This window comes from Mustelus asterias, chromosome 4, assembly GCF_964213995.1.
Source record: "Mustelus asterias chromosome 4, sMusAst1.hap1.1, whole genome shotgun sequence".
NCBI classification, from domain to species: domain Eukaryota; kingdom Metazoa; phylum Chordata; class Chondrichthyes; order Carcharhiniformes; family Triakidae; genus Mustelus; species Mustelus asterias.
The window spans coordinates 17618162-17690250 of NC_135804.1; the positions used below are offsets into that span (position 1 = coordinate 17618162).

Consider the following 72089-nt stretch of genomic DNA (forward strand, 5'->3'; position numbering starts at 1 on the left):
TACCCTTCGTTGTCCAGTACTTCCCCGGAGCGGAGAAGCTACGGCATCTCCTCTGGAGCCTTCAACATGTCATTGATGAAGACGAACATCTCGCCAAGGCCATTCCCACACCCCCACTTCTTGCCTTCAAACAACCGCACAACCTCAAACAGACCATTGTCCGCAGCAAACTACCCAGCCTTCAGGAGAACAGTGACCATGACACCACACAACCCTGCCACAGCAACCTCTGCAAGACGTGCCGGATCATCGACACAGATGCCATCATCTCACGTGAGAACACCATCCACCAGGTACACGGTACATACTCTTGCAACTCGGCCAACGTTGTCTACCTGATACGCTGCAAGAAAGGATGTCCCGAGGCATGGTACATTGGGGAAACTATGCAGACGCTGCGACAACGGATGAATGAACACCGCTCGACAATCACCAGGCAAGACTGTTCTCTTCCTGTTGGGGAGCACTTCAGCAGTCACGGGCATTCGGCCTCTGATATTCGGGTAAGCATTCTCCAAGGCGGCCTTCGCGACACACGACGGCGCGGAGTCGCTGAGCAGAAACTGATAGCCAAGTTCCGCACACACGAGGACGGCCTCAACCGGGATATTGGGTTCATGTCACACTATCTGTAACCCCCACAGAGTTTCACTGGCTGTCTTGTCTGGAGACAATACACATCTTTTTAGGCTGTTTTGATGCTCTCTCCACTCACATTGTTTTGTTTCTTAAAGACTTGATTAGTTGTAAGTATTCGCATTCCAACCATTATTCATGTAAATTGAGTCTGTGTCTTTATATGCTCTGTTTGTGAACAGAATTCCCACTTACCTGAAGAAGGGGCTTGCAGCTCCGAAAGCTTGTGTGGCTTTTGCTACCAAATAAACCTGTTGGACTTTAACCTGGTGTTGTTAAACTTCTTACTGTGTTTACCCCAGTCCAACGCCGGCATCTCCAGATCATGACTACCATAGACACCGCAAACTGCCGGCTCCAAGTGGAGAGGATCTCCAAGAAGATCGCGCATATCGACACAGACATCAAGTTTCTACAAAGATGCAAGAAAGCAGACAAAATACCGAAAGGACTACGGATCACGAACCCACTCAGGTCAACCTATAACACAGACTACGCTGAGAGACTTTGCCGTCGCACCTCTCTCACCCTCCTCAACCACCTCATACACCAACTCTACAGCAAACGCCGCAGCCTGGAAACCAAGATAGAGTCCATATTCTCAACTTGCGCTCAGGATGCAGACCAGCTGCGAAACTCTGCCAAGCAGACGAGACAAAGGAACTACACCATCTACATGCACACCAAGAACAGGAAACTTGAGAAACTCGGCATCACCACCAGCAGCAACCAAGCCTCCCCCGGTACCACAGTAGAAAACAGTACCACTGCAGGGAAGTCCATTGTCAACTTATCGGACTACACACTTCAACCAGATGAAATCGAAGTTCTCAGCCGAGGGCTTAATTTTTGCCCCACCACCAAAATAGACCCCATCAGTCTCGCAGCAGACATAGAGGAATTCATCAGGCGAATGAGGCTGAGGGAGTTCTTCCACAAACCCCAAGAGGCCAACAATGAACACAATGGGACAGCCAATGAACCGGAACAGCCGACAGAGAGATCCGCAGTGCATCCGAAGAGGAAAGAGTCGAATTGGACTCCTCCGGAAGGCCGCTGCCCTCGACTTGACATGTATGCCCAAGCCGTCAGGAGGTGCGTCAACACCAAATTCATCAGCCGCACTCACAAGACAGCCCCGAACATCACCCAAGCACAACGTAACGCCATCCACGCTCTCAAGACCAACCGCAACATTGTCATCAAACCAGCAGACAAAGGAGGGGCCATCGTCATACTGAACAGAACGGATTACTGCAAAGAAGTGTACCGACAACTAAACAACGAGGAACACTACAGACAGTTACCTGCAGATCCGACCAAAGAACACACCCGTCAACTCAACACTCTGATCAAGACCTTTGATCCGGACCTTCAGAACACCCTCCGCGCTCCAAGGCGGCCTTCGCGACACACGACGGCGCAGAGTCGCTGAGCAGAAACTGATAGCCAAGTTCCGCACACACGAGGACGGCCTCAACCGGGATATTGGGTTCATGTCACACTATCTGTAACCCCCACAGAGTTTCACTGGCTGTCTTGTCTGGAGACAATACACATCTTTTTAGCCTGTTTTGATGCTCTCTCCACTCACATTGTTTTGTTTCTTAAAGACTTGATTAGTTGTAAGTATTCGCATTCCAACCATTATTCATGTAAATTGAGTCTGTGTCTTTATATGCTCTGTTTGTGAACAGAATTCCCACTTCCCTGAAGAAGGGGCTTGCAGCTCCGAAAGCTTGTGTGGCTTTTGCTACCAAATAAACCTGTTGGACTTTAACCTGGTGTTGTTAAACTTCTTACCATAGGTGTGCCAGGGGCAGTGTCAAGGGGGTGGGACCAAGGAGGTGAGGTCTAAATGGGGGGCCTCAGGAGGGGTGGGGCTATGACCAGTGGGGAGGGGCTTATGCAGGGAGGGGGGAGCTCTGCAAGGCAGGAACTCTGCAAGGGGCGGTGGTTGGCAAGGAGGGAGCTCTGCAAGGGGGGTGGTCGGTAAGGAGGGAGCTCTGCAAGATGGGTGGTCGTGCAGGGGGGCTGGTTGTGCAGGGGGGAGCCTGCAGGTGTGGGCCACAGAAGAGGTTTTGACAGGGGGAGGGGGCATGTTGGGGGTCTGCTAGGGGACTCATCCCTTGCAGATGAGTCTAGGGAGGATCCTGATGCCCCAATGCTGGCGACCTGTGTTGATGTCGGGGGGTGGCTGAGGGGGTGATAATGCCACCAATGATGGGGGGGAAGGTTCAATATCTGTAGGGGAATGGGGGGGCTGGAGGAGGTCTCATTAGCAGATCGGGCGTCCTGCGCAATGGTGCCCGAGTGCTCTGAAGCTGGCTTCACCGGCCTACTTAGACTCCGCCCCCCCATACCAGCACAACGCTCCCAGCTGTCAAAACAATTGACAGCATGCTGGGAGATTGCAGTGCCAAGCGTACCCAAAAAGATCAATGTGGAGGACTCCCATTTTCATGCTGTTATTTTTTTGCCTTAAAACTATTTCCATTGATGGGGGAGATCCGGAACAATGAGTTTAACTGTAAACCTAGAGCTAGGCCATTCAGTAAGTAATGTCCACAAGAATGTCTTCAAACCAAGTGAATTCTTTCCCAGAGAGCCATTGAGACAAGGTCACTTAAACCTGAGACTGATATATTTTGTGTTATGTAAGGATACCAAGGGCTGTGAAACCAAGGCCTGTAAAGGAGAATCCAATACAGATCAAGTCATGATCTCATGGTTGGAGGGGCTGAGTGGCATATTCCTGCCCCATCCAGGTGTTCATGCATGGCAATTGCTACCTGGATGAGGTACCATCTTTGTTGTTTGTCATCCATGCACGGTAGCACAGTGGTTAAGACTGTTGCCTCACAACACCAGGGACCTGGGATTGATTCCGGCCTTGGGTAAATGTGTGGAGTTTGCACGTTCTCCCGTGTCTGCGTGGGTTTCCTCTGGGTGCTCTAGTTTCCTCCAAAGATGTGCATTTAAGGCAGATTGACCATGCTAATTTGCCCCTTAATGGCCAAAGATGTTGGGTGGATTGGCCATGGGGGTTACAGGGATAGGGTGGTGTAGAGGGCCTGGGTAAGATAGTCTGGGCCATATTTTCCAACCGCGCTCGCCCTGAAACCGGAAAATCCCGCCTGAGGTCAACGGACCTTTGCATGGTCTGTGTCCCGCCTGCTACGATTCCCATGTGAGATGAGAAAATTCAGCCCTTGGGTGCAGACTCGATGGGCTGAATGGCCTCTTCTGCACTATACAGATTCGATGATACCCAAACATGAGTTGGTTTGCAGGTAGAACAAAGAAAAACGCCCGAGGAACCCGGGGTGCAAAAATAAAATCAGCTGGGCCATCAACCTGCAGCCTTTGTAAATGTGATTACAGGACCACAGCTCATTGAAAACCCGCATTCTCTCTGTCGAATTCCAACAGGGGGAGACAAGCGTGTAGAGCGGTCACTCCGAGCAGTCTTAAGGAGGGCAAAGTGAATAGATGGTGACAGACGGAAATACGACATCACCAACGCCCAGAGCCGGTAAAAAGGGGCTGAAATGCATCCGCTAAAGCTGCTGTCATTTATCTGCAGCCTCATAGCGGGTGCTTCCTAACCTATGTCTGATACCTCTTATTAGATATCGTGGAGCCTTGCAATCCAACCTGAAATCAAGCACCAACTGCAACCCTCCGGCCAGCTGCAGAAGCTTATTTTATTTTCTGGTCTTTTGTTTATCCTATTAGCCCAATTTGATACTCGGGAGCAGGGATTTATTGTACAGAAGTTCGCCAGCTGATTCACCTATCGCTCAAATGGCCACGAAGATTGATAAAGAGGCGTGCAGAGAATCGTATAACCTGGTCCGGGATGATAGCAGCGATATCAACTGGTTTGTTTAAGCTCAAATCGTCCACTTTCTTATAATTAAGACAACTTCGACCTTATTTTAGATCTTAACTGTATATACATTGTGTGCGTGTGTCTCTTTCTCTCCTTTTCCAGGGTTATCTTTAAATACAATGGAAACCTTATTGTTCCCGATTCACAAGGCACAGATTACGAGGAATTTAAACTTCAATGCACAAGTAAGATTTGGGGCTTCTGTGACTGTGTTTTTGTTTGATGTGTACAGCATCTATATAGTGGAAGGAAGGAATCTGCCTTGCCAAACCCCATATACAGCACCTCCCCCCCCCCCCCCCCCATTCCCTCCCCTGCATTGTGAGAGATCACTTCGTTATGTGATGATACCTCGCTGGAAGGGTGCAAGCTAGCCGTGTTTAGACTGCATCTGGAGTACTGCATTCCCTGTAGAAAGTCTCCTGGTTGTCGATATATTGCGATGGATCAAATCGATGGCTCACTTTTTTCCCCCGCAATATTAATCCAGCCAAAGGAAACTTGACTATTTAATTAGGTTATACTTCACCTTTTAACATACCTTTTTTTGGGGGGCGGGTGGGAGGTGAGTTGGCACGACCCTTTAGCTACAAGATTGATAGTCCTGTAACCCAGTATTTTAAAAGCGATTTGTCATGTAACCAACTGCGAGTTGCAAACGATTCATTTAATCGTAACCACAAATTTTCACAATTATTTTCTAATTTGAAAGATAACCCACTGCCACGCCAATGGGAAAAATATATATCAGCAGAAATGTATATTTATTGTAAAATCTCTCTCTTTCCCACCCCCAACATGTCGTGTTGCCAGCTTAATGCTTGCGATAAAATGTAACTTTTAAGGTGTGGCACTCAACTGGGAAACTGTTCACAGCTTACTTTTGGTTCCCCATTCCTGTAAATACTAAACGTCGCCCCTCGCTCTCGTATCTGGCTAAGATTTAAAGGGGAAAAATGTCCAACAGATTAAAACATCTGGCTTTCAAGCTACCCATTCCGAAGTGTGGATTTTAGCACTTGACTGGCTGTCAGTCTAAAATGCTTTAGCTGCAGTGTACTGCAAACGTTAGTCAGGGTTTGACTGTTGTCCTTGGCCAACTTCAATCACCTAAAGAAGGGAACCATTTTGTTTTTAAAAGAAAACTTTGGGGCTGTTTTTGATAAAAGCATTCATGCCAACCATATTTGTATTTGAGATTCAGGGTGGATGCATTCCCACTCTTTGGAAGAACTGACGTGTCGGTTTTAAATCTTCCTCTTGTACCAAAAGTCGGTTGTGATGTTTAAATTTTGGATTTTGATTATTTGCTTGTGCATGGTTTTCCTTGTGTTTTACCCGTCAGGAGAAAAGGCAAGGTGGTGCTGTTGCTTTTTGTGCCAGAGGTGAGTCAGAACAAAAGCCCAGTTTCTTCTCCCTCTCAGGCATTGGCCCATGTGCTCAATGCCCTACCAGTGTTGCACATTGACCCTCTGCGTTGCTCCTAGCTTGAACTTGTCATATACTAATTTTAATACTTCACCTCCTCAGTTTAAAAGACTCCTGCCTTTACTTTGGTCATTAATTGAAATAATTACCTTGTATTTGGGTCAGAAACAATGGTATATTAGTGACCAAATCTCACCTTTTTCTAAAAAATGTAGGCGCTGGAAATCTAAAGCTGAGCTAGAAATCTAGCCTTGTTGATGCTGAGTGACCCAAGTGGTTATGTTCAAAATTTAATTTACTGCCATTCTTTTTGGCAGATGACCGTATATTATTTGGGTTTCATCGAATCATCACTGGGGACGCCATGAGCAAACGTGCCAAGTTTGCTCTGATCACCTGGATTGGAGATGGAGTCACTGTCTTGCAGAGAGCCAAAGTCAGCACTGATAAAAGTTTGGTAAAGGAAGTAGTACAGGTAGGTCATTAATCAACCAAATGTTGTGGTCACAATTGGAGAGATTATTAATTAGCGTAGCTAATGCTTTTAGTTAGTTTCCAGTTTTAAAAAAAAAAATTGCTTTGTTCAAAGTCATGCTTATGCCAGAATCTGATAGGGCTTTGCAAGCTGCCTTCATAATGCAAATATATTGACAATGCTCTAACATTTGTAGTTGCCAGGAAAGAATTGATTGTGAAATATTCTGCAGTTGTGTTTACAATAAAAATATTAGGGATTTGCTAAGGAATAGCCCAATAAATTATTTGGACTATTCCAATACAGCTGCACTCTACTGTTTTGCCAAACTGTCTCTTCCTACTTTGGGGATGACGATGGAACTTAACACATATATAATGTACGATCATTATATTGCATCTAAAACCCACTGACCTCACCATGGGTATAATAAGCATGTTGATCAAGTCAAACATTTTGAATAGCTTGCAAATCTTGGTTCCAGCCAATCAATTTGCTTGATTCCTTCGATTTTAAAATTGAAGCTGTTCAGTAAGCTGTTGTTATAAATATGGGGTGAGGTGATTTGTGAGGGATATATTCTCACTTGTAATATATAGCCTGGATGCTCCGCATTGGAAGTAAATAAATCACTTGGCTAATAAATACTGTACAGCTTGCTTCAAAAATCATATCTTTAATTATGAATGGAGTTTAATATTTTGTGATTCATGACAGCCTGCGGGTTAAGGGCACCTATAGTGAATCTTTTATTTAAAAAAAAGAAGCCTTCTGTCGTGTTGCTCATCCTCCGCTGTAGAAGCGTTGTTATGATTTAGGCTTTCTCCCAACACTGCACTAGTATCATGGAAGAAAGGCAGTTTCCATTAGCAGACAGTCTCCAATGAATCAGAACCTGCTCCCTTGTGCATCTTGTGTGTGGGATAGCATGCCACAGGAATAATAATTAGCTTTCATTATAATGTAACCCACTGGAGGTAGAAATAGAATGTTTATCACTTCGTCTTATATACTTATTAACACAAATAGATTTTTTTTTAAAGTAACATGGTTGCATGGAAGCAGACACACCCAAGTTACTGATCATTTGCACTGAGAATTAATATATATCTTCAGAATACATTTATTGCACCATCTAATAATCTGAAAAATTGCTTTTGGAAATTGTCTTGTGTGGACTTCCAATTGCTATCCCATGCGTTAGCCCAAGAATTTATAGTGTGTATTACATAAACAGTACACCTAATGTGATTAAGAGTGTGTAGTACATGGTTGCCCAAGAAGGTTTTGAATAAAGAATTGTCAATTTATCAAAGAAAATAGCACTGACCACAAACATGTCTCATCATTTGAACAGTTTATCTATCACAAGAGCAGCTTAGTGATTTTAAACAAAAATTAGTATAGGTGGTGGAAAACTATTGCCCATTTAATTCCATACTTTTTATATTGGTTAGTCCACCCCCTCATTCTGCCCCCTCCCCTCCTGACTCAGTCATAGCATTAACTGAGATTCATGCATTGCATGTTCCCAGAGGTGGTCACCCCACAGCTTTTGTGTGCAGGGAGAGAGGGAATGGGTGACCTCTGGACAATTGAACTAGGTGCTCCAGGAGGCCCCCAAGTGCATCTCACACTCTAACCAGTATTGAGAGGGTTCTGATGGGGAGATATGGCTCCTCTGGGAAGTGCAATCCTCAAAGGAGTGGCTCAGCTACAAAGGGGCAGGAACAAGTGGGAAAACAGTAGTGTTATAGGAACGGACGGTCGTTTCTGTGGCTGTAGACATGTTTTCCAGAATGGTGTTGCTTGCCCATGCAACCCCCACCACCGCCCCTCCCAACCCCAGTGCTAGGGGCAACGATGTTGCCAAGCACTTGCAGAATATCTTGAGGGGAAGGCTGTGGCTCATGTTGACACCAATGACATAGGTGGAGGTCCTGCAAGCAGATCTTGGGAATCTAGGAAAAGCACTAACAGGATCTTCAAGGTAGCAATCCAGATTGCTCCTGGTGTCGTGTGCTAGCGAGTGTAGAAGTAGGAGGATGGAGCAGATAAATGAGGCTGGAGAGATGGTACAGAAGGAATGGTTTTTGATTCCTGGGACATGGTGATTGGTTCTGAGAAGGTGAGACTTCACTGTTGCTGGGAACAAATCCCGTAGAATGGATCGCTAGTGTTGTTAGCAAGTGTTTAAACTAATTTTTCAGCGAAGTAGGGACCAGGATATAATATTAGAAAGGAGAGATGAGGTGTACAAAAGATTGGAAGAGATAAGTGCAATGAGTGAGAAATGGAAGTCAAACCAGTGCATGTATGGAAATGCACAAAGTGATAAATAAGGTTGGTGAGCTGAAGGCAAAGATGGCCACATGGGAATATGACGTTACAGTCGTAACAGAAACCTGGCTCAAAATGACATGACTGGATACTAAATATTCCTGGGTACGAAGTACTCAGGGAAGATAGGGATATAGGGCGGCACGGTAGCACAGTGGTTAGCACTGCTGCTTCACAGCTCCAGGGTCCCGGGTTCGATTCCCGGCTCGGGTCACTGTCTGTGTGGAGTTTGCACATTCTCCTCGTGTCTGCGTGGGTTTCCTCCGGGTGCTCCGGTTTCCTCCCACAGTCCAAAGATGTGCGGGTTAGGTTGATTGGCCAGGTTAAAAAAAAAAATTGCCCCTTAGAGTCCTGGGATGTGTAGGCTAGAGGGATTAGCGGGTAAATATGTGGGGGTAGGGCCTGGGTGGGATTGTGGTCGGTGCAGACTCGATGGGCCGAATGGCCTCCTTCTGCACTGTAGGGTTTCTATGAATGAATGAAGGAGGAGGTGGGTGGCATGGTGGCACAGTGGTTAGCACCGCTGCCTCACAGCACCAGGGACCTGGGTTCGATTCCCAGCTTGGGTCACTGTTGGTGAGGAGTTTGCACATTCTCCCTGTGTCTGCATGGGTTTCCTCCAGGTGCTCCGGTTTCCTCCCACAGTCCAAAGATGTGCGGGTTAGGTGCATTGGCCATGCTAAATTGCCTCTTATTGTCAGGGGGACTGGCTAGGGTAAATGCATGGGGTTATGGGGATAGGGCCTGGGTGGGATTGTGGTCAGTGCAGACTTGATGGGCCAAATGGCCTCCTTCTGCACTGTAGGATTCTATGATTCTATGTTGGCGAAGTGGTAATGTCACTGGACTAGTCTAATAGCCTTGGGACATGGTTTCAAATCCCACCATGACAAGACTGGAATTTAAATTAAATTACAAGCTGGTCTCCTTAATGGTGAAAGCTATTGTATATTGTTGTAAAAACCCATATGGTTCACTAATGTCCTTTTGGGGAAAGAGATCTGCCATCCTTGCCCTCCCATGTGACTCCAGACCCACAGCAATGTGGTTGACTCTTAACTGCCTTCTGAAATTGCCTAGCAAGCCAATCAGTTCAAAGGCAACTCCAGGTTGTGTAACAGAGGGCAGTGGAGAGGAAGAGTTTATGAAGTGTGCGCAGGAGAATTTCCTTTGGTGTATTTCTGGCCCAATGAGGAAGTAGTCATTGCTGGATCTGGTTCCTGAGGTGAAGTGGATCAGTCGGGGAGCATCTGGGGACAGCAATCGAAGTACCGTGAGGTTTAAGTTAGTTGTGGAAAACACAAGGAGCAATCAAGAGTGAAAACTTTTAATTGGAGGGAGGCCAACTTTGGATGGTAGGTATTCAAAAATATATTGAGGGAAGTCAGGGTTGAAATTGTGGAGACACTAGCCATAATCCTCAGGTACACGGTGGTGCCAGAGGATTGGAGAATTACAAATATTATACCCTTGTCCAAAAAAAAACACAGCAAAAACAGACCAGTCAATTAACTGTAATGGCGGGAAAGCTTTTGGAAACAAGTCAGGGCGAAATTAATGGTTACAAGTATGGATTAAATAAGGAAAGCCAGCAGAGATTTGTTAAAAGGCAAATCATGTTTAACTAACTCGATCTGAGTTTTTGATGAGGTAACAGAGGGTTGATCAGGATAATGGGGTTGTTGGGGTATATACGAACTTTCCAAAAGTATTTGATAAAATGTCGCACAAAAGCTTTGCATTGGAATAAAAGGGATGATGGCAGCATGTATATCAAGAATAGTGGTGAATGGTTGTTAGGATATGCAGTGTGGTTTTAGAGGTCAATAATTGGGATGTACAGGGAGCCATTTTAAAACTAGCATATGACAACTTGGACTAATTGTGAACTGAGATAAATGTCGAGAGCACGAGACAGTCTAATGGAATGAATGGACATATGAAATTTAATGTAGAGAAATGTGATATGATACATTTTGGTAGGAAGGCAGGCATGATGTAACATAAAAGGTATAATTCTACTAAGGATGTAGAAATGGAGAGACTGGGGTACATGAACATGAGTCACTGAAGGAGGCAGGGCATGCTGAGAAAGTGATTAAAAAGCTATTTGGATTCTGGGCTTTGTCGATAGCAACATTGGTTACAAAGGAAGGAAGTTACGATCAACCTTTTTTTTAAACATCGGTTTGGCCTCAACTGCAACATTGTGACTAATTCTTGATGCCACACGTTAGGAAGGGAATGACAGCTTTAAGAGAGGGTACAGATGAGATTTGAGTGGTTTTGGGGATGTGGAGCCATTGTTAGTTGTATAGATTGGAGAAGCTGAGGTTGTTCTCCTTGGAGAAGAGCGATTTGTGGGGGGGGGGGGGTTTGATATTCAAAATTATGAAGGGGCTATACAGTATGAGAGAACCTGCTCCCATTGGCAGAAAGGACAAGAACGAGAGGACTTTGATTTGAGGTGCTAGGCAAAAGAACCAAAAATGTACCAGGAGAACCTATTAATGCAGTGGGTGTTTAGAGTTAGAATGCACTGCCTGAGGGGGTGTGGTGGAGGCAGATTCAATCATTGCTTTCAAAATGGAATTGATCACCTGAAGGGGAAGAAGGTGTAGGGTAAAGGCAGGGAATAGAACTTGTAGAGAGGTGACACAGGCCCAAATAACATCCTCCTACACTTTAAATATTCTGTGATTTGTAACGCATTGCGTGTTTTTGGACATGAACAAAGTCTACATGATGTGACTTGAATTTAGCTATAATCTCATACTTGATTAATGCCAACAATTCAAACCATTCCCTGTATTTGATTTGGGAACTTTTAAATAAATGGTGATTTTTTTTTTCCAAAGGCATTTGCAGTCCCACTAATATACAGAGCAACAATATGCCATTGCCTTGCAAGCAGTTTCTGTCTCACTGTAAATATGGGCAAAATCTGGTCACACTCTTGATATGAACAAAGGAAAGCTTATTCTGAGAGACAGCTAGTTGAAGTCAATTGGCTTGGGCTTTGTGCTCTTTATCTAATGGTTTTAAAATAAATTTTTAATTTGATGTGAGTCTTCTCCTTCAGGGCTGGGGCAGGTACAGATCAAAGAGAGTCACTCCAACAGCCCATCCCCTCCCCCCTACTTTCCCTTTTCTCCTCACGAATAAACTGCATGTATATAAGGGGAACATGCTATGCTTCCTGTAATTTTGTGCAAGGGCTGCCTAGTTGGTGTTCAGAAGGGAGAGGAAGAATCTTCCTTTTAAATTATGCTCAACAAGAGAAGGCTTTTATTTCTTAAAAGGAAAATTCCTGCATTCTGGGCAGCATTGAGTTGTTACCACTCAGAGCCTCTGGTAGGCCTCAGTCTGAGAGCTCCGCTCCCTTTAGTTATTTCTTATTCTCCTTCCCTGTTGTGCAAATGATTATGATGCTGCAAAGTTGGATGATTCCTGAGGACATCTCGGCTCCTGGGAGATGTCTCTGGCAAGTGCAAGTCTTAACTTGGCTTCCTCCTTGTCCCAGAGATGTCTCCTGTATAATTTGGGTAGCCGCTGATTTGTTCTCCATTATTCATAATGTATATTTTATTTGTTAGTGTCACAAGTAGGCTTGCATTAACACTGCAATGAAGTTACTGTGAAAATCCCCTAGTTGCCACACTCGCCTGTTCGGGTACATTGAGGGAAAATTTTGCATGTCCAATTCACATAACCAGCATGTCTTTCGGACTGTGGGAGGAAACTGGAGCACCCAGAGGAAACCCACGTAGACACAGGAAGAATGTGCAGAGTCTGCACAGCTAGTGACCCAAGCCGGGAATCGAACCCAGGTCCCTGGTGCTGTGAGGCAGCAGTGCTAACCACTGTGCCACCATGCTGCCCCATGAAGACATTGGTTGAATTGTACATTCCCCTGCTGCCTTCATGGTGAAAATTGAGGCTTGAATTTACGAATAAGTGTGGCAGCTGGAATTTTAACGAAGATTGGTACTCTACTGCAGTATCTTTGTGCTCAGCAGTCAACCTTATCTGATAAATCCTCTGCCGATTAGCAATTATTGTTTTCCTAATTCCAACTTTCTTTAAATTTAGAAATACAGATTAAGAATGACTTTGTATGTTTTCCAAGGTTTATTGCCAATTTTATTCATTTAACTCTCCCTGCATTTTCTCTGCCCTTATTTGTGTACACACGGTGTACATATTGTGAACATAAGAACTAGGAGCAGGAGTCGGCCATCTGGCTCCTCGAGCCTGCTCCGCCATTCAATAAGATCATGGCTGATCTTTTTGTGGACTCAGCTCCACTTACCTGCCTGCTCACCATAACCCTTAATTCCTTTACTGTTCAAAAATTTATCTATCCTTGCCTTAAAAACATTCAATGAGGTAGCCTCAACTGCTTCACTGGGCAGGGAATTCCACAGATTCACAACCCTTTGTGTGAAGAAGTTCCTCCTCAACTCAGTCCTAAATCTGCTTCCCCTTATTTTGAGGCTATGCCCCCTAGTTCTAGTTTCACCCGCCAGTGGAAACAACTTCCCTGCTTCTATCTTATCTATTCCCTTCATAATCTTATGTTTCTATAAGATTTCCCCTCATTCTTCTGAATTCCAGTGAGTATAGCCCCAGTCTACTCAGTCTCTCCTCATAAGCCAACCCTCTCAACTCCGGAATCAACCTAGTGAATCTCCTCTGTACCCCCTCCAGTGCCAGTATATCCTTTCTCAAGTAAGGAGACCAAAACTGTACACAGTACTCCAGGTGTGGCAACATAATCTCTCTGTTTTTAAACTCCATCCCTCTCGCAATGAAGGACAAAATTCCATTTGCTGCCTTAATTACCTGCTGCACCTGCAAACCAACTCCTTGAGATTCCTGCACAAGGACACCCAGGTCCCTCTGCACAGCAGCATGTTGCAATTTTTTACCATTTAAATAATAGTCCATTTTGCTGTTATTCCTACCAAAATGGATGACCCTCACATTTACCAACATTGTACTCCATCTGCCAGACCCTCGCCCACTCACTTAGGTTATCTATATCCCTTTGCAGACTTTCAGCGTCCTCTGCACACTTTGCTCTTCCTCCCGTCTTGGTGTCGTCTGCGAATTTTGGCACACTACACTTGGTCCCCAACTCCAAATTATCTATGTAAATCGTAAAGAATTGCGGTCCCAACACTGATCCCTGAGGCCAACCACTAGTCACCACCAGTATAGTATTCACAAAGAACAAAGCCAAAATAGTTTTCTTAGGTCATTTATCTCATTACAGTTTCTGAAAATTGTATTGATTGCAGTTCAAAATTACTTCACTGATTTGATAAATGCAAGTTTTTTTTCTCTTCCCATGCATCTTAAAATCAATGACTCGCACATCCAATGAAACTTAAATCACAGGGGGCCTTTTAATACTGGTGTATGACTAGCTCACCTACTTGGTATCACATCATAGTAATCTAGCATACATAAGTCATAATGTGTCTTATAGTCCCATTCTGCTTGACTAGATCATCTAAACATTTATCACTTTGTCTGACGAAACTTTGGATATATAATCTAAAGTCTGAGTTTTGCAGCACAGAGAGGCCCTTTGGCCCATTGTTTCTGTGCCAGCCGTCAAACCTATCCATTCTAATCCCATTTTCCTGCACTTGGCCCATAGCCTTGTATGCTGTGGTGTTTCCAGTGCTGATCTAAATATGAACATTATTTTGAGGGTTCCCACCTCTACCACCTTTGCAGGCAGTGAGTTCCGGGTTTCCACCATCCACTGAGTGAAAAAGCAGTTCCCCAAACCCCTCTAAATCTCCTGCTCCTTACCTTAAATCTATGCCCCCCCCTAGTTATTGTCGCCTCCTGCTAAGGAGAAAAAGTTTCTTCTTTTCTATGTCCCTCATAATTTTGTACACCTCAATCAGGTCCCCCTTCAGCCTTCTCGACTCTAATGAAATCAAGCCTGGCCTAGTCAGCTTCTCTTCATAGTTGAAATGCTCCAAACCAGGCAACATCCTGCCGAATCTCCTCTGCATCCTTTCCAGTGCAGTCACATCTTTCCTATAGTGTGGCAATCATAACTGCACACACACTACTAAAGCTGTGGCCTAATGAGTGTTTTATATAGCCCCATCATAAACCCCCTGCTCTTATATTCTATGCCTTGGGTTAATAAGAGCAAGTATCCCATATGCCGCCTTATCTACTTATCCTCTTGCCTTCAACGATTTTTGGACATGCACCACGAGGTCCCTCTGGTCTTCTGCACTCCCCAGCATCCTACCTACCATTCATTACTACTACTAATAGGTTGAATCCGTGTGTTTGTCCTTGTCTTCCAGACCAGGCACCTGAAGGTGACGAAGTGATCTGTTTGGGTGACTTTAATTTTCAAGTAATTCAGTAGCATAATGTGATGTGCACTGTGCAGCTAAAATATTTGTTGAAATAAGACTCTGGGACATATGAGGAAACCAGAGTAATTGTTTAATAGAGATAGGCTTGCTATCAAAAAAATAACTTAGTATCAAACTTGCATATGGGGAATCGCCAATGAAAGCACTAATCCTTGTAAGGTTTCAGTTAGTTAATGGAACTGAAAATCACAGAGAATTCTGGATTTTAAAATGGCCAAGTTCAGTAAGATAGCAGAATATTTTAAATGGTTCAGCTGATTAACCCTGCTGAATGGGGGAGGTGATGTCTGAATATACAAAGCATATGTTTAAAGAGCAAATTAAAACATACAGAAGACATGTATGCTCTTAAGAGAAGGACGCTTGGCAATAATAAGCCAAGGTCATACACTGAAGACAAGTAAGACTTTTTGAAATGATTTCATAAATTAAAAGTGGATAATTCTCAGGAACATTGGGCAACTGTAAAGCTATATCAGCTAAACAATTATTAGAAGAGGATAGTAGACAAATTGTAGCAGCAATTGGAAAATCATTAAACAAGAGTAATAAAATATGTAGTACTTTTTTAGCTACTGAAAGATTCTTTTGGACAATGGCTGAGTACCTTGTCTTCAAGAATAAAGACTGATGCAAGTTATGCTGTCAACTGTAAAATGATTAACAAAATAGAAGAGAATGATATCTTGCAAGAATAAGGAGTGCTGGCCTAGAGATGCACCCAAGAAAATTATCCCAAGGAAAGGGATCGATTCTTTGCGAACCTTGCATCTTTAATAGCTTGTTAAGCCCTGTATCTTTAATAGCTTGTTGAGCCCTATATCTTCAATAGCTTGTTGAAGTCAGGACTCATCTCAATGGAATGGTAGGATCTCGATATATAGTTATAGAACCGGTAACTATAACTTCAGGAATGGGTAACCTTTTTTTCAGCATCTTCTCGAGATGTCCTACGTGCCCACTTGAATATAGATAGCATCTGGAAAAGGAAGTTATAAATGGCAAATTAGTGGGTGAGGCCAATCAAGATGCCATTGTTGGCCTGGACTTTCAGAATTTTGATTTGATTTATTATTGTCACGTGTATTAACATACTGTGAAAAGTATTGTTTCATGCGCGCTATACAGACAAAGCATATTGTTCATAGAGAAGGAAACGAGAGAGTGCAGAATGTAGTGTTACAGTCATAGCTAGGGTGTAGAGAAAGACCAACTTAATGCAAGGTGGGTCTGTTCAAAAGTCTGATGGCAGCAGGGAAGAAGCTGTTCTTGAGTCAGTTGGTACGTGACCTCAGACTTTTGTATCTTTTTCCCGACGGAAGAAGGTGGAAGAGAGAATGTCTAGGGTGCACGGGGCCCTTAATTATGCTGGCTGCTTTTCCAAGGCAGCGGGAATTGTAGACTGTTAATGGATGGGAGGCTGATTTACGTTTTTTGGTTTAATGTTTTAAGTTTCATTTGTGATTTATTTTTGTTTCTGGCAGTTCTCATTTAAGGGGTTCTCATTTTATTTTATCCCTCAGTTTATTTAATTTCATTTAATTGTTTAACTCAAAAAAGAGTTTGGGGACATTAATCAGTGTTTGTTAAATGTTGTTTACCTCTGGAAAGTGTAGTGTTATGCGTGTGGGCAGGTCTAAATATACATCCAATCTGCAGGGAACAGAATTGAAACTAATGGTGAAGGAAAACACAGACAAAAGAGCTGAATCCATGATGAGAATGTGATTGTCTTTGACATCAAGGTGACGTTTGATCAAATGTGGCATCAAGGAAGTCTTGGCAAAATTGAAGTAAATGGGAATCGGAGAGAAAACTCTCCAAAGATGGAGTCAAACCTTTCGCAAAGGAAGATGATTGTGGTTGTTGGCAGTCAATCATCTCAGCTCCAGGATATCATTGCAGAAGTTCCTCAGAGTAGTGTCTTAGACCCAACCATCTTCAGCCCCTTCATCAATGACCTGCCCTCCATTATAAAGTCTGACATTAATGTTCAGCACCATTTGCGATTCCTCAGAGTCCAATTCCACATGCAGCAAGACTTTATTCGGGCCAGAGCTGAGAAGTAACCAGTAACATTTGCACCATATAAATGTCAGGCCAGGGCCATCTAAAGTAAGAGAGAATCTAATCACCGCCCCTTGACATTCAATGGTATTACCATTGCTGAATCCCCACCCCAATATCCTGGAAGTTACTATTGAGCTGGAACTTAACTGGACCAACCATATAAATACCATGGTTACAAGAGCAGATCAGAGGCTGGAAATTCTGAAGAGTAATTCGTGTTTGTAGATGGTGGACAGGCGGTGAGTCCGGACTGTGATGGAATGCCCTCCACTTTCCTGGATGAGTGCAGCTCCAATAACACTCAGAAGCTTGATACCATCCAGGACAAATCAATCCAAGAGATTGGCACCCTATCCACCACTTTCAACATGTTCTCCCTCCACCACCATTGTAGAATATGGGTGACAAGCCAAGCGAATGTTGGAATAGAGAGTGTTGATGTATCAAAGGCATGAATGAGGGCTTCTATAGCAGGTGAACTGAGACGGGGCAAAACCAGGCAATGTTACAGAGGTGGAAACAGGTGTGATGGCAGGAACATTAGGTTAGGAGCTCTTTTGGGGTCTTGCATGACACCCAAGGTTTTGAACAGCTAATCTCAGACTGTTACCAGGGAATGGGATAGAGTTGCTAGTTAGGAACAGAGGTTGGAGCGGAGACTGAAAATCTCAGTAGCTTCAGTCTTCCCAATTTTACTTAGACATCAGCACTGTGAGCAGAAAATTCCCCCGATACTATAGCAACAACGGAAGAGTAAGGAGAGGTGATGATCGTCAAGTAAAACTGGGTACTTCAAATAATGTTGCCAAGGGACAGCATGTAGTTGAGGAATAGGAGAGAGTCATTGATAGATCCTTGGGGAATATTGAAGGCAACCAAGCAGGAAGGAGAGTCATTGCATGTTATTCCCTGTCTATGACTAGTTAGATAAAAATGGAATTGGATGAGTGCAGCTCAGCTGGATGATGGTGGAAAGGCATTGGAGAAAAATGGTGTGGTCAACTGTTTGAGGTTGCAGACAAGCCAAGAAGAGCAAGTAGGGAAAGTTTACCACAGCAACATGGAATGTAATTTGTGATTTTTGACGAGAGCTGACTTTGGTACTGTGGCAGGGGCTGTAACCTCCTTGCAGGGGTTGAAGCATGGGGTTCTGGGAAAAATAGGCAACAATACAGTCAAGGACATCCTTATGGCAGTGGAGGCATTACATTGACCCATCAGTGATAGGACATAATTACAGCATGAGAGGTTTTTGTAGGTGTTAGTGTGAATATAAAAATTTATATTAAGGAAGAATTAGTGAGAGTGGAAATAAGATTGATGAATGGTTTGCATGCTGCGGGAAGGAGGGGTTTAGATTCTTAGCAAATTGGGACCAGTTCTGGGGCAGGAGGCATCTATTCAGAAGGGACATGTCACACCTCAACAGTACTGGGACTAAGTGTCCTCACAGCAGGGTTCACCAAGTGTGATTTGTGGAGGATTTAAACTAAATTGGTAGGGGCTTAGGATGGGCACCAGCATATAGAAATAGAACAAAAAACTAAGTTGCATAAAGGAGCGAATATTGCACAGTGTTAAAGAAGGAAACAGTGATATTAGATAGGAGCAGCTCAAAGTTTTAAAAGTTCCTTTTATTAGTGTCACAAGTAGGCTTACATTAACAGTGCAATGAAGTTGCTGTGGAAATCCCCTAGTCGCCACACTCCGGTGCCTGTTCGGGTACACTGACGGAGAATTTATCATGGTCAATGCACCTAACCCGCACATCTTTTGGACTGTGGGAGGAAACCAGAGCACCCGAAGGAAACGCGCGCTCACTCGGAGAGTGTGTAAACTCCGCACCGACTGTGACCCAAGCTAGGAATCGAACCCGGATCCTTGGCGCTGTGAGGTGCAGTGCTAACCACTGTGCCACCCCATCAAGAAGAACTCTGAGGATTACAGAGCTTTATAATGCATGTATCTAAAAATGCAAAGTGGATGAATGAGGCCGGTGAGCCACATGGGTAAATAGCCATGTGGAATATGTGGCAATAACAATATTGTGGCTTGAAATTGGTGAGTACTGTCTAATATTCAAGGGTACAATGTGATTAAAAGGTAGAAGGAAAAAGAGAGGTGGAGTTATCAGTACTCATTAGGGAAAATGTGGTGTTCAACAGTTAAGGATGTCCTTGGAGGGGGCAAAGACAGAATCTGTTTGGTTAGAGCTGAGAAGCAAAAAGGGTTTGATCACCGTCCTGGGGATATTCTATAATCCTCCAATAGATAGAGGAGAAAATGTGCAAGAACTATAGTGATGATATTGGTAAGCTTTACTGATTGTGATATGTTGGGAGTGAAGGGGGAGGAAGTTCTGAAATGTGTTTCAAGAGAACTTCCTTGATCTGGGCCTAACCAGGAAGGAGACATGGCCCATCATTTTTCCCTGTACCATATCCAGCTAAGTGTATCAAATATCTGTTTGGAAACAATTGAACTTGTGGTCATCGTATCATAAGATTTAGATTAGCAATGAAGAATAGCAAGGAACAATCTAAAGTAGAACTTCCTAATTGGGGCGGCACAGTGGTTAGCACTGCTGCCTCACAGCGCCCGGGACCCAGGTTCAATTATGGTCTTGGGTGACTGTGTGGAGTTTGCACGTTCTCGCCATGTCTGAGTGGATTTCCTCTGGGTGCTCTGGTTTCCTCCCACAGTCCAAAGGTGTTCAGGTTAGGTGGATTAACCATGTTAAATTGCCCATCTGTATCGGGGGACTAGCAGGGAAAATACATGGAGTTACAGATACAGGGCCTTGATGGGATTGTTGTTGGTGCAGTGCCAAAGAGCCCCCTTCTGCACTGTAGGGATTCTATGATCTATTATAATTGGAAGAAAGCTAATTTCAATGATATGAGCAAGCCGGGGTAAAATGGAACCAAAGACTGACGAAACAATGGGTGATCTTCAGGTACGAGCTAGGCAGACCCCAACAAGGGAATCCATGCCAGGGCTCCTTGGATGATGAGCAAAATGGAGTATATTATGAAACAAAAAAAGAGGGTGCATGATTCATATTGCTTGATGAATTCAACCAAGATCCAGATCGGATATAATAAATTAAAAAGGAAAATGAGGGAAAAATGTGACTGACAAACATGAGAATAGAATGATCGTTAACATGAAGGTAACCCAAAAATCATCTTGCATATCAATAGTAAGAAGTGGAGTGAGGGCCTATTAGGAACAGATAGGATGATCTATGCTTGGAGGCACAGAGCAAGGTTAGAATATTAAAATCCATCATTTTGAAAGAGGATGCTGACAAAATATTAGGGAAATGGTGGAAGTAACAGGAGGTGAAACATTGATATGAAGGATGTATTGGAAAAACTGTCTGTGTTTAAGTGTCACCTAGTCCAGATGGCTTGCTTCCCAGGTCACTGGGGAAATGCCAGAGGATTGTAAAGTTACAAATGTGATGCCCTTATTCAAGAAAGGATGTTTGCAATGTTTGACTAATACAGGAAAATAATCAACAGGTTCTTGCAGAAGCTCGATTAATTTAGACCCAGCATGGATTTGAAACGGTGCTTGACTAATATAATTTTTTTTGATGAAGTAACATGATGTGGTTGAAGGAAATGCACTGGATGTTGCCGATATAGATTTTGAGAGCCTTTAGAAAGGTACCATGTAAAAGGCTGGTTAACAAAATTGGGGCTCATAGAAGGAACAATGTTAGTTTGGATTAATAAAAAAATTGTTTGACAACTGGAAACAGTTGTGATAAATGGTTGTTTTTCAGACTGGAGGATGTTGATGGTGATATTTCTCAGTCCTTGAAGCTTCTGCCTTTTTAGATAGAAATGACTTGGATATATTACAGTAAAATTTCAATTATCCGACAACACCAAACTTGGAGGTATGATTGAAAGTCAACTGCAGCAGGACATCAGCAAGAAGAGTGAACAGACAAGTAGCTGATGAAATGCAAAGGGATGTATTTTGGCAGAAGGATAGGGAGAGGCAATGTTGACTAAATGGCACAATTTTAAATCATGGACAGGGAGTGGGGGTTCATGTGCATTGCTCTTTTGAAGGTGGCAGAACATGTGGAGAAAGCTGTTAACAAAACATATGGGATCTTGCTCTTCATGAATAGAGCTATTAAGTACAAAAGCAGCAAAGTTACCTGACTCTGGTTAGAATTCTACGACAATATTGTGTCCAGTTCTGCACAACATTTCAGGGAGGATGTGAAGGTGCTTGAGGGTACAAAGGAGACTTATCAGAATGGTTCCAAGAGGCATTTTAGCTACAAGATTAAGTTGTAGAAGCTGGGCTGGCTCTCCGTGGGGGGAAAAGAGAGTAAGGAGAAATTTGATCAAGGTGGACAAAATGATGACTGATTTTTATAAGGTAGACAAAGAAAGGCTGTTCCTGTTAGCTGCTATTACAAAGACAAGGGGGCACAGATTTAGTTTTAGGTGAGATGTGAGGATGATCTTTGCACAGTGGATGGTAATGACCTGGAACCCTCGGCAAATGGGAGCGGTGGAACTGTAAAGGCTGAATGATTTCAAAAGGAAATTGGATCATTAAAAAAAAATATTTACAGGATGTGGGCATCACTGGCTAGGCCAGCATTCATTGCCCATCTGTAATTGCCCTTGAGAAGGTGGCAATTACCTTATTAAATGTCAAAGTTGCGGAGGTCAAAAATTCAGAGGGATCTAGTGCGTAAATAACAAAAGGGTTAGTATGTGAGGGGAATTGATTACAAAAGTAGTGAGGTTGTGCTTCAGTTGTACAGGGCATTGTTGAGATCACATGTGGAGTACTGTGCACGGCACTGGTCTCCTTATTTAAAGGAAGGATATGAATGTATTGGAAGCAGCTCAGGAAACGGTTTACTCGATTAGTACCTAAAATGGGAAGATTGTCCTATTGGGAAAAGTTGGACAGACTAGTCTTGTATCTGCTGGAGTTCAGATACCTTCTTGCACAGCTGCAGTCAATGTTGTAGGAACACCCACAATGCTGTTAAGACTGGAGTTCTAGGATTCTGATCCAGTGACAGTGAAAGGATGGCAATAAAGTTTCAACACAGTAAGAAGTCTCACAACACCAGGTTAAAGTCCAACAGGTTTATTTGCTACCAAATAAACCTGTTGGACTTTAACCTGGTGTTGTGAGACTTCTTACTGTGTTCACCCCAGTCCAACGCCGGCATCTCCACATAATAAAGTTTCAAGTCAGGATTGTGTATGGCTTGGAGAGAAGCTTCCAGGTGGTGATGTTCCCATTTATCAGCTGCCCCTGGCCTTCTGAAAGGTAGCGGCCTAGGTTTGGAAGGTGCTGTCGAAGTACACCTTGGATACTTGAGTGAAATAAACTTGCTGGACTACATGGATAGGATGGGTAAATAAGACTGATTGGATTGCTCTTCAGAGAGTGGACCTGGACTTGATGGGCCAAATCGTCTCTTGCGCTATTTCTGACAAAGTGGGTATTGAATTCTATTGTACACCTGGTGCAATTATCCTTCATGTTACAAACGTACACATGAATTAGGAGTAGGACACTTGGCCTCAAGCTTGCTCTGCCATTCAATTAGATCATGGCTGGTCTGACTGTAACCTTGACCCCACATTCCTGCTCACCAGATAAGCTTGTCAATCAATCCATCTAACTCTGCCTTAAAAATATTCAAAGGCTCTGCTACTGCTTTTTGAGGAAGATTTCCAAAGACTCTCAACCCTCAGAGAAAATTTCTCCTAATCTGTCCTAAATGGGTGACCCCTTATTTTTAAACAGTGACCACTAGTTTTAAATTCTCCCAACAGAGGAAACATCTTCTCCACATCCACCCTCTTACCCTTCTAAACTCCAGCAGTACAAGACTACCCTGTCCAACTTTTCCCAATAGGACAATCTTCCCATTTTAGGTACTAATCGAGTAAACCGTTTCCTGAGCTGCTTCCAATACATTCATATCCTTCCTTTAAATAAGGAGACCAGTGCCGTACACAGTACTCCACATGTGATCTCATCAATGCCCTGTACAACTGAAGCATAACCTCACTACTTTTGTAATCAATTCCCCTCACATACTAACCCTTTTGTTATTTACGCATTAGATCCCTCTGAATTTTTGACCTCCGCAACTTTTCGCCATTTAATATTAAACTTGTGTTTCTAAATGGAGAATTTCTAATTTTCTCAAAATATACTCTATTTGCCAGATCTTCGCCCATTTAATGTCCCTTTGTATCCTCATGTTCACTTCACATTTTTTACTTCCCTACCTATCTTTGTCATCAGTAAATTTAGCAACCACCTGGTCGCATCATCCGAATCACCTTGTAAAATTGTAAAAAGTTGAGTGCCCAGCCTTGATCCCTATGGCACATCACTTGTTACATCCTGCCAACCTGTCAAAAGCCCATTTATGCCAGTTCTGGCTAGGTAACAGGAAATGATTTTCTATCTATGCTAATATGTTACCCCCTGCCCCATGAGCTTTGAAATGTTTCTTCAGGGGAAGACTGCACTTGGTTGTAATGCCACGTATACAAAAATTGAACCTGTTTAGTCTAAATTTAGCTTTCACTTTTCAATTTTCTTGTCTTATTGCATTGCTTACCTTGAATTTGTATTGGTGGCTCAGGTCTCTAGCTCCGCCTTCTCAACCCAAGTGTTAAACCTCCCTCCTTGTTCCCATCCACCTGGGATTAGTTTTGACCTAAACTGAATAGTGGAATCTGATTCGGTGCATTGAGACCATAAGACATAGGAGCAGAATTAGGCCACTTGGCCCATTGAATCTACTCCACCATTCAATCATGACTGATATTTTTCTCATCCCCATTCTCCTGACTTTTCCCCATAACTGCTGATCCCCTTATTAATCGAGAACCTGTCTATCTCTGTCTTAAAGACACTCAATGACCTGGCCTCCACAGCCTTCTGCGGTAAAGAGTTCCACAGATTCACCACTCCCTGGCTAAAGAAATTCCTCCATGCCTCTAATTTAAAGGATCGTCCCTTTAGCCTTTTATCGTTCTTCAAAATGGAGATGCAACCATTTACAACTTTGTGCATTTGTGAACATTAAGTGATGTATGCAATTATTCTGGATCCCTGTCTTTCAATATTAAGTTCTAGTTACTGAATATTTATAATCTAAGTTGGTTACATGGAATTAGCTATGTCAGTAATTTTGAGTTCCATTTCACACAAACTTGAAACAGTTCCATGTTCATTTACTTGACATCAATTTGAAACCATATGATGCTTTCTTTTGACATTTCTTTTGACTTGCATAGCTGTAAGTCTTGAGAAATCTTTACTGAAGATCAGCTTCCAGAAGGTTTCCAAGTCCCGAGATGTGGTGGGAGGCTGGAGGAGGAAATAGAACTTGGCACTTTGGAAATCCTGAGGTGAACAGATTAGCGATGTAATAATCTAGTTCTCCACACACACTTCCTCAGCATCTGGGCAAATGAGTATTCACCATGATGGAGAGGAAAATCTAGGCCTCCAAGTCTAAATTCAAAGCCTTGGTCTATTATAGAGCAGCCCCTTGAGCAAAATCTCCATCACTAGTAAAAAGTATACACCTCTTTTATCAAGGTTTTTGTCTGATACAGTTTCAGTGTGGAAGTCATTTAGTGAAATATTTTGTTTTCTTGTGAAGATTTGAAAATAGAAATAAATGCTGTTTCTGTTAAAGCTGTTCTTGAAGAAACAATTTTTAGCAAACAAAATCATAAGTGAGCTGCTCCTTTTGTCAAAGTAAGCTATTGTGGATGACAAATTGGTGACGAAGGAAAGTGCAAACAATAATGTATAGGTCAACCAAGTAGAGGACTGGATAGGATGCACAGGTGGGCTAATGATGAGTGGCAAATTGAATTTAATGTGAGCAAGTGATGTGTACTGAAACTAGGGATATGTAATTGGGTCAGAGTCTCAATTAACTGGCTTCAACCTGGAAGCAGGATCGAGGGATATTGGGAGGATAGTTCACTAAACCAATAGTGCAACGTGTAGCAGGAATGGTAAGCAGATTTTGCGCTGTGTACCCACATGGATGAAACATAAATCCCAAAAGAAGATGAGCCTATTCAAGGCACTAGTACAGCCATTACTAAAAATGGTGTACATTTTTTATCAAATGTATTAAGCAGAAAATATCATACATGAAATTAAGTGGTATTTATTTTTAAATAGACAACCTAGCTTCAAGTAAGTGTGCTATTTGGAGGTTGAAAACCCTGGAATTGTTCACTGGGGAAGAGCAGGCTCAAGTTGATTCAAATCTTCAAGGTGAATTGAGCTTGCCAAGAAGTTGAGAACCAGGAAAGATGGCCTCCAGTTTGGAGGTGAGGTACAGATGGTTTAAATGTATTTACTTCACGAAGGGTAGTGAAGTAATGTAAGGAAGGAGTGGAGGCAAATTGCAGGGGGTGGGGGGAGAAGGGAAATAAAATCAGATGTTTTGAGAGGTGTTAGTTTTTGGAGTTTGCTAGGAGAGTCACCTCTGAACCTGCAAACTTTGTATTCCTCAGTGTAGCTAATTTTCTTACCTATATATTCTCCGGGCGGCATGGTAGCACAGTGGTTAGCACTGCTGCTTCACAGCTCCAGGGACCTGGGTTCAATTCCCGGCTTGGGTCACTGTCTGTGTGGAGTTTGCACATTCTCCTCGTGTCTGCATGGGTTTCCTCCGGGTGCTCCGGTTTCCTCCCAAAGTCCAAAGATGTGCGGGTTAGGTTGATTGGCTGTACTAAAATTGCCCCTTAGTGTCCTGAGATGCGTAGGTTAGAGGGATTAGCGGGTAGATATGGGGGTAGGGCCTGGGTGGGAATTGTGGTCGGTGCAGACTCGATGGGCCAAATGGCCTCTTTCTGCACTATAGGGTTTCTATGATGATCCTGCCTGGTGCCCCATAATGCTGCTACAATAGGTTGAAGAATATTGGTTGAAGTTGGCACAACTTGTGGGGCCGAAGGGCCTGTTTTGTGCTGTAGTTTTAGTTTTCTAATATGCTATTTTGTAAAGGCAGAAACATTGCAACTATGATTTGTGATCGTAACCAAAACAGGGCAGCATTCTGTATCGGGGATCCGCGACCTGCCATGGTGCCAACATGTGTGTTTGCAACTGATGAAAATAATTCATGTACTTCTTGGCTCAGTAAAATAAAGTTACATCAGAAAGTGTGTGGCACAGTGGTTAGCACTGCTGCCTCACAGCGCTAGGGTCACTGTCTGTGCAGAGTCTGCACATTCTCCCCGGGTGCTCTGGTTTCCTCCCACAGTCCAAAAGACATGCTGGTTAAATGCATTGGCCAAGCTAAATTCTCCCTCCGCGTACCCGAACAGGCACTGGAGTGTGGCGACTAGGGGATTTTCACAGTAATTTCATTGCAGTGTTAATGTGAGCCGAATTGTGACACTAATAAATAAACCTTAAACTTTTGAAACTTTAAATAAAAAGGGAAAGGGATAAGAGTACAAAGGACAAGAGTTAAAACTCCAATGACAATTAAAATATGAATTATTTCAACTCTGCATTTGTAAAAATGAGTTTTCAGTGTCAGTGAGATGGTTTAGCAAAGAGTCGGCACACCGTTAAAAAATTTGCGCAATTGCATGGATTTGTCTAAACTTTTTCTTGTGGGAAGGGCTGGAAATGAGATACTTGCATATGTATTTGATTGAGTCTCTGCGAGGCAACCATGTACAAAGCTTGTGAAGGAGCAGGTCAACATGGAAAACCGCGACAACATGTAATTGTGCATATGGAAAACTGCAAGTTACTGCCTGATTTGCTCCTTCACATTGAGTTGCTGTTGGAAAATCCAGGTCAATGTTCCTTGCAAGATCGCAGTACAATTTCTGTGCCTTTAGTCAATGAGAGGGTAATTACATTTGGATTCTTGGACCAATTAGAGGTCAGACTGGATATTTAAGGTCAGTCAGTCGATTTGAATATATCTTTATCGTAGTTTCTCCTATATTACAAAGTGTGACTGAAATAAAGAATCCCTACAGTGCAGAAGGAGGCCATTTGGCCCATCGAACCTGCATCGACAATAACCCCACCCAGCCCCATCCCCGTAACCCTTGCTAGTCCCCCTGACACTAAGGGGTAATTTAGCATGGCCAATCCACATAACCCACATACCTTTGGACTGTGGGAGGAAACCGGCGCACCTGGAGGAAACCCACGCAGACATGGGGAGAATGTGCAAACTCCACACAGACAGTGACCGAGACTGGAATGGAACCCGGGTCCCTGGCATTGTGAGGCAGCAGTGCTAACCACTGTGCCACCATGCTACCCTATTTATGTAACATTTGAAGCATGGTGGACACGTAAGCATGAAGGGATGGAAACAGGCTTAACGGTGTCTCCTGCCTGTTCCACCATTCGGCAAGATCATGGCTGATCTGATCTTGGCCTCAATTCTGCTTTCTTGCCTGTACAAATATCTTTATTGCATATAGTTCAAACTTGCATGAGTCACATTAAATAGAAATATTTTTTTCATGATGAGGTCTTAATTGTGGCATAATGACCCAATACCCTTATTAGTTTTATTCAAATATGTAATTTATTTAATGCTATTGAATAGTATTGGTGAAGTTTAAAATGCAATGTGCAGTTCAGGGTAATGTTATTTCGATAGCATTTTTTTTAACTTTCTACATGTTGCCAATCTAATTACTACCATCGCTTTTCGATATTTAATTTATAATTTTACTGTAATCTTACTTGTAGCTTGCGAAGGACAAATCAGACATTAACAACTTAAAGTAAATAAATATAGCAAGCAATAAAACTTGTTTCTTGAAACTTAAGTTGTGATCTGAGTATTGTATTTGGGTAGAGATCCTTTTTAAAACATAGGGTACATGTTTTGTGCTATAGAGGAACAATTTGTATTCATTGTACAGACTGAATTAACATGAATGTCAGGACTTGGTTAGCAAAAGGCAACCATTCTGGCTCTTACAATACCGCTTTTGTAACCAATAATAAATAGGTCTAAAAACAGATGGCCTGAATTTGTAAAAGACTGAACTTCAGTAAATACACTGCTGAAAACCCTTGTGCGAAATGCTAACACATTTAGTGCAAGTTTACTGCTTGGACTTTTGTCTCCAAACTTGGCGCATTCACAGATCATTATGACTGCAAGCTCCATGACCTAATACTTCATGACTCAACCTACACCAACATCACAACAACAGCAGCTTTAATGTATTAAAAAGTAATGATAAAGCTAAAATGTGATGCTGAGCCACGTAAGGAGGTATTGGGTCAAAAGCCTAGGTAAAGAGGTAGGTTTTAAGGAGCTTCTTTAAGGAGGAGAGGTTCCAGAGCCTGGGGCCTCAGCAACTGAAGGCAAAGCCAGCAAGGGTGAAATCTGTAAAATCAGGGATGCTCAAGGCCCGAAATAGTGTTGATACTTCACGGCGGGGAGGGTTGGAGGTGACTAGATAGAGAAGACATGGCCATGGAATGATAAATGAGGAAGGGAACTTTAAAATTGAAACATTGCTCAAGTGGCAGCCAATCTTTTCAAGCAATGTCTCAATGTAGATGAATATGGGTGTTGGGCGAACCGGGCTTGATAGACACGGACAGCAGAGTTTCGGCTGACTTTGCATTTATGGAGCATAGAATGTGGAAGAGCAAGGAGCTGCACTGGAATAGTCAAGTCTGGAGGTTTTTTTTTAAAAAAAGGCACGAATGAAGGTTTCAGCAGCAGATAGCTGAAACAGGGGCAATATTTTGGAGGTGTATCGTGATGGTATGTAAATAGGAGTTGGAAGCTCATCTCTGAGATCCAATGTGACATCCGAGATGTAGGCAGACTGGTTTAGTCTCCACTGTTTCCATGGAGAAGTTTGGAGCAAGGAAATTTATTTTGTGTATTGTGTACAATTAAGTAAAAGCACCATTCCTAAATCACTTCTCAACACTGTTTGGAACACCATGTTGATGTAAATGATCTGTCTTGGAACTGAGGCTTTGACAAAGGGTCATCTGGACTTGAAACCCTCATCAGCTCTTTTCTCTCACAGATGCTGCCAGACCTGCTGAGATTTTCCAGCATTTTCTCTCTTGGTTTCAGATTCCAGCATCCACAGTAATTTCTTTTTATCCTGTCTTGGAATTAATCCTGCTTCTCATTTAGTTCTGTTCACAACAGAATATAGCCACATATTTATTTTTGATTTTGGAGTGGCAACAGATTCCCATGAAAGGAAGCTATTCATTTGTGCACTGAAATATTTCTGCAGTTTGTGCTTGCAGAAGATATTCTACATATAACAGTATTTTTATCAAGTGAATTTGAGCTTTTCACATGGCAGCGGATGAAATAACCAATATTCAAGCTGCACTTTGAATGTAAAGTTATTCATTGCTCAGACACTACTAAGGAAATAAAGTTTTTAAAAAACATGAATTAAACTGGGGACGCTTACTGCCACTATACAATGGGTTGGTCAGGTGGGCAGAAGTGGCACTTAAGAAGGGCAAACAAACTAAGAGAATACACAAATGATGGGATACAGAAATGTGTAGAGAACAATGTACTGGTCTAAAATAACACAACTGTGCACTATCATAAAACATCGCTGATTCCCTTAAACAGTTTACCACTATAGGCCTGAATTTCGTAGAGACAAATTGCTTTCGGGGGAGGCCAATATAAATGATCCAATAACCTGGACAAAAACTCTTGGTTCCCAATGCTTTTTAGTATTATTGCCAAGTTAACGTGCAAGAATACCCGAGTGATATTGACCTTGTGAAGGTTCTACTTGTTTGCTAGGGTAATGCATTTTATAAAAAGGGTGAACTTTATACACTTTATAACATCCCAATTTAAATTTTTGTGCACGTAATCACTTCCATTTCCCAATGGTTTTGAAAGTGAAGCTATGTGTTAGTCGGAGTATAAATGGAATGACTTGGTTGAAAGAATAAATGACTCTGGATATTTTAATGAGGGATATGCGGTGAAGGGGGAATGGGGAATTAGCCATTCATACCCCTTTGGGAAGTGAACAGCAGATTCTATAGGAGTAGATAGTGCTTGCCATAAAATGAGTCATATGTGCCAAATTGGAGCATAAGCTGTGCACAGGAAAGTCGGAAAAATAATTGGATTTAGCAATATGGCCATCCTTGTCTAGATATGTATGTGTGTGGAGCATAAAATTAATATACCAGCAAACTTTTTTTTTTGAAACTCTGTTCTAGTAGTCACTAATGCACAAAGCATGTCATCATTTTTGATATGCAGCTTAAATATTTATAGAATTCTTTGTCCTTCATATCATATTTTCCTGATATCTGTTTGTGAAGTTGCTTTTGCAGGTTGGTTATTGGCTGTTCCAAATGCACATTTTTTTTCTTTAGAAATTCGCTTTTAATGTGCATGAAATTTTAGCTACAACTAATTAATTTGTGAAACATTCTTTTCATAGAGTCCTTGATTGATTGAGGTAATTTAATTCTACACCGGAATTTTAAGGGAGACAGTGATGTAATGGACTAGTAATCCAGAGACCCAGGGTAATGCTCTGGAGAGATGGGTTCAAATCCCCCCATAGCAGATGTTGAAATTTGAATTCAATAAAAATCTGGAATTAAAGGTCTAATGGTGTCCATGATATCATTGCCAAATGTTGCAAAGGCCTACCTGATTCACTAATGTCCTTTTTAGGGAGGGAAATCTGGAGTGACTCTAGACCCACAGCAATAAGATTGACTCTTAAATGCCCTCTGGAATGGCCTGGCTGCCACTTAGTTTTAGGGATGGACAGTAAAGACTGACCCAGCCAGTGATATCCACATCCCATGAACGAATATAAAAAATGAAATGGGAAATTTATGACAAGTTGACTTGTGCACCAGGATTATGAAATGCTTTGAAGTGTGGAGTGAATGTGTGCCATATGCTGTTTTGAAATCTTTAGTTTTGTTATTCACCAAGAGTCTTTTTTTTAAATGTCTTGTAGAACTTTGCTAAGGAGTTTGTCATCTGTGACCACCAAGAGTTGGCTGAGGAATACATCAAACAAGAACTAGAGAAAACTGGAGGAGCCAATTATGATGCACAACTTGAATGAAGTGTATGGGCAACATTCGATCTGCTGCTTGGCTATAGGATGTGGAGAAAATTGGATGGCCGTATAGTTGCATCTCTACCCACATCAACCCCAAGGGACTTGTAGTCACTCAGCTTCACGAATGCCCTCTTTAATTTAGTTTGGAGGTGCATGTAAGAGTCCACCGGCACAGTCAAAAGCTTTTCATCAATTTGTTGGTTTGCCTTTTCTTTGTTTAAATTGTGGTTGACATAAATATTTGTTCCCAATGGTCCCAGGAGAAGATCTCTTATTTTGTTTCAAATTTTTATATGCAAGTTTGCCAAGGCTCCTTGTTCTGGAAACATGTTAAGTGGTGGGCATGGGGGAAGGGGGACAGATGATGATGATGCATTCTCAAATAAATTTTTTTCAAAAATGAAGCTACTGGTGTTTTCTTAATACTTTGAACAAATCAAGAAATACAATCTATTAACCTTCAGAATCGTGCTTTATAACACTTTATTGGCAATGGTTGCTGCAGCAACTGTAACCTGTTGAGACTGAGCGTTCTGGAATGTCCTCGATATCTTCACAATCCAATCCAATTACATGATACTAGATTAATTTTGCCTCTGCACCATGATGGGAAACTTTTATCCAACTGGTTGCTCTATTCAGTAATGTTGCTGAGCAAATTGGTAAAGTTCCAAGGATTTAGAGTTCAAATTCCATTCACTGATGTGTAGAAGCTAGTTAAAGGATGTGAGCTATTGCTAATTATCCATTTATTAGAAATAGACAGTGTCGTCCTGGTGTTTTTGTGTTCAAAAATCCATTTGCATTTAAGCTGAACTTGAGGCCTTCCTGGTTTTGGTACAGTTATGATTTTGTGTTTATAGATGCCTGATGAATGGTTGTTCAGGAACTGGCCTTATAACCATTGTTACTGGATTTCCGTGCATCAATGGTATTAAAGTGTCAACCAAGAACACTTTCCCTTTAGGCCTCAAACAAATATTGTACAATGATTGAGAGAGGTTAGTTGCAGTCTTTATTTGGTTAAATGACTGATTTTGGTTAGCTGGTAAACCAGTGCTAACCTGAAGGGGCACTGCTTTGCTTCTCTTTCCTTCCCTCATCTTTTTACAAACTCCATCTCGCAAGGGACAATTGACAGCCATCTTGGACACGCTAATGAGTCATAGAGGGAGAAAAGAAAGAAAATCGGGCCTGGTATGCATACCAAATCCAGATAATGGTGCCTTGCAGCAACAATAATAACACCTTTAAAATAGTAAAACATCCTAAGGTGGTCCTTCAGGAGCACTATCAAACAAAATTCAATAGACCACAAGATATTAGGACAGATGAACAAAAGCATTAGGTTATGAGGAGGCAAGCAAGGCAGACAAGTTTAGCCTAGGAATTTCAAAGCTTAGAACCTCGGCAGCTATAGGGGAAAAACATTATAAATTGAGGTAGCCTAAAAGGCTAGAATTGGAATACGGAGGAGGGTTGTAGGGTTGGCAGACTTTAGTCACTGTTAAAAATATAGGGTCACCCATTTAAAATGATGAGGCAAAAATATTTTCACTGAAGTTCGGGGTCTTTGGAACTCTTCATGAAAAGGCAGTGGAAGCAGAGACTTTGAATACTTTTAAGGCAGAGGTGGATAGATTCTTGGGTGATAGGGTTATCGGGGAGTTGGTGGGATGCAGGTTTGAGGTTACTATCAGATCAGCCATGATTTTATTAAATGGTGGAACAGACTTGAGGGCCTGAATGGCCGCCTGCTCCATGTTCGTATTTTAAAATTGGGGCTTTACCAAGATGATGGGCAAACAGCACTTGCTGTGACACAGGATATGGAGAGCAGAGTTTTGGATGAGCTCCACTTTATGGAGTGTGTCAGATGGGAGAGTGTTGGAATAGTAAACAAAGGCACAGATGAGGCGCAGCGTTCAATACAGTCCGTGGCTACATAGCAAAGCTGCAAGAATTACAGAATGACCTGTCCTTTTTGCTCACCGATCAAGCAGTTAACAATTCTTTATACTACCGGTCAATTTGGGTAAGTGCAATAAGGTAACCAAAGAATTGATGCAGAGAAACAAGGGTCAAGGCTCAGCTGCAAACGGTCATAAGAACAGGTTTGATGTTTTGGTTATCAAACTATATATAAGCAATAATGACATCATAGGCAAGTTGTCAACAGCTAGTGATTCCATTTGTCACTGTACATCGCATTGCAGTTCCTTCTGGAGAAATGCCAGATCCTTGAAGCTTTGCTGAGTGGATAGTGACATTAGAGTATTGCTGCAAATGGTGATAGTGAGATGGAATGTGATGCTTTTGGCTCAGTCTATTTCCTTTGTTTAGGCTTGTCTGGTTACTCATAGGAATCCGCACAATGTTGATAACCTTTAAAGGTATTTTCTTAACTGGAGCATTTCTCTCATTAATCCAGCCACTACAGATCTAATTGGACCTCTTAAGCAGGGGTCCATCTCGATTCTACCTTTGTGGATATTGAAGTTTAGCATTTTGATTGCCACCCTATGTCAAACTAGATTGAGTTGATGTCTTAACGTGCAAAGATTTCATTTTTATTTTGTCGTCATTAATGACATTTCTGAAGGAGGACCTGTACCGTTTGTTAGCCAGAATGTGAAATCTGAAGTTCAAGTTCAGACCAGACTTTTGGGGCCTGAATCTTCATGCAGGCGGAGAGGCTGTTTTGATCATGGTGTAAATTGAGATGGGTGCCCGAATCCAGAAGTCCTGCCAACAAACTTGGTCTCCACTATTCCTGAGGGGGGTGAAGGAGGAATGGGGGTAGGCCACACTTTGGACATGTTTCACAGAGGAAGCTACGGATCTAAAACCTTAATCTGGTTTGATTATTGAAAAGAGTGAGTGGGACATACAACTTGTTCACTTTAGACTTCATAGGAGAAGGTCTAAAGTTTGCAGTTACTTTAAGAGGGAAAGTAACTTTTTGGAGAGGTCAACATCCCTGTGGGATTGTTGAAAGAAGATGTGAATGTGCTTCAAAAGGTGGATAAACTTGTAGTTGTCAAACCATTAAATCTGGCCTTATCAGTGCTCATTATTATTTCATATTATTGAGAAGCCCGGGGGTTGTTATTATAGGATTTGTGCTATCACTGCAGGATTGATTTCACAATCTATCATAGTGGGGTGCCAATCAGTTTGTAGTTTGACAGCTCCAAGTGTTTATCAAGGCTTTGTGGACTTGCGAATACAAATGATTGTTTTAAGGGATTAAGTGGTGGAAGGAACTTCGATGTAGTAAATGGATTTTATCACTTGGATTTGATGCTGGGAGAGATGGCTTGGAGGCTGTGAGGGCAAAGAGTGGTGAATTAGAGCATGTATTGGTGCCAAGGGACATGGAGCTATAAAGGGCATGATGTGTGTGGGGTGAGGGATGGGACAAAGTGCTGGATTATCAAGGCCAGCCTTTTACCCAGGTCTCCTGTGCACCCGGCAGCCCCTATGCTGCCTCCTAACCATTTCTGTGGTGGGGGGCCCGGATGCCAGTATACCCAGCACGTGGGCGCACACCCCACCCCCAAGAATGAAAATGAGAAATTCCGAGGCCAGTTTTCAGGAGCCTAGAATTCTGCAGTTACTATTAGTGCATTGTGAGAGTCCACTTTGGATCTGGACTCTTGTTTAAAATTAGATGTTAACTTCCATGTTTTCCTACACATTTGATGCAAGAAAAGAATTCACAGATACAGGCCAGTCAGCCTGACTGGTCTGCGTCTGTGTTCAAGCTCTACACAAGTCGATCTGCATATCCTGTCAAAGAACCTTTTATAATTTGCCGAACTTGCATCGCTGAAGTCTCTCTCATGTATTTTTTTTGGATTGCAGCAACTGTTGTGCAGGCAAAGGAAATATGTTGAGCAAAATACAATGCGCAATTGAAATAAACTGATGTTAATTTATAGCTGATTTCAATTAACCTTGATGAACCTAGCTGTAGCTTAAAGGTGAATTTGAATAAAAAGGTTTTAAGTTATAATTCTGACGGCTAGAGTGAGTTGAATTACTGTTGTCTGTTTAGATTGTGCATGTATTGACCTGGTAGCAATATAATACCTTTAGCGCAATCAATCTATTTGATCTCATTTGTAATCCCTGAAAGAACTGCACTGAACAAATTAAACTTCAATTTGTTTCACCAATGCTTTACACAATGCTAATAAATCAAATTGAACAGTTTCTACTTTGTTGTGAAAGTTAATCAAGTTCATATTTTTTGCAAGTGTTTTACAATGGAAAACAAGTCCTTAATTTCTCCACTTAGGTAAACGTTGAGGGAAAAGAAAAATGTTCACAAGGGATTCTTGCCATTTAAAAAAAAAAAAATTTCACACTGGAGCTTGCGTTTCTCATTTCTGCCTATGCTGTCAAACATGGTCACGGTGGCACAATGGTGAGCACTGCTGCCCCACAGCGCCAAGGATCCAGGTTCGATTCCCGGCTTGAGTCACTGTCTATGTGCAGCCTGCATATTCTCCCCGTGTCTGCGTGGGTTTCCTCCAGGTGCTCTGGTTTCCCCCCACAGTCCAAAGATGTGGTGGTTAGGTGCATTGGCCATGCTAAGTTCTCCCTCGGTGCACCCGAACAAGCGCTGGAGTATGGCGACTAGGGGATTTTCTAAGTAACTTCATTGTAGTGTGAACGTAAGCCTACTTGTGACAAATAAATAAACTTAAGCTGTAGATCAGACCATAAAAGATAGGAGCAGGAGTAAGCCATATGCCCCTTTGAAACCTCCTCTAATATTAAATAAGATTGTGGCTTTAGCTCCACTATTCTGCCTATAACCACACACTTACCGCCCCACCCCCACCCCCCCACTGACTCGAGACTCCCTTGTCAATCAAAAATCTATCTATGGTCTTGAATATATTCAATGATTGCTGCTCTCTGGGGAAGAAAATTCCAAATGCTAATGACCATCTGAGACAAAATAAATCCTCCTCCTCTTCATCTTAAATGGGAGAATCCTCATTTTGAAACTGCCCCCATTCTAGATTCTCCTATCGGGAAACAGCCACTCAGCATCAACCTGTTAGATTATTATATATTTCAATAAGATCACCTCTCGTTCTTGCACACAGGTCCAATCTGCTCAACATTTCCTCCGTAAGACAAACCGCTCATCTCAGGAGTCAGGCTAATGAACCTTCTCTGAATTGCTTCCAATGTCCCTCAAGTAAGGTAGCCAAAACTGTACTCCATGTGCAAAACCACCAATGCCCTCAAAGAGTTGTAGCAAGACTTCCAAATTCTAAATCCATTTGCCTTCCTAATGACTTGTACTTGCATGCTGATTTTTTTCTTTCTTTTGTGACTCATGCACAATGACACTCAGATCCCTCTGTACTGCAGCATTCTGTAGCCTCTCCATTTAAAATGGGGGGAGATGATGGCATAGTGGTAATGTTAATAGACTCGTAATCCAGAGTCCCAGACTAATGTTTTGAGGGCATGTGTTCAAATCCCACCATGGCAGCTGGTAGAATTTGAATTCAAGCTAGTCACATCATAGAACATAGAACATAGAAAGCCACAGCACAAACAGGCCCTTCGGCCCACAGGTTGCGCCGATCACATCCCCACCTCTAGGCCTATCTATAGCCCTCAATCCCATTAAATCCCATGTACTCATCCAGAAGTCTCTTAAAAGACCCCAACGAGTTTGCCTCCACCACCACCGACGTCAGCCGATTCCACTCACCCACCACCCTCTGAGTGAAAAACTTACCCCTGACATCTCCTCTGTACCTACCCCCCAGCACCTTAAACCTGTAATTTGTCAAACACATCAATGGTGAACATGAAACTATTTTCGATTATTGTAAAAATCGATCTCGTTCACCAATGCCCTTTAAGGGAGGAAATCTGCCATATTTACCTGGTCTGGTCCATATGTGACTCCAGGCTCAAACAATGTGGTTGACTCTTAACTGCTCTCTGAAATGGCCTAGCAAGCCACTCGGTTCAAGGGCAATTAGGGATGGGCAACAAATCACCTTACCAGGGATGCCCACATCTCCTAAAAGAATAAATTAAATTTTTAGAAATTCTGCTTTTCTATTCTTCCTGCCAAGTGGACAATCTCACATTTTCCCATGTTGTTCTACATCTGTCAAATTTTTGCCCACTCACAACCTATCTATATCTCTTTGATAAATCTTTGTATCCTCTGCATAACTTCTTTCCCTACCAATTTTCATATCATTAGCAAATGTGGTTGCAATCCAATCTGTCCTTTCATCCAAGCCATTAATATAAATAGTTGAGGCCCCAGCACTGATCCCTATGACATTCTACTGGTTACAGTTTGCCATCCTGAAAATTACCAATTTATTCTGACTCTGTTTTCTGCTAGCCAGTCCTCTATCCATGCTAATATATCACCTTATCGAATGCCTTTTGGAATCTGAATACACAACATCTACTAGTTCCTGTGTATCCACTCCTTGTTTGACAAATTTATTAGAATTTTTTGAGGATGCAAACACATATTTATCTTTCACGAAACCATTTTGACCCTGCCTGACAATATTATGATTTTAAATATCCTGCTGACCATCTCATCATAATGGATTTTAGCATCTTCCCAATGACAGGCATTAGATTAACTGGTCTATAGTTTCCTCTTTCTGTCTCCCTCTCTTTAATAGTGGTGCGACATTTGCAGTTTTTCACTCAACTGGGACCTTAACAGAATCTTGAGAATTTTGGCAGATTACACACAATGCAGCCATTATCTCTGTAGCCACTTCTTTCAATACATGAGGACAGGGGCAATCAGCTCCAGGGCAATTGTCAGCTTTAAGTTTTCCCATTACTTACCTATTTGGTCATGAACAACACTTAATAAGACAGTTATAATGTAGCATGGCAACTGAAGACTGAGTGAAGGAGGCAGAGATATTTTGACGACATTTTTCTTTAATATGGTCGATGGATATCTCTACAATGTCCAGATAAATGTGATAGTGAATATTTCTCCCTCCCTCTCCTTTAGGAATAAAACTAAAAGTGGCATGCTGAAAGTGGCAATGCAGGTGGAGAAGATAGTCAAGAAGGCATACGGCATTCTTGCCTTCATCGGCTGGGGCATTGAGTTTAAAAGTTGGCAAGTCATGTTGCAGCTTTATAGAACCTTAGTTAGGCCGCACTTGGAAGATAGTGTTCAATTCTGGTCGCCACACTACCAGAAGGATGTGGAGGCTTTGGAGAGGGTACAGAAAAGATTTACCAAGATGTTGCCTGGTACGGAGGGCATCAGCTATGAGGAGAGGTTGGAGAAACTTGGCTTGTTCTCACTGGAATGACGGAGGTTGAGGGGTGACCTGATAGAAATCTACAAGATTATGAGAGGCATGACAGAGTGGATAGTCAGAAGCTTTTTCCCAGGGTGGAGGAGTCAAGGTTTAAAGAAGATGTACAAGGCAAGTTTTTTTACACAGAGGGTGGTGGGTGCCTGGGGGAGGTAGTGGAAGCAGATACGATAGTGACTTTTAAGGGGAGTCTTGACAAATACATGAATAGGATGGGAATTGAGGGATATGGTCTCTGGAAGGGTAGGGGGTTTTAGTTAAGTCGGGCAGCATGGTCAGTGCAGGCTTGGAGGGCTGAAAGGCCTGTTCCTGTGCTGTAATTTTCTTTGTTCTTTGTTCTATAGCTTATAATTAATGTCGAGAAAAGATACATCGATGAGTGGGATTTTACAGTTCACTCAGGTGAGACTGGAAACTCTCACCTGAGGTCAACGGAGATTTGTCAGATCCTCGCCCACTCCGGTTCCATGGTGGGCGAGGAGATAGGGTTCTGGCCATCATGTCATTAAACACTTTAAACTACTAAATGTGGAGACAGGTGGAGGGGCACAGAGTGTCGTATGGATAAAAGTACCACAATTTTCTTATTTTTAGATTTTTGTTTCAGGCTTATAATTGTTTTGTAATAGTTTCATAGAACATAGAACATTACAGCACAGTACAGGCCCTTCGGCCCTCGATGTTGCACCGACCTGTGAAACCAATCTAAAGCCCATCTAACCTACACTATTCCAATATCATCCATATGTTTATCCAATGACCATTTAAATGCCCTTAGTGTTGGCGAGTCCACTACTGTTGCAGGCAGAGCATTCCATGCCCTTACTACTCTCTGAGTAAAGAACCTAACTCTGACATCTGTCCTATATCTATCACCCCTCAATTGGAAGCTATGTCCCTTTGTGCTAGCCATCACCATCCGAGGAAAAAGGCACTCACTGTCCACCCTATCTAATCCTCTGATCATCTTATATGCCTCTATTAAGTCACCTCTTAACCTTCTTCTCTCTAACGAAAACAGCCTCAAGTCCCTCAGCCTTTCCTCATAAGACCTTCCCACCATACGAGGCAACATCCTGGTAAATCTCCTCTGCACCCTTTCCAATGCTTTCACATCCTTCCTATAATGCGGCGACCAGAACTGTACGCAATATTTCAAGTGCGGCTGCACTAGAGTTTTGTACAGCTGCAACATGACCTCATGGTTCCGAAACTCAATCCCTCTACCAATAAAAGCTAACACACCGTACGCCTTCTTAACAACCCTATCAACCTGGGTGCCAACTGTCAGGGGTTTTCCAATCCTATTTCAGTGAACTAGTATGGAATCGGTGGGCTGTTACAGGCTTAGTCAGGAGAATTTGTTTAGATTATTTGTTTTGCAGAGTGGAAATCTATTTCTGACTCTGTAGAGTTAATGACCAGTTTTCTTTCAATACTTTGCTCAGTACTGGTGCTTGAGGCAATCTCTACTTAGGGTTTCCTACAAAGAGAATTTAAATTAAACTTGCATTCAAGACAAATCCAGTCAAAACTGATCTAAATGCAATATGTAAATCTATGGATGACTGCTGTTCTTTTGAAGTAACCATCTGGCTAACTAAATTTGAAATAAACAGAATTGGTAGTACTCTGGACTGTGATCTCTTGGGTCTCAATTTATGCTCCAGTGAGACTCCCCCTTAATTTTGAGTTTGACTACCTTTCTCTAGATCTCTAGATCAAACTAGCAGACCATTCCATGTTGAGGGAAGGGGGGGTTTATTTCAAGATTAAATATCATGTCTATCAATACTAAGTTGGATTGATGGACAGTTAAGGATGAAACTGAAGATGGAAAGAGCGAGAAATGATAAATAGCATGTTTTTGAGAGGGAGATTTCCAATTTGACATCTGCAATTGCTGAATGAATTGGATTGTTTGTTGTGGATTTCCACAACATGTGGCTATTGATAAATCCATTACTAACTGCTGTGAATTTCTGGTGCATGATATTAACGCTATGCAGTAAACTACAGAGCATGAGACCTACTCAATGCTGATCTTTATAGTTTTCTGTTTATTGCGTATGTTCTGGGCTAGCTGGTGATACTGACATACTAATTGACATTAACACCCATGTTGTTCTTTAAATGCGATTTATTTGGGGGCAGTGTCAGCTGACCATCTTCAGCTGCTTCAGCAATGATCTTATTTGCATCATAAACTCAGATGTTTGCTTATGATTGTGAAGTTCAATTTGAAACTCCAGATAATGAAGTAGTCCATGCCTGCATGTGTTAAGAACCCAGCTGATGTTAGGCGCGGAGGAATCCCAAATCCCTGAATGGAAACTTGGAACGCCGGTCCTTAACCTTTTAGTTTGCCACTTGGTGTAATGTGAGGAAAAAGATGAAAGCCAGTGAGGAAAGTTTCAGCCGCCTTGTAATCATTCAAATAAGAAAATGTCTCTTAAACTGTAAAACATGCGACAAGAAAGGCAACAGTACAGAACAAAAATTACACTTAACTACAATCATGGCTACACACACGATATACTCAAATTAACCCTATTCCAAATCTATCTACTTTCCTAAACTCTGAGAGCACACCTTCCCCAAAGCAACATCTCATAGGTTTGAACACCATGAGCCAAATCCAGCAAATAGCACACATGACCTGCATCTTTCTTTTGGGAAACCTATCTGCCAGTTCAAAGTAGAGTCTGCAGGATAAAAGCTTGTCTTTTTTGGGAGAGCTCAGCTTCCAGCTAGGCGTGGTCTTGGTCCCCATCAGTTGTTCTCCTCCTGTACAGGACTAACCCTGCCACTGATACATGGTTTATCCCTTTTGAGCTTGTCTTATCTGAACAACAAGCCTTAGAAGTCATGCTTTTAGCATGTAAATGCAACATTCATTCTTATTTCTCCTTTTGAACTCCTGCCCTCTTTATCTTTAGCTCCTGTAATTCTATGCCCTATTGTTCTCCAATTTACTTAAGTAAATATCTGTTCACCCTGCTGCGAAGATAATCTGTATATCGAAAGTCCTCAGAGCAGCCGAATCTCTATCAATTTCCTTTCATCCTATTCTTTAATCTTCATTCTATTCCAACTTTCTGACACATGTAATGAGATCTAAGCAACTCTAAGACTTAGGTGGCATGAATGTTGCTCATCATTTAAGTGCCGTGAAATGATAATTTCTAACAAAAAGATAAACTGACCATCTCCCCCAGTGGCACCACCATTACTGAATCCCACAACTGGAGATTATTGACCAGAAACTAACTGGACCAGTTTAAATACTGTTAGGAATTCTGTGACAAGTAACTCCCCTGACTCCTGAAAGCATGTCCAATATCTTCAATCGCCAGCAAAATGTGTGATGGAATATTCTCTACTTGTCTGAATGAGTGGTACTCCAACAATACTCAAGAAGATCAACACTATCCAACACTAAGCAGCCTTCTTTAGAGAACACCACCCACTGCCTTTAACATTCACACCCTTTGCCACAGCTATGATGTGGTTTCAGTTTGTACTGTCTACACAATGCCCTGCAGCACCTTGCCAAGACTCCTTGAACAGCATCTTCCAAATCTGTGACCTGTATCACCGAGAAGGATAAGGGCAGCAAACACATGGGAACACTATCCATTGCAAGTTCCCCTTCACGACGCACAGTTCCCTGACTTGGAACTATATTGCTATTTCTTCACTGCTGCTGGGTCAAAATCCCTTCTTAACAGCAGTATGGGTGTACCTACACAAGATGGACTGCACCCCCGGTTCAAGAAAGCAGCTTATCATCATCTCCCCGAAGGTTAATCATGGAAATCATGGAAACCCTACAGTGCAGAAGGAGGCCATTCGGCCCATCGAGTCTGCACCGACCACAATCCCACCCAGGCCCTACCCCCACATATTTACCCGCTAATCCCTCTAACCTACGCAATAGGTTAAATAAGTTATTAGGGATGGGCAATAAATGTGCATCTATCCAATGAAGTGCGCATCCAATGAATAGATAAAAATAAAAGGACTGGGCTGTTGGAGATAACTTAATAGAATAGAAATAGAATAGAAACCCTACAGTGCAGAAGGAGGCCATTCGGCCCATCGAGTCTGCACCGACTACAATCCCACCCAGGCCCTATCCCCACATATTTACCCGCTAATCCACACATCTCAGGACTCTAAGGGCCAATTTTTAACCTGGCCAATCAACCTAACCCGCACATCTTTGGCCTGTGGGAGGAAACCGGAGCACCCGGAGGAAACCCACGCAGACACGAGGAGAATGTGCAAACTCCACACAGACAGTGACCCGAGCCGGGAATTGAACCCGGGACCCTGGAGCTGTGAAGCAGCAGTGCTAACCACTGTGCTACCGTGCCGCCCCAGGCGGCAGTAAGGCAGTAGGTGATTATTCAACTGTAAGAGCTGTTAAAGAATTGTGGCTGAAGGCAGCAATTGGTCTCCCTTCCACTTCTCAGCCATCTTCTGTCATCAGTGATGTCTTCCCTATTGTGCCAAATACATCTTGTCCAAAGGTGGTTCCATATGTTGTCTCTGTTCTGGAACAAATGCATGCAGCAAATTACAAAACATCTTTTGTGGCCTATATTTGGGTTCTACCATACCTGAACTTCATTGCAGTGTGAATGTAAGCCTACTTGTGACTAATAAATAAAAAACTTAAACTTAAAACTCAAACCAAGCATTATTTCAAATTCCAATGGTCTGCTTAATAAGGGTTCTAATTGACCTTGTTATAGCTGAATTTGTTGCTGAGTATGGGCTACTAGGAGTCAAGTGTACAGAGGGATAGTCCTTGTTCTCAAGCAGCCAACTACAAGTAATGAATGGGGAGATGGAGGAATTTGACAACTTAGGAGCATCATGGCAGCTGTAAGGAATGCAGGCACAGATCTATGTGATGTACAACTATGATCACAAAACAATTGGACATTTAATTCAACAGTGGCCCTTATCATTCATGAAGGCAGTGGGGTGAATGTTCTTGTCGAGTGATGTGGGCGCAGTCAATGCTCGAGGGGCTAGATGGCCTACTCCTGCTCCTATTTCTTATGTTCTTATGCTTTGTAACTGGCTTAGATATTGGGTGGGACTTTATGGCCTCGCTTGTCCCAAAACCAAAAAATCCCACCCGAGGTCAATGGACCTTTCCATGGTCCGCCCCTCGCCCGCTCCGATTACCGTGGCAGGCGGGATGGTAAAATTCACCCTGTTGAGTTGAATTCTGGAGAGAAGGTGATGTCTTGTCATCTGAATTTGACTATTGTAAATCCAACACTGTTAATAGATTAGATCAATTGAACCTAGACAGAGAGTGTTAGTATCCAGTGACTGTCACTAGACCTTTTATTACCTACTATTGCAAAACCTGAGGAACTTGGAAAATATTTTAATGCTTTTATATATTTTAACAGTGAATTTGATATTTATGTCGGATAATCCAATGATTGATTTTTTTTAAAACAAAGTTTATTTCTTAGTCACAGGTAAGGCTTACATTAACACTGCAATGAAATTACTGTGAAATTCCCCTAGTCGCCACACTCCAGCACCTGTTCGGCACCTAACCAGCATACCTTTCAGACTGTGGGAGGAAACCAGAGCACCCGAAGGAAACCCATGCAGACAACGTGAAAATTCCACACAATGACCCAAGCCAGGAATCGAACTCGGGTCCCTGGCGCTGTGAGGCAGCAGTGCTAACCACTGCGATTTGGTGTCTAATTAACAAGAAATATTTCAGCACTGCACAAGCTTTAACCTTAGGACCTTCTTGGCCTCGTATTTCGCAGTGTTATGCCATTGAGTAACTGGGGGTAGTCCAGAAATTCTCATTCATAGAGTTCAATCACACACCAATGGCATTCATATATTGTGGCCAATGCAATTCATTGGAATCTCCCTTGGTTGTTGCAATTTGCATAGCAGAATGCAATTGATGGACCCAATGCTGTTTACTCATTCCAGGTTTTCTATTTTACTTAAGACTCTGGGGATTTGTCACTTAGCAGCTTATGGGAATTGTATCTTCCACATCAGACGACACAACTGCTGGACTTAGGCAGCGATGGATATAGGCAGTCAGGCACGGTAGCGCAGTAATTTAAAAATAGATCGCGCGATAAAAATATTTCTGAAACAACATTCTCAGGAGAAATAATGGGTCATATATTATTTATTATGGCCTACTATTTGCTCATTCTGAAATGTCCCTTTAAAATGGGAGTAGATGTGCAAGTAGATGTGGGCGGCACAGTGGCATAGTGGTTAGCACTGTTACCTTACAGCGCCAGGGATGCAGGTTCAATTCCAACCTCGGGTGACTATCTGTGTGGAGTTTGCACGTTCTCCACGTGTTTGCGTGGGTTTCCTTCGGGTGCTCCGGTTTCCTGCCACAGTCCAAAAATGTGCAGATTATGTTCATTGGCCATGCTAAATTGCCTTTTAGTGTCTGGGGACTAGCAGGGTAAATTTATGGGGTTACGGGGATAGAGCCTGGGTGGGATTGTTGTTGGTGCAGATTTAGAACATAGAACATTTGATGGGCCGAATAGCCTCTTTCTGCGCGGTAGGAATTCTTCCATGGGATTCTATAAGATATCAACAAGCCCTGATGCATGCACTGCAACTCAATCATTTGTTATTGGCAGAGTCAAACAACAGCATGTTATTGTCCCCCTAGTCACAGATGGTGCCAAGCAAACAAAAGTTCACTAAACTACAAGACTGTATCTTCAAGCAAATAACAAGCTGGTAGTCAATGCTGAGAATAAGGGGCTGAGGGTTACTGCTTAATAGATAATTAATTTATAGTATACTGCTATCTGGCTCTCCTTGAAAGAAATGTAGGAGTATATCTGTATAAAATAATGGGTAATTTCAATATTATTTGTCCCAGTGTAAACATAATGTCAAAATTGCTAACATTAAGATGAATTTCTCTGAAAATTTGTTGAGAATTTAGTCAACTTAATACAAACAGAAGCACGTGTTCAAAATTTTGTAATAATGACCAGTGTAATGGAAATGCAAAGGCAAAAATATAACAGACAGCCCTTTAATATACCGTATTATTGTACAAAAACAGAGCATTTGCTCTGCACTACTAGTCACATCAGAGCTAGTATTGTGGAAAGTACCTTGTTGGGTGCCAATGTAAGACTGGTGTTTCCTTCTCTCTCCCCTGACAATGTGAGCTGTGGTGGCATGAGAGTTTAAATCCAGCTGTTTTCCACTCCCACCGGGGAACTCCCTTTCAGTGGAGCTTTCCTGCTTGGATCGCAGTATCTCTGAATTTATTCAGTTGTTCCTCTGTAACGCAGAAGCAGCCACTCTTTGCTTCTGATCCTTGATGGTGAGGATCAGCTAACTGGCTACAAGGGAGGAGGCCTAACATTAATGCCTTAACCAGTACCTCCAGAGACATAAATTGGGAATTCATCTCATTACTGCTTGTGGGTCCTTGTACGTGAATAGAGCGGTGGGATCATAGAATCAGAGAATCCCTACAGTGCAGGAGGAGGCCATTCAGCCCCTCAAGCCTGCAGCAACAACAATCCCACCCAGGCTCTATCCCTGTAACTCCATGTATTTACCCTGCTGGTCCCCCTGACACTAAGGACAACTTAGCATGACCAATCCACCTAACTTGCACATCTTTGGACTGTGGGAGGAAACTGGAGCACCTGGAGGATATCCAAACACACACGGGGAGAACGTACAAACTCCACACTGACAGTGACCCAAGACCGGAATTGAACCTGGGTTCCTGGCGCCGTGAGGCAGCAGTGTTAACCACTGTGCCACATGCTTGGATAAAGGACACAATAAAGATTTGCTTTTGCAATAATGACCAGCGTAATGGAAATGCAAAGGCAAAAATATAACAGACAGCCCTTTAATATATTGTATTATTGTACAAAAACAGAGCATTTGCTCTGCACCTGTAGTCACATCAGAGCTAGTATTGTGGAAAGTACCTTGTTGGGTGTCTTTTGAATCCTCAGGTTGTCCCAAAGCGCTTTACAGTCAATGAGCTACTTCATTATTTTGAAGTGTTATTCTGTTGCAATGCAGGAAATGCAGCAGTTAAATTTCATGTGAGGGGCTACAAACGGCAATGAGATAATGCCCAGGCAACCTTAATAATAATACAAGTCAAAAATGCTGCGGATATGGGAAATCTGAAGTGAAAACATAAAATGCTGGAAAATCTCAGCAGATTTGGTAGCATCTCTGGAGGTAGAAATAGAGTTAATGGTTGAGATTTTAACGCACTCAAAACTTGTTCAAAATTGGGTTAAAATTGGGTCCATTTCAGGTCAACAATTGAAAGATAAGCATTGGCCAGGATGCCAGCGAAACTGTGACAGGAGACGCTACAGGGAATTGAGGGGTTGGTGGAAGGGTAGAAAGGTAGGTGTCATCGGTTGTACACATGGAAGAGTAAATGAGGAAGACCAATAAGAGTCACCTGTCTCGCAGGAATGGAGTCAAGGGAGCAGGAGGTCAATCTCATGGCTGACATGAACTTGAAAAGAGCAGGAGGACTGATGAGGAAGAAAATAGAAAGAAAAAGAGAGAGAGTGAAAGAGAGAGACTGGCAGAGGAGAAGCAACAAAGGCAACGGGATGAAGGGTCTTGACCCAAATGAGGAAGAAGTCCATGATCTCTTGGCTGGAGCTGAAGGTGGAGGGAACGTGGGAGAGGAGTTTAATGAACTAGTTGGTTGTGGAGTAAAGAAGCTGATGGCCCTTGCTTTCTCGGTTAATCCTGGAGTAGTGGGTGCTTTAGTGTGGAGTTATCCCACTTGATAAGACCCAGCCAATTCAAATCATGGAAAGGTAAACCAGGTGTGCACCAGATATCATGAAGTCTTGGACTTGAGCAGCAGAAGATGGAACCATACCATGGACAACAGCTAGGAGGGAAGAGAGTAAAGGTTTTACGGGGAGTAAGGATGTCAAATATTGAGGTGCGAGAGTGGCTGAAGGCTTAGGTACATGATGAGGAATACAAAGAAGAGAGAGGTCCATATCAATGATCAGATTCATGGGAATGGAGAAGCCACAAGAGATGGCAAGACTGAATATGGACAGGGGAATTTACATGGAGCGACAATTTTAAGGATGACAGGAAAGCAGCAAAGAGATTGCAATGAGAGTTGAAGCAGAGTGTATGGTTTAGGAGAAAGGGAAGAGATTAAAGTATGATTTCATGTTTGGGCCATATTGTTACTACAATGATTTGGTTAGGGAAGGTGGGAATCGGGTGAGGGGGCTTCACTGGGAGAATGGTATGACCGTCCACCTGTAATGTCAATGTTCAGGATGTCAATCCCATCATTCCATTGTGGATGGAAAAGGCCTTGTACATGAGTAAGTGATGGACATTCAGAAGGTGCAAGGGGAGGGGGCTGAGCAAGATTGGAAGGAGGTTGCTGACATTTGTGCCAGTGCACTGGGTTGCTGCTGTGAAAGAGAAGGCTGCCTGGAAAATGCAACACAACTGGGAATTTGTTTTTGATAATGATGCTGAGACGTTGGCTCGAATTCTCCGGTGTCGTTCATCCTGCCACAGCTGCCAGCGAGAACGGAGAATTTGGCACTCAGCCAAAACTTCATTCACTGCAGCAGGACCAGAGAATCCCAGCCGCAGATGAGGTCGGAGAATCCCAGCCTTTGTCTTTGAATAAATTTATGACAGGAGTCCACCATTTTCTCTCAGGAGCTTTGTAGATCTTCCTTGTTTGTTTCTTTTATCTCAGTAAGTGATTTTCCATGGACGGAATTTTCCAGTCCCTCCTGCCGGCAGGTTTCTCCTGTCCCGCCAAAGTCAACCTTTGAATGGCTCACTGCATTTTATGGTACGGCCCCCACCGTGATGTTGCCATAAAATTTCTCCCATTATCTTTGTTTCTCTTGCTAATCATATTCATGGCACTGACTGCTTCTTGCACAGCAAGTTACCAGGGGACATTATTTAAAAATAAGGGGAGGAATTTTCCTATCCTGCCTGCCACAGGAATTGTAGCAGGTGGGACGGGACCATGCAAAAGTCCTTTGACCTCGGGTGGGCTGGGTCTCCCATTTGGAATGAAGATGCAAATAATTTTTTTTCTCTCAGAGAGTCAGGAGTTTTAGAATTCTCTTTCCAGAGAGTGGTAGATGCATGGTCATTGAAGATGCTTAAGGCAGAGGTAGATAGATTCTTGACTAACAAGAGGATCAAAGCTTATCGAGAGGTAGGCAGGAAGTGGAATTGAGGCCACAATCAGATCAGCCATGATCATATTGAATGGTGGGGCAGTCCTCTGGGGCTGAATGGCCTACTGCTGTTCCTAATGTGTTTGTTTTTAAAAGAATCATGTTTATATCCTATTATATAATCTAATGTGTAAAAATCTTCAAGACAAATAAGGGTTGTTAATGCAAAACAAATATATTTTAAAATATGCAAAATTCTGAGTTCATTTCGGCACGGTAGCACAGTGGTTAGCACTGCTGCTTCACAGCTCCAGGGACCTGGGTTCGATTCCCGGCTTGGGTCACTGTCTGTGTGGAGTTTGCATATTCTCCTTGTGTCTGCGTGGGTTTCCTCCGGGTGCTCCAGTTTCCTCCCACAGTCCAAAGATGTGCGGGTTAGGTTGATTGGCCATGCTAAAATTGCCCCTTAGTGTCCTGAGATGCGTAGGTTAGAGGGATTAGTGGGTAAAATATGTAGGGATAAGAGGGTAGGGCCTGGGTGGGATTGTGGTCGGTGCAGACTCGATGGGCCAAATGGCCTCTTTCTGCACTGTAGGGTTTCTATGATTTCAAAATGAAGAATGCAATGTTTTAAAGTTTGATGCAAATGTAAGGATGCACATAGCACTGTGTCGTCAGAGTTTGATTGCATTGATACAACAGCCTCAATATTCCCTTGTGTGCAGATGGAGGAACATTTGTTGCATAGCAAGACAGATTTATGGCTGCTGATCCAAAATGAATACAGGATAATAGTTTCCAGCTTCCACCACCAACCCCCAAAAGCCACAATTCATGTTTATACATATTGTGAATATGCTCGCTGTACTTTAAATTAAAGCAGTTTATCAATCCATAACTGTCCGCGCCTCGCCAAGTGTTGCTTGGTTTGCTTTCAGAGACACAAAAGACACAAATGTCCAGTTTAGGTAATAAGACATTACCGTTATGGTTTGATAATAGCAGAAACAGGACACAGAGTCAACTCCTATAAAAATAAGATGCTCAGACTGCTTGCAGGAGTGATTGGACCTAAGAAGGTATTCTCGGCAGACTCAAATTTCTAGCTGTCTGACAGGCAATGTTTTTTGATCATGGTCAAACCTAAATGGCAACAGGCAATCTGATGTAAACAGCCTTGCAGTAATTACTCTGAGGGGTCTAGACTCCTTGGGTTCCCCAAAGCCACAGTATAATTGGTCTTATTAATACTTGAGTTTAGTATTACTGAATAATATTCAATGGGTTACATGTTTTTCATCAAGAAGGTTTGTATAAGGTTCTTTAAATCATTGTAATCTGTCATATTCTCTGTTGCCAATGCCTCTTGGAGCTGCTTTCGATTAAGGCATGTAGACACAACACATCCCTATTAACCATCGGAGGAAAACATTAACAGTTCCAAGAGATAAAAACTACTCTCCTGTGGACCTAGAAATGGTGAGAAGTTGATGATTAGGAGAATTGATCAATGTTATTCAGAACTCCTTGAATATTTGCCAATAAGGGAAGGATCTCTTGTACCAAATAACCATTAAGTCATCCAGTAAAATTGCTTACGTGATTGAATAGTTGCTTCAAAAATGATTGAATTTGACAGCAAGCATCTAAATTTGAAAAACTTCTGGACAACATGTACTTTTAAAATATTTCATTAATTGACCTTTGACTAATTTACATGATTTAAGATAGTCTGGGCAAAAGCAGCCTTCCTTTAAAATATGCTCCAACAGTGTTGTGTAATTGCCTGATTCTGAATTCTAAACCTCAGCTGCCTGTATCCTAACTTGCACCAAGTCCCGTTCACATGTCACCCCTGTGGTCATTGACCGACATTCATTGCCTGCCAATGCAGTGATTGTAAAATTCCATCCTTATTTTCGGAAACCTCCATGTCTCCCCGCCCCCTCACCCCCCTCCTCCTCCCCCCCCCCCCCCCCCCCCCCCCCCCACCTTCCCCGCCCAAACCCTTCTCTGCTCCTTCATATCTCTGCAGTCTCTTCAAGGTCTACGAACCTCCAAGGTCTCTCAACTTCTCCAATTCTGGTCTCTTGAACATTCCCGGTTTCTATCTCTACATCACTGGTGGCCATGTCTTCAGCTGCCTAGGCCCATAAAGCTCTCCACTTCTTCAAGAATAGATGATTCATTATCTGGAACCTCCTGAGCAGCATGTAGCTCTCTTGTGAATTTGGGCATGTACCCAAATATTCAGTTGCTCTGAGGTACTGAAAGGATACAAGTGAAGTAGAGAGGTGGTGGCGTAGTGGTATGGTCACTGGACTAGTATTCCAGAGATCCTGGGTAATGCTCTGGGGACCTGGGTTTGAATCCCACCACGGTAGATGGTGAAATATGAATTCAATAAAAAATCTGGAATTAAACCATTGTCGATTGTTGTGAAAATCCATCTGGTTCACTATGTCCTTTATGGGAAGGAAATCTGCTGTCCTTACCTGGCCTGGCCTACATGTGACTCCATAGAAACTAGAAGCAGGAGTAGGCCATTTGGCCCTTTGATCCTGCTCCACCATTCATTTTGATCATGGCTGATCATCGAATTCAATATCCTTATCCCCCCTATCCTTTGATCCCTTTAGCCCCAAGAGCTATATCTAATCCAGATCCACAGCAATGTGGTTGCCTCTTAAAATGCCTCTCAAGGGCAATTAGGGATGGGCAATAAATGCTGGCCCAGCAAGGGATGCCCAGATCCATGAAAGAATAAAACAGTCCAAAGATGTGCGGGCTAGGTTGATCGGCCATTCTAAATTGCCCCTTAGTGTCCTGGGATGCATGGGTTAGTGGGTAAATGTGTCGGGATATGGGGATAGGGCCTGGGTGGGATTGTGGTTGGTGCAGACTCGATGGGCCGAATGGTCTCTTTCTGCACTGTAGGATTCTATGATCTATATCTTTGTAATTTTTATTAACTTTTTAATATACTTTTTTAAAAACGTACAATAAATTCAGTCTTAGGGTGTGGTAGTATGTCTACCAAAGCTAGAAGAGGCCCTGGCATTTGTTTAAAACGTGAGAAATGTGTTTTCAAAGCTGAAGAGGTTTACGTACCTCAGTTTCAAAGTGGATACAAAGGGGTTGCATCCCCTCAAAGATAAAGTGAAAGCCTACGCCTAGGAGTATGACAGAACTGATGTTTTTCCTAGGAATGGTCAATTACTATGGAAGGTTCCTGTCGAACGTATCAATATTTCTGGGTCCCCCTACACCAGCTTTTTAAAAAGTATCAGCGATGGAAGCGGGAAGACTTGCAAAAAAAAATTTCCTGGTGTCCTGTGACAGCAGCTGTTTGCCTGCTGATGTGTTAACTGTTTTTCTTTTTATTTTACCATCGGTATTTCAAGGAGTTAGCGGGGAATGAGTATGGTAGTGTGGTCCCTTTAAGGGTGATCCTTCGTGGGCTACATAACCAGATTGGAACCAATGGAGCGTGAGTGCACAGAACTCAGCCAATTGGGAGCGAGGGTGCACGTCCCCAGGAGTAGGAGGTTGCAGTTGGAGTCAGGGCGTTGTTGGGAGTAGACCTGTATAGCTGGGCTGTTAAACCCTTCGCTGTATATAATTCTTCTAATCAAAAAATCCTACGGTTTGCTACTTGCCACATCAAGTCACCTTGAGTTACTACAGGGTGGGATTTACCACCCTTCCCACTGACAGGATCTTCCAGTCCCACCGAAGGCAACCCTGCTTAAAAATGCAGTGTTGAGCACAGGGATTGGTTCGCTAGATGTCTAGAGTGTGCAGAATAATGCCAACAGTGTGGGTTTAATCCCGGTACTGGCGCAGGAGGACCTGCCTCTGTGCTTTGCCCCATACTTGATGTAGGGAGGTGCCCGTCAAGCAACACACCCATCTAGTTCTATGTTTCTGAGTAAGTGATGCCCATGGGTTTTGACGAGCCTGGATTCAAGCAGTGGAAGAGCACCCACTCCAGAGGAGGGCTATGGGGAGAGAGCGGGTAAATGGAGTTGAAATCAACTATGATTGAATGGTGGAGTGGACTCGATGGGCCGAATGGCCTTACTTCCGCTCCTATGTCTTATGGTCTTATGGTCTTAATGTCGCACCCCAATGATGTTAGTTGAGCATTTTAAGCCAGGGCCTGATTAAGCCCTGTACCATCTGGAAAACACACACACTATCGAGACTTTTGGATCTTCATTTATCTGGCTGGGGACTTTTGTATTTCTTTGTTTGCTTAATACAAACTTATCAAGTGCTGGAAAATAGGATTAACGCCTCTTCAGTGTAGTTATTGCTGGTGCAGAATCGATGGGCCAAAGGGCCTTTCAATGCTGTACAACTCGATGACTCTATCTCACACAGGTCTGATAAACTAAACATAGATTCGGTTTATTCAAAGATGTACTGCAGGAATGCTCAGTAGAGAGATTTACTTTAACAATTCAACAGCTATTGTTAATGAGAAAGTACAGCTACAACTTCTTCACACCACATGCTCTTGCAAAACTGGAAGCTTCTCTGAACAATGTCTGCTGGTCAAATGGTTTACATCCTTTTTTTTATTCATTCATGGGACATGGACATCGCTGGCTGGCCAACATTTATTGCCCATCCCTAGTTGTCCTTGAGAAGGTGGTGGTGAGCTGCCTTCTTGAATCGCCGCAGTCCACATGCTGTGGGTTGACCCACAGTGCCATTAGGGAGGGAATTCCAGGATTTTGATCCAGTGACTGCGAAGGAACGGCAATATATTTCCAAGTCAGGATGGTGAGTGGCTTGGAGGGGAACTTGCAGATGGTGGTGTTCCCATGTATCTGCTGCCCTTGTCTTTCTAGATGGAAGTGGTCGTGGGTTTAAAGATCTTTGGTGAATTGCTGCAGTGCATCTTGTAGATTGTACACACGGTGGTGGAGAGTGGATGTTTGTAGATGTGTGCCAATCAAGTAGGTTGCTTTGTCCTGAATGGTGTCAAGCTTCTTGAGTGTTGTTGGAGCTGCACCCATCCAGGCAAGTGGGGACTATTCCATCACACTCCTGACTTGTACTTTGTAGATGGTGGACAGGTTTTGGGGAGTCAGGACGTGAGTTACTCACTGCAGTATTCCTAGCCTCTGACCTGCTCTCATAGCCACTGTGTTTATGTGGTGAGTCCAGTTGAGTTTCTGGTCAATGATAACCCCAAGGATGTTGACAGTTGGGGATTCACTGATGGTTACAACATTGAATGTCAAGGGGTGGTGGATAGAGTGTCTCTTATTGGTGATGGTCATTGCCTGGCATTTGTGTAGTGCGAATGTTACTTGCCACTTGTCAGCCCAAGCCTGGATATTGTCCAGATCTTGTTGCATTTGAACATGGACTGCTTCAGTATCTGAGGAATCGTGAATGGTGCTGAACATTGTGCAATCATCGGCGAACATCCCCACTTCTGACCTTATGACAGAGGGAAGGTCATGGATGAAGCAGTTGAAGATGGTTGGGCCTCGGACACTGTGCTGAGGGACTCCTGCAGCAATGTCCTGGAGCTGAGATGACTGACCCTCCACAACGACAACCATCTTCCTGTGTACCAGGTATGACTCCAACCAGCGGAGTGTTTTCTCCCTGATACCCATTGATTCCAGTTTTGCTAGGGCTCCTTGATGCCACACTCGGTCGAATGCGGCCTTGTTGTCAAGGGCTGTCACTCTCACTTTACCTCCTGGCTACTCACTTCTGAGCATATTCTCTCTTAAAGTGATATCACAGCTGGTATCATTTCTGTGAGATACCCACCCTCAACAAATATTGACTTGTGTCTGCCAGAAGTGGGATGTTTCCCTTTGGGTGGGAGTCATTGTTGGGACAGACAAATGAGGCATGTGAATTACAATAAGTAACTTCCAGTTTTAACTACTTCTTGCCCAGTGTTATGACCAAATCCCAGGTGAGGTGTCTCAAATCCTGATGAACTGGCTCCCTTTTTTTGTTTAATCCCATTTGTTTGTTGCAACAAGATTAATCCAAAAAAGGCTCTCTTCCTTCAGATACCTTTTCCCAGTTCCAACATTTCCGTTTTAAAAGGAACCAATTAAACCAAGTGTTCTTGAGTTAAAGAAAGAGTGTGTTTAGTAGCTGCTAAATCCTTGAAAATGATAAACAAACGCTTACATTCACACAGACTGGAAATGAGAATTGTGTAAAAGTAAGTAGGCTACTTCTTGATTCGTGATAGTGGATGATTGAACATTGCGGCCATTGCAATCCATGATTAAAGTAACGCTGACTTCAGCAGGCGAATAGTCGGTTTTAAGATTCCAGTGTTCTTCAGTGTGGTGAAGAAACTTCCCTGTTTCTGCTTCAGCTGTGGTCTTTGCTGACTTGGCTTACTTCCATAATGAGAGAGCAAGATACCTGCAAAAGCTTTTTGCAGGGATATTGCTGCCGGTTGGCTTTTCTCTTCTGTGTCACATATGTGCTGACATCTCCAGCACTGGTTCACACACACACGCATGCACACACACATGTATGCATGCACGCATGCACACACACACGCATGCATGCACGCACGCATGCATGCACACAGACACGGCAGCTTTTCAGCTGGCTTTTATCCCAGTCTTTGTATATCCCTGGAAAGTGAAATCCATAAATCCATCTGGACATTATTCACAGGATATTTCTTGTTGAGAAGATGCTCACCTCCCATTATCTCCCTTTGTCTCCACCGGAGATGGCAATTAGTTTCTGGATGCTTTGTAAGAATCTTGTCTGGAACCAGGATGTGACTCCATTGCCTTTCTCAGAACATCACTCACTAGTAATTCAGCCAGTGACTGGTTTTACATTGTCAGCCACCTTTGGCTTCTCTGTCCATTAAAAGACAGCTCACAGGTCATATTTAAAGTTTAACAGTTCCAGGTGTAATTCAGTATTTTTCTCCCATTATTATGACACCAGTTTCCACCAGAGGTGTGTGGGTATATTCAACCTTGTTAACTTTTAAACTTGGCAATGAAATCAGAACAGCCTTTCTAAAAAGACAAATGGATTCTCATTTCTTCATATGTGACACTGAATTTGTAAAAGTTCAGCCTTGGTTAGAATACCGCATGAGTTTAGAGTACATTTAATTTCAATTCTGTGTTCTAATTTTTACGTTGTACGAAGGCCAAACTCCAGCTCAACTCTGCTATTTTTCACCCTTTCCTTTAACATTTATACATTATAATTAAAAAGGAACAAGTACAATGTTAGTGATCTTGCACTGCTATACGTTACACATTATTAGGATCAAGTGACTCACAGAAAGTTATTCTGGTCCTCTGTAAGATAATCAGTAAAAATGTCAACATTATGTGGTTGGAAATTTGGTATTATGCTGTTGTTTTTTCATAGTAAATTGCAGATTTGCTTACTGAAAGACATAGGAACAGGTGGAGGCTATTCAGCCCCTCAAACCTCTTTCACCATTCAATTGGATTGAGCTGATCCTAACAGCATTTCCTCCCCTTGGTTACATACCTCTGAAGACTCTTACTTAACAAAAGTCTAACGACCAAATTATGTCGATGCTTTCATTGTGCCTGTTGCACAATGGACAAAGGGAAATCCTGCTTGCTGTGTCTTAAGGGCAGCTGGTATAACAGATAATGTCAGTTCAGCAATAAGCTCACTTCACTGCATTTGTATATTAGGCTCCTGCAATGCTCCTAACAGGATATGATGATGCAAAGGAGATAGTTATAAATTTAGTTTCAAATGTAGGTCCTGCCTCAAGGTTTCCCATGGAAAAAGATGCGTTTTCCTTTAATATTGTTTTATATTGATAGTTATTTGTGATGTTATGTAAAGCAAAATATATTCAATTTCACTGAAAAGTCTCTTTTCCAACTACATGAAGATTCAACTTCGTTGCCTTTTTGTACAGTTGGGAGGGAAAAAGCAAAGTGCCTGGACACTAGATAGTAAAATCAATCTCTTAAGGTTTTGGGAAGGTCTCATGAGAATGTAGGCTTGCAGGAGTCTGGGACGCAGGAAGCTATGATTGTTTCTCTGATGCTTGGAGGACTATATTATTCACAGGAACATAGGAATTAGGAGCAGAAGTAGGCAATTCAGCCCTTTGAGTCTGTTCCGCCTTCAATCAGATCATGGCTGATCTCTTCCTGGTCTCAAATCCACCTCCCCACCTGTTTCCCATATCCCTTTAACACGTTTTTAAAATCAGAAATATATCCACCTCCTTCTTAAAGCCATTTAATGATTCAGCTTCCATCACGCTATGGGGCAGCGAGTTCCACAAATTCACCACCCTCTGCAAGAAGTAGTTCCTCCTCATCTCAATTTTAAATCTACCACCCCTCGGCCTATAGCTGTGACCTCTTGTTCTAGATTGCCCCTTCTGGTCTAAAGTTGGGCGCATAATGAAGGCACCTCCCTTCGTTTCCTGGGGTGGGACTTGAAAAGGATAGAAGTGACTTCCTAAAAATAGCCATAAGTCAGGAAATAGCAGGGAGGGCAGAAGACAGGAAAATTATAATCGCCAGGGAAGTGATATTAGGCAAATTGTTGGAGCTTGCAGTTTGACAAAGCCCTGGGTTATGATAGACTTTATCCTATGGTTTTAAAAGAGGAGGCTAGGGAGATTGTTGATGCTTTGGTTTTAGTTTTCCAGAATTCCCTAGTTTCAGGTAAGGTTCAATTGGATTGATAAGTAACAAATGTAACTCCTTTATTTAAAAAGGGAAGGAGACAGAAAGCAGGAAACTACAGACTAGTTAGCCTAACGTCTGTCATAGGGAATATGTCAGAAGCTATTTTTAAAATTATATTATTCCAGGAAGCTTAGGAAAATTCAAGGCAACCAGACAGAAGCAATTTGAAAGGCAAATCATTATTTAACCAGTTCATTAAAGATTTTTTTGAAGGCGTCATATGTCCTGTGGATAAAGGGGAACTGGTAGATGAAATGTACTTAGATTTCCAGAAGGCATTTGATAAGGTGCCACATCAAGGGTTATTGATGAAAATAAAAGGGCACAGTGCAGAGGGTAACTTGTTGGCATGGATAGACGATTGGCTCTCTAACAGGAAACAGGATGTAGGCATTAATGGGTCTTTTTCTGGTTGGCAGAACATTATGAGTGGTGTGCCACAAGGATCAAGGATGGGACCTCCATTTTACAATTTACATAAATGACTTGGATGAAGGGACTGAAGAAGCTATGCCTGCTAAATTTGCTGTTGACACAAAGATAGGTAGGAAAGGAAGTTGTGAAGAGGACGGAAGGAGGCTACAAAGGGATATAGAAAGGTTAACTGAGTGGGCTAGGATCTGGCAAATGGAGTATAATGTGCGAAACTTGCAAATTATCCATTTTGGCAGGCAGAATCAAAAAGAAGCGAATGATCTAACTGGTGAGAGATTGAGGAGCTCAGAGATTCAGAGGGATCTGGGTGTCCTAGTGCATGAAAAGCAAAAGGTTAGAATACAAGTACAGCAAGTAATTGAGAAAGCTAATAGAATGTTATTTTTTTTGCGAGGAGATTGGAAGACAAAAGTAGGGAGGTTAGGCTTCAGTTGTACAAGACACTGGTAAGGCCTACTGTTTACAGCATCTGGGCTACTGTTTACAGCATTGGTCTCCTTATCTCAGAAAAGATAAATGTGTTAGAAGCAGTGCAGGGAAGGTTTACTAGGCTAATGCTTGGAATGGGTGGGTTGTCTTTTGAGGAAAGGTTGGAGAGGTTAGTCTTTGGAAGTCCCATCCTCAAAAGGCAATGGAAGCAGAGTTTTTATTTTTAGGTAACAGTAGATTGATTCTTGATAAACAAAGGAGTGAAAGGTTATCGGGATTAGAAGGGATGTCATAATCAGACCAGCCATGATTTCTTTGAATAGTGGAATAGGCTCGAAGGGCTGAGTGGCCCCTAATTCATATGTTTGCACATTCATGTATCAGATGTTGAACTGAACAAATGTTCAGTTTATGGAACTTAGAATCCGCATGCAAGTCACTAAACTAAAATCAACAGCGCAACTGAACACTGGGCTAAGTTCCACATTCTATGTTAAGTGCAAGGGTTACAAAGCTTTTAGGTTTTGAAAGGAATTGGTGGCACGGTAGCACAGTGGTTAGCACTGCTGCCTCACAGCGCCAGGGGCCCAGGTTCAATTCTCACCTCGGGTCACTGTCTGTGTGGAGTTTGCACATTCTCCCTGTGGGTTTCGTCCGGGTGCTCCAGTTCCCTCCCACTTCCAAAGATGTGCGGGTTAGGTGGATTGGCCATGCTAAATTGACCCTTAATGTCAGGGGGACTATCAAGGTAAATATATGGATGATCAGGGTAATTACATGGGATTGTTGTCAGTGCAGACTCGATGGGCCAAATGGCCTCCTTCTGCACTGTAGGGATTCTATGATTCTATGAAAAGCAGTTCACCTTGATCAAATAATCAAGTTCAAGGAAACTTGACTTTACTGTGCTCACACCTGGTACAAATCAGGTGTAAAGCTCTTATCAACTGCTGAAGCTAATCAAGGTGAAAAGTGTCAGTCCTCGTGAACGGAAATCTTTTCCACTGTGGGCCTCAGGTGTCACCATCAAGCATTCCCAGGTAAGGTGCCAAATAAAGCTGCAGCTGTTCTTCCCAAGTGATATATATACTCAATCCGCTAACAGTAAGTGCCTGCTACAGTAAGACAAAATCAAAATACTGCTGATGCTGGAAGTCTGTTTTTCTCCACACAGATGCTGCCTGCCCTGCTGAGTATTTCCAGCACAATGCATTCCATTTCCCACCGCATTGACCTAGTTTCTAATCTCAGTCGTTCTTGTGAGATGTCTAAGGGAGACTGTCAAGGTGTGCTGAATTGTGAGCAGTTAAGTGTTTCAAATACACAACATATGTGATTGGGTTGACACTGCCAGAAATCTATTACCACCTACAGCCTGAAGGTACAGTACAGTGGTTAGCACTGCTGCCTCAAAGCACCAGGGATCTGAATTCAATTCTGGCCTGTGTGGAGTTTGTATGTTTTCCCCGTGTCTGCGTGGGTTTCCTCTGGGTGCTCCGCTTTCCTCCCACAGCCCAAAGATGTGCAGGATAGATGGATTGACCGTGCTAAGTTGCTCCTTATTGTCCCAAGGTGCGTAAATTAGGGGGATTAGCCGGGTTACGGGTATAGGGCTTGGGTGGGATGCTCTGTTGGAGAGTTGCTGCAGACTCAATGGACCAAATATCCTCCTTCTGCACTGTAGGAATTCTATGATTCTATGAAGTGATGGGAGATTGTGATTCCATCATTCTGAACTTATTGTGGAGCAGTACGGTGGCACAGTGGTTAGCACTGCTGCCTCACAGTGCCAGGAACCCGGGTTTGATTCCTGGCTTGGGTCACTGTCTGTGTGGAGTCTGCACATTCTCCCCGTGTCTGCGTGGGTTTCCTCCGGGTGTTCCGGTTTCCTCCCACAGTCCAAAGATATGTGGGTCAGTTGGATTGGCCATGCTAAATTGACCCTTAGTGTCAGGGGAATTAGCAGGGTAAATACGTGAAGTTATGGGGATAGGGCCTGGGTGGGATTGTTATCGGTGGAGGCTCAATGGGCCAAATGACCTCCTTCTGCACTGTAGGGATTCTATGTTGCTGGACATTCACTTACAAAGCAAATCTTTTATGGAGTGCTTGCGTCTGGGGTGCACTCATGGCGCTTATAGGAAGAATTGCAAGGACACATTGAAGGCATCACTTTGGAGTTTTGATATTGGCTTAGAGTCCTGAGAGAAGTTTGGCCAGAATTGTTCACCGAGCAAGACCAAATAAAAAATTTGCTTTGGCTTCCTTCAAGAGCAGCTGCTTGTCAGAAACAGAGAAAACACCAAGGAGAGGAAATCCCAATCCAGCAACTCATCCAAAACTTATCCAGCTGTGGTACCCGGTGCTGTAGAATCCCTAGACACAGATGGGCTTCAGCAGTCACCTGTATACCCAGCGCAACCCTGCCAAACAGAAGCAAATGTAAAGCAAGTGTCACAGATTCACAATGAGAAAATAAACATCGTGGAGGGAATCTTACCAAAAAATGGCAGTGCGTTGGTTCCGGTGAGAAAAACGGGGTGTTTCTCTCCAGAGAAATACGCCGATTTTTTCTCCAGATCTTACCACAATCTGCCACAAAAAAAACAGCTCAGTGTGCTTCATGCCATAGTGCAGGGGGGAGAGGGGGTGGGGGAGAGGGGGTGGCGGGGGGTGCTCAATACGCCAGTGTTTCACAGGTTCAGCATTAACTTCCCTGCTTTTATACTGAATATCACTGTTTATATTGCTGAAAGATCCAAACTTCAAAAGATCAGAGCTGGTAATTTTGGAGAACCTCTTTAAAATGAAGGTCTGCGAGTATTTTGTAGTCACAACCATTGTGTAACCAGTTCCCTGCTTTGCTGACCTCAATGAGTTTGTAAGAACCATTTTCAATGGGTGACTGCATACGAGCTTGTTGGCCTTTTCTTGTCTTGGTTATATAATGCAATGTAACGTAACCTAATGCAGCATAACGTTATGTGACCTAATATCAGACCTTTGAGAGGAGAATCTGCAGATTATTCATTATTTGTATGATATTCCGTGCATTACTCTTCTCTCCACCCCTATTTATCATTCTAGTCTTGCCTGCTGTATTGCTATTCTATGTCTGGCGTTACGACAAAAGACTCGCAGAATTCCTTTTGAAGAGGTTCTCCAAAATCGCCACCTCGGATCTTTTGAAGCTGGGATCTTTCAACAATATAAACAGTGGTATTCGATACAAAAGCAGGGAAGTTAATGCTGAACCTGTGCATAGCTCTAGTTAGCCCACGGCTAGGGTGTTGCATCCAATCCTGGGTCACCACACTTCCGAAAGAACAATCCTTGAGATGGTACAAAGGAGATTAACCAGGGTGGTTTCAGAAGTAAGGTTTTCTGGTGACTAGATTAGGAGAATCTGCAGATTATTCATCATTTATACGCTATTCTGTGCCTTACTTTATTTTCTCCACTTCTACTTAGCATTCTAGTCATACCTTCTGCATTGCCACTGTATCCCTGCCGAAAATGCAAAGTACTAACTGCGACAAAAGGAAAATTGATGGTGTCCTTTACAGGATTGCAAACCACCCCCACTGACGTTGCTATATTCTCTGAACCTGGGTGATCCAATAAACCTATGCCCAGGATCAGCAAGGTCCATCTCTATATTGGTTAACTGATGCGCTGCTACCTTTGATGGATGGAAGCAATTCTGCCACAACTTCAGGCAGATGGATTAATCAGGTCTGCGAAAGGATTAGATAGATTTATTTCCCATGACTGCAGATGATACAGACAAACTGATTTGTTCGCCTGCTAAGGGAGTTAAAATGGGTAGCATCTGATTGAAGAAGAACATCAGAAATATATGTGTTTGGATGAAATATAGCAGGAGCGCCACAGATTGTAGAGATCTAGAAGTCATCTCTTCAATTTATTCTCTCAGTCAAGCAAATATTTTTAATTCCTTGCACTGCATGATCTGAATCCGGGTCACATAGCGAAAGAAAAACAAAAAGCAAACTATTTCTGGATATCTTTAGGAGATACAGAACAGATCGAAGCAATGAGTTTGCTGATAAGTAGAAAATCTTAATGGTTTATTTTGCTGCTACACCGCTGATACTTCAGGGGCGGTGGTGAAGAAGCTCAAAGTTCTGATTAAGAACAGAGCACATGATTTGTGTGAGGATATCCAGATGACTTGACCTGCCCGAGGTTTAAAGATGACACAGATATAAAGGCATCTTCTGTTAACCATGCAACATCCTTTAGTGCTTATGCAATGACACACTGAAAACATCCCCCCAGCTAAAAACAGACATCTTTACATTCCTTCTGTTATCTGGCTTTAAGGCTCAGAGTCCCTGGAAACAGTAAATTAGCAGAAAATCATCAGGTTAGTTCAATGTTCCTGAACTGCCAGAGGTAATCAGTACTGAAAGGGAGCAGAGGTTGGAGATACAGCTACAACACTGCCGTGGCAACTGTTTGACCTGTGTTCCTTTTTGAGCACAGTTGTCTACTGGACGTGTGGGGTAATTGAATTTATCTTTGTACCTGCAGGGAAAGATGGTTTAAGAGATTTTTAAAAATAGAGTACTGTAGGGAGAGACATGAACGTCGAGACTTTCAACCATTTTAAACCTCAGTAACATGAAAAAAAATCAAACAGCCACATTGAGAGTGTTGATGTGAATCTTGTGGTTGCTACACAGATACTTGTGTAAATCTGCTGTACCAGCACATCATTACAAAGCTCCAACAGCCTATGGGGATGATTCTCCAGGCCCTTTTCTGAGGTAGTGGCTATTGGGAAGAGCTGGAAAAAGAAACAGAACGTGATTCACTGGATTTCCAACACTTTTCTGTTGGATTTCTGGGGTTTCTGTGGGGGTCAGAGGGGGCCTGTGCTCACAGTCGGCAGATATTGGTAAATTTGACAAACTGTTTCTACAACTCCTATTCTTTTAGGCAAGCTATCTTAAAGTGTTGTGGCAGCTGCCGTTTCTTTGCATTGGTAATTGGAAATCGTTTCCCCAACAAAGGTTCAGGCCTAGATTTACACCATGGGACAGAGAGGTTCTCTGTTGTAGCAAAACTCCTGGAATTGGTCAAATGTCTAAGTCCCAGTTCTTCATGGGAGGCAGGACTGGATTCATGGAGACAGCTGCCCATTTGGTCACCAATGTCCTCCATTGACTTCAGATATTTGCACCCTTGTGCGGTGTGGAGTGTGCAGAGCAGACCAGGTAAAAAGAGGTCTGAACTTGGTGGGTTCTTTGGATAGCTGGGGAACCCCTTTGAAGAGGTAAGGTATCCCTTTGGATATGGTCTCAGGACAACTTTGGTAGAGGTAAGGCATCCCTTGGAATTGTTAGCATTTAAAATGATTATGCAAGTTTTATGAACAAACTCACTGGAACTGTCAAGCTGTCCAGAAAATGCCAAGCTGTACAGGAACTGCCAAGCTGTCCAGGAAGTGTCAAACTGTCTAGGAAGTGTCAAGCTGCCAGGAAATGTCAAGCTGTCCAGGGATGTCCCACTGTTCAGGAACTGTTAAGCTGTCCTGGAAGTGTCAACACTGTCAATAAATTGTCAAGCAGTCCAGAAACTGTCAAGCTATCCAGGAACTGTCAAGCCATTCTGGAAGTGTCAAAGGTTACAAGGTGAGTTGACCTGAATTACAGGACCAATTGTGATGGGTAGGGTGTTGTGTTTGGCATGTATTGTCATGAATGGAGCATAGAGAATGTGGGGGAGGGCTTAAGGGGGAGGTGAGGATTGGAGGGATGTATTTTGTTTTTTTAATTTAAATACAGTGCTGGATCACAGAGGCAGGCCAGCCCATCTCCACACTTGACATTCTCATTCTCGGGTTGCCCACCCTAGCTCCGATTTCAGCCCCCCTCCACCCATTCTGCTCCCTCACTAACCAAAAATCTAACCTGTGGGCAGTCATCTTTAAAGCTGGCGTTTGCCGAGCCAGGAAATCTCCCAACTCTGTGAACCCGACCTGGGGACAAAAATCTGGACCTTAACTTGCTTTTTTAAAATAGCTTCTCTAAATATAATCCCAATAAATGTGCTCTTCTCATTTAACTGAGAACAAAATAAAAAAGGTTAATGATGAAGATATATGCTTCAGACGTTTCAGTTCTGGTTGCTGAAAAGCTCCCATATCCAAAACGGCCAAACATGAAACTCCCTCCACAACTGGGAAACATAGTTATATTTCCTCTCTCCTATTGCCGAGATTCAGAGCGATACTCACCATAGACACATCCTGCATCCTTAGTCTTGCTGGCAGGCTGATCTCGTGACATTTCCAACACGTTGCACACTCGAGTAAGGATCCACTCCTCCCTAAATGGTAAGGTGACAATTTCAATGAAAAGCCACAGAGACTTCTGTTCAAACCAAAGATCCCATGGTTTTGCAAAGTGACAATAACTTCATGTGTCAATTCTGTGATATTCTGCTTCATTTCTTCATTGGACATCAATTGAATAGAGGGAATAACGTGTGGTTCTAGCCCTGTTGACATTTGATAGCCAGACAAGCAGTAAATTAACACAAAGGTGAAATACTGCGGGTGCTGGAATCTGAAACAAAAACGGAAAATGCTGGAAAATCTCAGCCGGTCTGGCAGCATCTGTGGAGAGAGAATAGAGCCAATGTTTCGAGTCTAGATGACCAGAAACAAGTGGTGAAGGGCCATCCTGACTTAGAATCATAGAATCCCTACAGTGCAGAAAGAGGCCATTTGACCCATCGATTCTGTACCAACCACAATCCCACCCAGGCCCTATCCCCACAGCCCCATGCATTTACCCGAGCTAGTCCCCCTGACACTAAAGGACAATTTAGCATGGCCAATCCACCTAACCCGCACATCTTTGGAATGTGGGAGGAAACCGGAGCACCCGGAGGAAACCCACGCAGACGTGGGGAGAATGTGCAAACCCCACACAGACAGTGATCCAAGGCAGGAATCGAACCCGGGTCCCTGGTGCTGTGAGGCAGCAATGCTAACCACTGTGCCACCCTGCTGACAGTTGAAGGCCGGAATTTTACCGCCAGCCCACCAGGGGAATCAAAGCGGGGGACATGAAAAGCGCCGTTGACCTCAGGCAGGATTTTGTGGTTTTGGGACGAGCGAGGTCATAAAATTCCACCCAAAATGTTGGCTCTATTCTCCCTCCACAATTGCCGTCAGACCTACTGAGAATTTCTGGCATTTTCTGTTTTTGGAGCAGTAAATGAAGGTTAGATCACATGATTTCCATAACTGAATGGTGAAAGGGAAGCTGGTGACCTCAGATGGCATCATGGTGCACTATGGGTAGCATTGGATTGCATTTCTCACCAGGGCTTTGAAATTCCACGAAGATGAGGCAAGTACTCACTTTTATGTTTAACTAACGGTCTGTTAAGGAAGTTGCGGTGTTGTAATACTGTAATGTTGCAATTTTAATAGTAGGCAGTTAATTACCAGAAAAGCACATTAAGAATTTCAGGATTAGAAAGCGCAAACTCATCCTTTTATAACACCCAGTGAAAATTACTCTCAGCAAGAAACAAATGTATAGAAACTGCATGCACTCAGTATCGATAATCATGCGATTAACAGCAAACTTCGGACGTGGCAGAGGATGTAGGGGGAGGTGATGGCCTCGTGGTATTATCACGAGGCTATTAATCCAGAAACTCAGCTAATGTTCTGGGAATCCAGGTTCGAATCCCGCCACGGCAGATGGTGGCATTTGAACGCAATAAAAAATATCTGGAATTAAGAATCTGCTGATGACCATGAGACTGTTGCCGATTGTTGGAAAAACCCATCTGGTTCATTAATGCCCTTTAGGGAAGGAAATCTGCCGTCCTTACCCGGTCTGGCCTACATGTGACTCCAGAGCCACAGCAATGTGGTTGATTCTCAACTGCCCTCAAGCAACTGGGGATGGACAATAAATGCTGGCCAGCCAGCGACGCCCATGTCCCACAAATGAATAAAAAAAAGTAGAAACACAACTTCAATTTACTTGTTGGCATGTTTGCATGGGACAATGCTAAGAAAAACTGGAAAAATGTTGCAGTCTGCAAATTAGTTTGTTTAAATGTAATTAATCAAATGTAGCATTAGTGATATTTATCCAAACTGATCCAAGAATAGACTGAGGCTAGGATTTTCTGGCCCCCTCCCCACCCCTATGGCGTGGTTTCCTGTGGCAGAGGCAACCGGCCATTGGCCGCTGGGATCTTTTGGTCCCCCAAAGTCAATGGCCATTTACGTTGCTGGCTGCTCATGCCACTGGGGAAACCGCTATATCGCGGGGGGCGCCTTCGGTAGGACTGGAATATCCTGCTGGCAAAAAGGCCGGAATATCCCACCCTAAGATTAGACAACACAAAATACTTGCGAAAAACACACTGTTTTAACACAAGCTTAGTAGCCATTTCTTTTGTCCAGAAATTGTGATCGACAGAAGCAGAAAGAAAATGATATCAGTATAAATTAGTGTGCAGGATATGTCCAGCATAGTCAGTATAGATGCTCAACAGCTAAGTCTCAGATTAGTCCTTTCCCCACAAGCTTAACAACAACTGTCTAATACCATGGGGTATGCACTTAAAGTGAGAGGGGGGAAGTTCAGAGGAGGTGTGAGGGGCACCTTTTTTACACAGAGAGTGGTAGGTGTTTGGAACACAATGCCAGCGTGGTGGTGCGGGCAGATACGATAGGGGCGTTTAAAAGGGGTTTTTAGATAAGCACATGATATTCAAGGAATAGAGGGATATGGACCAAGGGCAGGCAGAATGGATTAGATTAATTTGACGTCATGTTCGACACAACATCGTGGGCCGAAGGGCTTATTCCTGTGCTGTACTGTTCTAAGTTCTATGTATTAGTAGAATCTGTCTTCGATGTTGCTATGTATGTCATCCTTATTAAATTTAGGTCCACCTCTATCCATGTAAATTGATTTCTGAAATGTTTTGAACTGCAGCAACTTGTCAAGCCTCCTTCAACAGCATCTTCCAAACCTGTGATCTTTACCATCCAGAGGTACAAGGACAGCAGATGCACCACCTGCAAGTCCCTCTTCAAATCGCACACATTCCTTATTTGGACTGATATCGCCATTGCTTCACTCTTGCGGGGACAAAATCCTGGCACTCCTTCCTTAACAGCACTGTGGGTGTACCTGTATCTCATGGGCTCCATTGGTTCAATAAGGTGGCTCACCACCACCTCCTCAATAGCCATTAGGGACGGGCAACAATGGTGTCTGAGACAGTGGTGCCCATGAAAAAATAAAATAAACTGAAGGCATAGCCACCAATGGCGGAATGATTAAAATCAATCAATCAGCTGGAGTCATAGAGTCATAGGGCGGGATTTTCCAGCCGCACTCGGAAAATCCCATCCGAGGTCAACAGACATTTTCATGATCCTGTCTCGCCCGCTACAATTCCCGGATGGAAAGATTCCGCCCCGTGAGTCATACAGGGCAGAAAAGGTCCTTCAGCCCATCGAATCTGCACCGACAATATCTAGTGCCAATATCTTGGAGGGTCATGGGAGTGGAGGAGGTGATAGGGATAGGGTGGGGCAAGGCCATGCAGTAATTTGGAAACAAAGAGGCAGATTTTAAACTCAAAAGCATTGCTTAACTAGGAGCCAATGCCAAATCAATGAACACTGGGTTGAACTTGATGCGAGTTAGGACGACGGCACAAGAGATTTTTACATGTCTAATTCGTGTGCCCTTTATAATAGAGGTCACATTACAAATAGGCCAGCATTTGTGTGGACATTTTTCAGGAAAAGCATCCACATATTTTAGTAAATAAGATGACAAACATATTCACTAACAAAATGCAGTTAGAACAGTCAGTACCAAAAGTTACCATGGAGACAGCAAAAATCACTGTTCATCATATTTTTGTACATCCAATTAAAGATTAAAGCCAGGGTGCATCTGAGAATCTTTGCGTCACCTTATTAATTGTCACTGTCAGATATACTGCTGCTGTTCTTATATTTTAGAAGATGCTACATAGCTAAATGTCATTACCAATACTTGTGGAATACAAATTATTTTTTTTATGATGCACTCACGTAAATGGGAGAAAAAAAAAACTTTGACAAGAGTCAGCACCCAAGTTGTAATGATTTGCTTTTGTGACCTTTCAGGAATCCTATTAGTGTCACTGACCGTGACATTTAATTTTGCAGGTCTTGAAATGGAGCAAGAAATCATTCTAAGGGAGTGAAATCAGAAATGAAGCCAGCACATCCAGATTTATTGAGTATTATGCAATAAATAAAGTGAGGCTGTTGGCTATGTGCAATTAGGGCATTTTCAATGTGCAATTTATGTTGCATGAATTATCTCTTTTTTTTAACAGCTTTCTATTAACCCAGCTCCAAAAGCAGAAGGGAACTGCCTGTTTTGGCAGACCGGCCTGTTCAGTCTGAAAAGTAAAACCAACATTGCATGTGTTTTGAACATTGTTAGTCGGTTTAAACTGTAAACAAAATTCCTCAACAGGTAAAGGAGAAAGTCAAGACTCAGGGTAGAAAAAGGATAGAAAAAAAAATCAGAGGCTTTAACTGGATTCAATAGTCGTCTTTACGTACACAGTTAAGAATGGGGAGGAATGGTGGCACAGTGGTTAGCACTGCTGCCTCACAGCACCAGGGACCCGGGTTCAATTCCCAGCTTGGGTCGCTGTCAGTGCGGAGTCTGCACATTCACCCTGTGTCTGCGTGGGTTTCCTCCGGTTTCCTCCCACGGCCCAAAGATGTATGTGTTGGGTGGATTGGCCATGCTAAATTGCCCCTTAGTGTCAGGGGGGCTAGATAGGGTAAATGAACAGGATTTAGGGGTTTAGGGGCTGGGTGGGATTGTGGTCAGTGCAGACTCAATGGGCCGAATGGCCTCCTTCGGCACTGTAGGATTCTATGAATACATTTTAAACCTACTGTTTGGATTTCAAGCACAAAATGTCAGCCTTCATCATTTGAATTTCATAACTGTGATCAGCTTAGTTTTTTTCATATCACATCCTCTGTCCAAGGCCCAAAGTACACAATAGAAACATAGAAAATTATCTGCAACTTGGACAGATGCGATCAAGTTTTGAAAGGTCATGACTGAAATCAAAAAATTAAGTGACCAACCTAGACTTTTAGATTCAATCCAAGAACATTAAAGATAAAGAAATCTCACCTCAGTATTTCATTAAATGCACAATATCAGAATGGAATAATGGTGGTGAGGGTTCATTTCTCTTCCTTCTGAAGCTTTGACAAGACAAAAACATTGACTAGAAGCAGAATGTCAAAGAATGCAACAATGCAAATGTTGAACGAACCATCACTTGCTGAAGGAGCCACATGCATGATTATAGGATCATAGAATCTTAGAATCTACAATGCAGAAGGAGGCCTTTTGGCCCATCGAGCCTGCACTGACAACAATCCCACCCAGGTCCTAGCCCCGTAACCCCATATATTTACCCTCCTAGTCCCCCTGACACTGAGGGTTAATTTAGCATAGCCAATCAACCTAATCCTGCACATTATGAATTCTATTCATAGTTGTGGCTAATGAGATTCAGTAAAATCTCTACAAATCTTTATCTGCTCTCAATCATGGTCAGAGTCAGATCTGTGAAGGATTTGACCTTGCCCGATTTGAGTTCACTTCCCGCGTTGGTATTCAACTCTAACCATGAAGAGTTGCAGCTTTCCACAAATCTTGTTGCAGTGTTTGGAATTATTTTAGTTGAAGTCAGTTCCTCATTACATGTTGACTTGCAAAGGAAGGATGGGGAAGATTGGAGTCAGCTGGAGGACATTGGAGTTCAAAATGTTAGGGGGGATTTCTCCTGTCCCGCCCACCCGGGAATCGTAGTGGGTGGGGGCGGCCCATGCAAAGGTCCATTGACCTCGGGCGGGGTTCTCCCGTTTTGGGTTGAGCACAGCAGGAGGATCCCACCCTTAGACTTTCCCAAACGGGAACATTTTGTGTGGGATATTATTATCATCATCAATATAATTTCAGTGTGATTACCTAGAACAATATGCTTTAGGTAGGTAACAAAAATAACTAAATCAGTTTTCTTTCATACAAGCTGGAATTTACATGTGTTTTGCTTCATTCTGCTGCCAAAATTGATGACACATAGGGCCTGATTTTACCAAAACTTCGGGTGCGAAATCGCGGTAAAGTTGGGCGTCGGGCCTATACCGCGATCTGCACCCGATTCCGAGAAGATCACGGCTTTACCGACACCCGATTCAGGCGCGGGTCCGGCCCGCGCCCGAATCTGGCGGCCCGACGATTTAAATGCATTTGCATGCATGTAAATCAACTTAATGAACCGCGCGCCCAACTCTACCACCAAATCCCACTTTACCATCTTCTGGCCCGATCCGCGTCCGCGCTGTAACCCACCTGCAAGATAAAAGTCTGAAGTCGCTGCAGCCTCCGAAGAGTGGGGTCAGAGACTGCAACGGCTCTCTGACCCAGGTCATCCTCTGGTCGGGGCGGGGGGGATGGATATCCACTCCATCTGATGAAGGAGCAGGGCTCCGAAAGCTAATGGCATTTGCTACCAAATAAACCTGTTGGACTTTAACCTGGTGTTGTTAAAACTCTTACTATGTTTGCCCCAGTCCAATGCCGGCATCTCCACATCAGGAATCTTGCTCTCCAGCCACTTTTCCATTTTGGATACTGGTGGGTGAGATCATTGTGTCTCACCATCTCAGGTTGTGAGGACTATAGCAAAAGTCAAGTGTGTGGCGTCACGGGTGGCTCAGCTGTGGAGGAGAGGAGGAGGAAGAGTGGAAGTGCTAAAGTGGTCGGAGATTCCACAGCTAGAGGAACAGACAAGCATTTCTGCAGCTGTAGATGTGACTCCAGAATGGTATGTTGGCTTCTTGGTGCCAAGGCCAAGGGTGTCACAGAATGGCAGCAGGATATTCTTTTGGGGGAAGGTGGACAGACATATTGGGACCAATGGCAAAGGAAAACAGTGCAGTCCTGAATGCAGAGTTTAGGGAGTTAGGAAGTGAACTAAAAAGCAGGATTTCAAGAGCAGTAATCTCAGGGTTACTCCCAGTGCCACCTAGTGAGCATAATAATAGGAAGATTGAGAGGTCCAACATCTGGCTGAAAAAATGGAGTAGGAGGGAGCACTTTAGAGTTTTGAGGCATTGGAACCAATTCTAGGGCAGGTGGGATCTATACAAGGAGGACAGTTTACACCTTAACAGGAGTAGGACCAATGTCCTAACAGGAGAATTACTAGTGCTGTTGGAAGGGTTTAAACTAGATTGGTGGGGGAATGGAAATTTGAGGGGAAAATCAGAGTGGAAAGGAGAAAAACTGGCAGTGGGATGTACAGAAGTATGAACTGATAAGGTGAATATATCAAAGAGCAGTATCAAGGTAAACAGAGGCAGTGAAGACTTGAGAGGCTGAATGGCCTCTTTCTGCGCTGTAAAGCTT

At 42.9% G+C, this 72089-nt stretch overlaps 1 protein-coding gene across 1 annotated transcript; it reads left to right on the forward strand.

Annotated features, from left to right (window-relative positions):
- Positions 1 to 4160: 4160 nt before the first annotated feature.
- Positions 4161 to 31799, forward strand: cotl1 (coactosin-like F-actin binding protein 1). Its single transcript, XM_078210599.1, has 4 exons — positions 4161 to 4520; positions 4634 to 4716; positions 6277 to 6434; positions 31297 to 31799. The coding sequence occupies exons 1-4, from the start codon at positions 4444 to 4446 to the stop codon at positions 31405 to 31407; spliced, it is 429 nt and encodes a 142-aa protein (XP_078066725.1). The 5' UTR covers positions 4161 to 4443; the 3' UTR covers positions 31408 to 31799.
- The last annotated feature ends 40290 nt before the right edge of the window (positions 31800 to 72089 follow it).

Excerpts from the sequence above, each read along its gene's own strand:
- cotl1 (XM_078210599.1), top strand. The coding sequence starts at position 4,444 with ATGGCCACGAAGATTGATAAAGAGGCGTGCAGAGAATCGTATAACCTG. Across the intron at positions 4,521-4,633 it reads GATAGCAGCGATATCAACTG|GGTTATCTTTAAATACAATG; the intron begins GTTTGTTTAAGC and ends CTCCTTTTCCAG. Across the intron at positions 6,435-31,296 it reads TGGTAAAGGAAGTAGTACAG|AACTTTGCTAAGGAGTTTGT; the intron begins GTAGGTCATTAA and ends AATGTCTTGTAG.